This window comes from Carassius carassius, chromosome 18, assembly GCF_963082965.1.
Source record: "Carassius carassius chromosome 18, fCarCar2.1, whole genome shotgun sequence".
Lineage (NCBI taxonomy): Eukaryota > Metazoa > Chordata > Actinopteri > Cypriniformes > Cyprinidae > Carassius > Carassius carassius.
The window spans coordinates 4,151,714-4,213,485 of NC_081772.1; the positions used below are offsets into that span (position 1 = coordinate 4,151,714).

The 61,772-nt window shown below is 35.3% G+C and overlaps 3 protein-coding genes across 4 annotated transcripts; 2 read left to right on the plus strand and 1 right to left on the minus strand.

The window, feature by feature from the left end:
* Positions 1 to 33,198: 33,198 nt before the first annotated feature.
* LOC132092155 (fermitin family homolog 1-like) lies at positions 33,199 to 46,082 on the plus strand. Its single transcript, XM_059498253.1, has 15 exons — positions 33,199 to 33,364; positions 35,897 to 36,130; positions 36,590 to 36,712; positions 36,835 to 37,024; positions 39,462 to 39,564; positions 39,667 to 39,774; positions 40,805 to 40,936; positions 41,689 to 41,738; positions 42,187 to 42,311; positions 42,394 to 42,500; positions 43,239 to 43,463; positions 43,598 to 43,722; positions 45,173 to 45,314; positions 45,511 to 45,879; positions 45,915 to 46,082. The coding sequence occupies exons 1-14, from the start codon at positions 33,214 to 33,216 to the stop codon at positions 45,682 to 45,684; spliced, it is 1,989 nt and encodes a 662-aa protein (XP_059354236.1). The 5' UTR covers positions 33,199 to 33,213; the 3' UTR covers positions 45,685 to 45,879; positions 45,915 to 46,082.
* Positions 46,083 to 47,049: 967 nt separating this feature from the next.
* LOC132092157 (tRNA (adenine(58)-N(1))-methyltransferase non-catalytic subunit TRM6-like) lies at positions 47,050 to 53,577 on the plus strand. Its single transcript, XM_059498256.1, has 11 exons — positions 47,050 to 47,338; positions 47,799 to 47,929; positions 48,018 to 48,127; positions 48,741 to 48,832; positions 48,921 to 49,004; positions 49,668 to 49,792; positions 50,071 to 50,396; positions 51,275 to 51,360; positions 51,664 to 51,766; positions 52,015 to 52,101; positions 52,812 to 53,577. Exons 1-11 carry the CDS (start codon positions 47,229 to 47,231, stop codon positions 52,974 to 52,976), a joined length of 1,419 nt encoding a protein of 472 aa, XP_059354239.1. The 5' UTR covers positions 47,050 to 47,228; the 3' UTR covers positions 52,977 to 53,577.
* On the minus strand, positions 53,113 to 57,482 carry LOC132092156 (trichohyalin-like). Of its 2 annotated transcripts, none has more exons than XM_059498255.1 (5): positions 57,309 to 57,482; positions 57,043 to 57,089; positions 56,859 to 56,952; positions 54,829 to 56,450; positions 53,113 to 53,856 (listed from the first exon to the last, which is right to left on the minus strand). In XM_059498255.1, the coding sequence occupies exons 1-5, from the start codon at positions 57,352 to 57,354 to the stop codon at positions 53,800 to 53,802; spliced, it is 1,866 nt and encodes a 621-aa protein (XP_059354238.1). In that variant the 5' UTR covers positions 57,355 to 57,482; the 3' UTR covers positions 53,113 to 53,799. The 2 variants fall into 2 exon arrangements, with proteins under 2 accessions (XP_059354238.1, XP_059354237.1); XM_059498254.1 differs by having other exon boundaries at positions 54,829 to 56,462.
* Between the last annotated feature and the right edge of the window lie 4,290 nt (positions 57,483 to 61,772).

A 61,772-nucleotide genomic window follows, 5' to 3' on the forward strand; every position in this document is an offset into this window, starting at 1 on the left:
TTACTAAATTGACTTTTTGATTATGAATATTATTTTATATACATATCTATCTATCTATCTATCTATCTATCTATCTATCTATCTATCTATCTATCTATCTATCTATCTATCTATCTATCTGTCTATCTGTCTATCTATCTGTCTGTCTGTCTGTCTGTCTGTCTGTCTGTCTATATATATCTAAAACTTAATTATTCTAAACTTTTGGCCTCCAATTTTCCATTAGTTGAAAAATTATATCTACAACTATTAGAAAAATTTTGATTTTATTATTTATTTTTAAAACAATGCTGACTAGGGCTGCATTTATTTGATAAAATAAAAAATAAAATAAAAACAGTAATAATGCTTAAAAAAAATGCCAAAACTCCATACTTTTCAGCAGCCAATACTCTAGTCTTCAGTGTCACATTAACCTTCAGAAATATTTATAATATGCTGATTTGCTGCACAAGAAATATTGTCAATGTCAAAAAAACAGTTGTGCTGCGTCATATTTTATAAAATACATTTGTAGAAATTATTTTTTTGACAAAATAAATGCAGCCTTGGTGAGCATAAGAGACATAAAAACTTTAATTATTCCAAACATCTGTCCATCAGTGTATGGAGATATTTAACATATATTTAGGTGAACAGATATATTTAATAGATGGATTGTTATTTTTAAAGTCACTAGAGATCAACTAATGTAACTTCAAAAATTATTGTTTCCAAATAGTTTTCCTTTAAGGAATAGTTTTCCTTCCATTGGTTGGAAAACTGATTGCTCCGCCCTAAACTCACACCATTGGTTGAGCTAAAGTCAATATTGTGAAAGTGCCAAAAAAAGCAAGTTTTTACACATTCTGGGGGAATCAGACTATAAATGGATGTCTTATATTTGTTTACTTCATAAGCTAGAAATATATTTAAAAAAAATACACACAGCACACATGGGTTTATTTAGCGATATACACTGAAAATACTTTGAAGCTGTTTTCACTAGTAAATTTTACAAATAATTACAATAAAATGACAAGTAACACATTGAATCAAATATAACTTTTAGAAGCAGAAAGACTGAAATAGTATTTTCTTATATTAAAAGAAAATACTCCAGTAATCTTTGACTATTGTTTTTTTTTTTCATTTATGTTTTATACAACTTTGAAGAAAAAAAAATTATACAGTGTATGCATAGGGAACATTCAGCTCTTAAGACTTTTTATTTACTGCCTTATGGTCACTTTCTTTCTGACCTTAAATAAATCCCACACAATTTAAGCCTGACAAACTCTAAACTCAGAACAACAGTCAAAGAATTTTGGTTTCCTAACCATCACAGCTATTTCAATATGCACAAATCTGCATGCAGAACGAAATCTGAGAATTCCGCCCACAAATCCTCTTGACTCCATCCCAAACCTCCGTGAGTGTAGAACATGGGGTTTTGTAAGTCATCTGTCTGCATGGATGAATCAAGCAGTATGTTATTGAGCACTCCGGCTAACCGATGAAGAGCAGCCATCATTAAGGAGCATCAAAGTGCCAGAGCGTCTCTCCTCTGTCCTCCATCGGAGCTGAGTGGAGCTTCTGTCATCACCTACATTCCATGGTTCTGTCTGGGAAAAGGCATGGAGATGACTCTGCAGACTGAGCCCCTTACATTGTGCTAACAGTTGTTTGGCAGGACGCTTCACTAAAATTCCAAGGTCTTGTCTTTGGTTTCCTTCAAATCTGACCTGGACCACCATGAGTCTTAATCATGGTAAGGACCCCACTAGTCATTTCAAGCAAACACGACAATATGCCATTGTACTTTTCAAGCTATATATATATATATATACACTCAGCTAAAGGATGATTAGGAACACCGAACTAATTTTGACCCCCTTTCACCTTCAGAACTGCCTTAATTCTACGTGGCATTGATTCAACAAGGTGCTGAAAGCATTCTTTAGAAATGTTGGCCAATATTGATAGGATAGCATCTTGCAGTTGATGGAGATTTGTGGGATGCACATCCAGGGCACGAAGCTCCCATTCCACCACATCCCAAAGATGCTCTATTGGGTTGAGATCTGGTGACTGTGGGGGCCATTTTAGTACAGTGAACTCATTGTCATGTTCAAGAAACCAATTTGAAATGTTTCGAGCTTTGTGACATGGTGCATTATCCTGCTGGAAGTAGCCATCAGAGGATGGGTACATGGTGGTCATAAAGGGATGGACATGGTCAGAAACAATGCTCAGGTAGGCCATGGCATTTAAACGATGCCCAATTGGCACTAAGGGGCCTAAAGTGTACCAAGAAATCATCCCCCACACCATTACACCACCACCACCAGCCTGCACAGTGGTAACAAGGTATGATGGATCCATGTTCTCATTCTGTTTACGCCAAATTCTGACTCTACCATCTGAATGTCTCAACAAAAATCCAGACTCATCAGACCAGGCAACATTTTTCCAGTCTTCAACTGTCCAATTTTGGTGAGCTCGTGCAAATTGTAGCCTCTTTTTCCTATTTGTAGTGGAGATGAGTGGTACCCGGTGGGGTCTTCTGCTGTTGTAGCCCACCTTCCTCAAGGTTGTGCGTGTTGTGGCTTCACAAATGCTTTGCTGCATACTTCTGTTGTAACGAGTGGTTATTTTAGTAAAAGTTGCTCTTCTATCAGCTTGAATCAGTCGGCACATTCTCCTCTGACCTCTAGCATCAACAAGGCATTTACGCCCAGAGGACTGCTGCATACTGGATGTTTTTCCCTTTTCACACCATTCTTTGCAAACCCTAGAAATGGTTGTGCATGAAAATCCCAGTAACTGAGCAGATTGTGAAATACTCAGACCGGCCGATCTGGCACCAACAACCATGCCACGCTCAAAATTGCTTAAATCACCTTTCTTTCCCATTCTGACATTCAGTTTGGAGTTCAGGAGATTACTTTGACCAGGACCACACACCTAAATACATTGAAGCAACTGCCATGTGATAGGTTGATTAGGTAATTGCATTAATGAGAAATTGACCAGGTGTTCCTAATAATCCTTTAGGTGAGTGTATATATAAATGAAAACCTATTTTAAAAACGAATAAAAAAACAGTACTGTGAAATATTATCACGATTTAAACTATGTTCTAATTTAATATAATTTAAAATGTCTTTTATTCATGTGATGCAAAGCTGAATTTTTTAGCATCATTACTCCAGACTTCACATGATCCTTCAAAAATCATTTTGATATGATGATTTGCTGCTCAAGAAATATTTCTTATTATTATCAATGTTGTTATTATCAAAAAAATTTGTGCTGCTTCATATTTTTGCTTTTTTGAGATTCTTTGACATATAGAAAGTTCAAAAGAACAGCATTTTACATTTGATCTACTTTGCCTTTGATCTGTCTTTGCTGAATTCATTAATATACACACACACACACACACACACACACACACACACACACACACACACACACACACACACACAAGCCAATTACTGTTTTATAGTATTGCTTTAGAATATATATATATATATATATATATATATATATATATATATATATATATATATATATATATATATATATTGCTTTTCAGGCTGAAGTTCTCTGAGTTATAGACATGCTCTCTGTACTTTTCAGAGTTATATTGATGGGTTCATTGGACTATATAGTGCTATATTTAGCACTGGAAATCCTTCTAGGACAAGACAGCAATTACAGAAATATTAAAATGGATAGTAACTGTCTGTCAAAGAACAAAAGACGGGTGGTAGTAAAGTTCAAGCAAATTATTAAACAAGTGCAAGTTAGACACAGGCTTTCATCACTTCCAAGAAAATGTATGGTGTTTAAATATTTTATAGAGAAGGCAGTTTCATAATGTTGGGGTTTTGTAGCTCTCTTCACACAACAGTGTGATGCAGTGAAATATTTAAAGAAATAGGAATGAAATTCTGTCCTTATTTCATCTTCATGTGTTTCTAAACCTGAATGTTATTTCTTTTCAGAGGAGCAAAGATTAGATTTTTTTGACAAATCTTTATGCAGCAGTTTCCATGAGTCACTTCATAGTCACCACATCTTTCAAGGCCAAAAACACCATAAAAGTAATAAAAGTGATCCATATGACTCACATTGTACATTTAGTATTGTAGTATTCTACACAAAGTCTTCTGAAGTCACGTGGTAGTTTTGTGTTAGCAATAGACCAGAAGTTATTTTTTAATGAAAAGCTTCCTTTATGTGATTGCTTTCAAATATAGTGGCTGTGATTCAGGTTTGACAATAATAAATTGGGTCATCTGTGTGTCCTAACCAAACACCAGCCTGTTTCTAAAATTGAATAAAAAAATTAAACAAAGTAATGGTGAATTTTTATGTCACAAAAGTTTCTCAAAATTCGAACACATTTTTTTTTTTTTGAATTCTGAAACTCACAATTGTGTTTTATAAAGTCAGAATTGCAAGTCTTGCAGATTTGATTTCATTTCAAATTGGTAGTTCATATCTCACAATTCTGACTTTTTTCTCGCAATTGCGAGTTTACATCTTGCAATTCTGAGAAAAAATGCCAGAATTTCAAGATTTAAACTCGCAATTGCAAGAGAGTAAAAAATAGAACTAATTCACAACTCAGAATTATGTGATAAAAAGTCGCTATTACCTCATTTTATTTTTTATTCAGTGGCATAAATGAGCTTCCATAAATCACTGATGTCAAACTTGACAAAATGGCATGTTCAGTGAATAACGTCAGTTTCACTCTATAATATGAATTCAGAAGATTTGCAATAGCGCACAAGTTGTATGGAGTTTTTATGTTTTTTTTTTTTTTTGAGGAGGTTGATCTTTGTTGTTTTAATGGATAATTTAATATGGAAAAAAATTATTAATTTACATTTTTGTTAATCTATTCTAAGGTATTTAGAGAGTTTCCTACCACTACAGAAAACTTGAGTAGATCTGAAGAGTTGGGATGAGAGATATAACGCTCTCGGGGTTCAGAGAGAGACTGGTAAATACAGGGATCTGCCCTTTGAATCAAACTGCTCTCGTAAAGACACCACATGTCACTGAATTATACGTTCGCATGATTAGAAGCTTGGGCTGCATAAACATCCCGTGTCAAGATTTACATTTCTCCGCTTAAGCACATGCAGCTGTTTATAGACTCCTCCGCAGACATAAGAAGCTCCAGCTATACATAGCAGCAGAAACCTTTAAAAAAAACCGTCCGGAGGGGGCTCATTTAGATTAATGGATGCAGTGGTAAATTTAATGTCAATTACAGAAAACGTGGCTACCGATCAGCCACACTACGAAAAGAGCTGCAGTACGTTCGACGTTTGTCAAAGCGACATTGGAAAGCAAACGTGCAGTAGTGGACGTGGCTGGTGCGCGGCCCTTTGGAGTTTCTCAGGAAAGGCCAAGTGTTCTGTTTTTCCCCCACAAATATAATTTTCTGCTTGCGGTTAGACGTGACCTCGAAATGGGCAGCCTACTTCGTACCTATTCCACATATATCATCTGACAAGTAGAGAAAACAAGACATTAATCTTTCTTCTAGACTTTGACAAAGTCTTCAGCAGACACTTGAGCTCGACTGACTGACACCACGTCTGCACAGAGGGATATTTGGAGGCATCTGATGGTGGGTTGTGTCACCTGGCCTGCAGGTTTACACTTGAGAGGCAACCTTAAGTGCACATACCAAAGATAGGCAAACCTAAACACTGCATTTGGGTACAAGTCAAACGAAATGGGGAGAGTTCCTGTGAGAGGATTGTGTTATTTCATGGAAAGATACACAATTTACATCGAATCTTTACAAGTAGATCCCATACCTCAGATGGACTTGTTAAAGGCATGATTGTCAAGTATTTCCAAGTTTATAATGCTTTGTTTTGTCCAAATCTATTTCTGCCCTTCCGCTCACCCCTGATGGTACGAAAATATGTCAAGTCTTTTGGGCCAGAGGGCTTTAAAAACCAAACCTGGGATCTTAAAGGAAGTGTTCACCCCAAAATACACTTCTGTCGTTATTTACTCACCCTTTTTGTTTGTTTCTTTGGGATGTCCAAGCTACTCTTTCCAATGCAAGTGAATGGTGACTTTGCAGTATATAATACACAAATAACATATAACTACGTAAGTCGTTGAAATAAAAAATAAAAATAAAGCTAATTGCAAAATAATAGCTCATAATTCAGCCTTTTTTTGCACAATTCTGCATTTATATCTCACAATTTACACTTATTTTCTTGCAATTCTGACTTAATTTCAACAATTCCGAGTTTATATTTCTAAATTCTGAGGTAATATCTTGCTATTGTGAGTTTAGAGTATTGAGACTTTATCTCTGAATTCTGAGTTTACATTCCACAATCATGTTTTTGTTGTTGTTGTTTTCACAAAAAAAAAAAATTAATAAATAAAAAAATAAACACAATTTAGATTTTCTTTTTTTTATTGGATTTGCAATTTTCTGTCTCACAATTCAGACTTTTCTTCTCAGAGTTGTGGGTTTATATCTCACAATTTAGCATTTATATCTTGCAATTCAGATTTTTTTCTCATAGTTGAAAGAAAAAAACTGCAATTAACTTTAAAAAAAAAAAAATCCCGTGACAGTAACAAGCTTACGTATGTTAGTCATATTAAGTCAGTTTTATATACCACTTTGCACAATGTACAGTACATTGTTTTAAAGTAGCTTTCCTTTTTTTATGTTGTAGAGCTTGACAAGTACCCATCCACTTTAATTTTGTGGAAGAAAACAGCGCTGACAAACTTCTTCTTTGGGTTCTTCTTTTGGTTTTACCCAAATTTCTGAACGAACTATCCCTTTAAAAGTAGTGCCTCTGTACAGAGCATGCCAAGTATTTGTAGAAAGGTCAAAAAACAGAGGGCCCAGCAAAGTGCAGATGGCAGACATATTTCTTTTGTAAAATCAGCAACAACTTCTTTATTATCTTTCTACAACACGTCCGGAGACATGTGCAATATAATGTCCGAACGTTCAACGACTTTCCTATGAATCTGTCACTTTGAGCTCTATGCTATATGGAGAGGAGTTGGAAGTGCTCAGAAGGGAGGTAAAGAGCAGACACGTCTTGGCATCCACACAGCAACATTAAAAGTGTGTGGTTTCACAATAATAATAATCTTGAGAGCAGCTGTGTAAACATTTAACTGAGCACGCCTCTTGTGGCACGTTACGGGATCCTCATGTTCAACTGTGTATTTTGCTAGATGCGATTGTGCACTTATCAACACTTATCTAAATACCTGCACTTGTCTGTTTTGCATCGTAGCTGATATAACCCTGGACCGTGATGTTTTCATAGCGAACAGCTGTAGGAATTTAACAGTTTCATTTAATCTGCCTTATGAAACTGTGTCTATATTTTTAAATATTATGTACCGGTAGTTGCATTCCCAGTAAAGAATGGGACTTGAGTCATGGGTCTTGACAACTTCCAGCCTAGTGTTAAGAATATACTTCACACTTTGTTTTTGTTTATTTAAAGAAAGAAAGAAATTAATAATTGTATTGAGCAAGGATGCACTGAATGGATCAAAAAGGACAGCAAAGACATTTATAATGTTAAAAAGATTTCTATTTTGAATCTGGCAAATGTAAATGTAAAACAAAATCACAAAAATAGCCAGTATTATATAATGACATGCATGTCAAATATATACAATATAATCATATTAGCTATTTTTTCTTTTTATCATGGAGAAGGAGTCCAGCACTTTTCACAGAAAAAAAGAAAGACAATAAATTAATACAGAACTCACATTAAGCAAGCCAGAATCCATATACAGCAAGTTTCCAGCCCTCTCGGGTCATGTGACTTAATTGCTTGTTTGCTCTATTTATCTCTGTGAAAAACTGCTCTGGGTTCACAAAGTGTAGAGGATAATCAGCTGGATCAAACACTGCCTTAAATTACAGCAGAGAATCAAATAGTGGCTGATGTCTATTCATCCGCATGGGTAAATACTGTGCCTGTAATTCGCTTTTTCTCTACCCCTACCCCCATCATCACACACTCCATTACCGTGATGTGCCACTAACATTGTCATAAACAAACCCCAGATGCTCAAAAACACACCTCTTTGATCCGGGTTCGAAGACCTCCCTGAATCTGCTGGTACCCCTTCCACCTGATGTTCAGAGACCACTTACAGAGGAAACAGGAAGAGGCCATGTTCAGTTAGTATCTTGCTTTGTACTGAATTCTGAGTGGAATAATATGTACTGTTTAAAAAGAGTCAGTGAAACAGAAGGCAAGCAGCAACATTTCAAACAGTGGCGTACTATGTTGTTGTCAAATGACTTTGTCACTTTGAAATAAATATGGTCATTTTGCATTTTTAATAAAATTTTAATATTTTTTGCATACTCAATACTTGATTAATGTAGTTGTTTATCTGAGTATTGCATGCATACAGAAAATATGCTTACTTTGTATGCATACTGAATACTGAAAAAGTAGTGTGAGTAGTATGCTTTTCTGAATATAGCCAGACTCTCTTGCTCATCTCTCTTCAAATGTTTCAAAATATAGAAATAAAAACCTTTAAAGGAATATTTCAAGTTATTTACAACTTATTGTCTGTGGGTAGCATGTAATCGATTACATTATATGACACTGGACCACAAACCCAGTCATAAAGGTCCATTTCTTTCAATTGAGATTCATACATGCTATTTAAACTGAATAAATAAGCTTTCTATTGATGTATGGTTCATTAGGCAGACAATATTTGGCCGAGATACAACTATTGAATATCTGGAATCTGAGGGAGCAAAAAAAAATAAAAAATCTAAATATTGAGAAAATTGCCTTTAAAATTGTCCAACTGAAGTTCTTAGCAATGCATATTACTAATCAAAAATTAAGTTTTGATAATTTTGACACATACAATGTATTTTTGGCTGATGCTTCAAATATACCCCAGAGATTTAAGACTGGTTTTGTGATCCAGGGTCACATATAAGAAAATAATTTCACTGTCCCTCAGTGGATCTGTCCTGTATTTACAGTCATACACTTTCATTTTTGTTTAAGCATGTATAATATGAATGGTTGAATTAAATAATATGTATGATTGTCGGTTGTACATTTTTCCCTATGTGAACAAACACTGTATTCTAAATAAATACTAGTATACTGCTTACTGCATACTATGCAGTGTGTTTACCGATTTAGATATCTAGAGTTTCAGATATTGATGCTCACCCTATTTATTAAAAAGTGACACAACTTTGATGACAATTTGTATTGGGTATGGTTGGATATACTTAATACTATGAGTAGTATGCTATTCCAAACATGGCTGGATTGCAAGTGTGAGTGTAAGTAAGTGTAACCAACCAGGTTTATTGTTTTTAGCTGATCATGATGTGGAAAGATTGTTTTAAACTTTGGACAGACAAAGTTGGGAAGTGATTCTATTACACTGGTCTCAAGCAAACACATGTTATGGTTATACTTTAAAAACACTGTGATAGTCACATTCTTGAAATGTTAATTCATGGTGCTGTCCTCTTGCCTGCTGTTTTACTGCTTTTGTCTGTGGTAATCGTTAGCATGCCTCGAATGCTGCCCATAGACACAGTTGTAAATAACCTAAAATATTCCCTAAAAGCTAAAACTAGAAGAACATTTTATTGCTTAGAGATACATTACTGTTTAAAGTCTGTAAGATTAAAAAAGGTTTTTGTAAGAAGTCTTATGCTCAAGGCTGCATTTATTTGACAAAATACAACAAAAACAGTAATATTGTGAAATATTATTGCAATTTATATTGCATTAATCCAGTCTTCAGTGTCATATGATACTTTAGAAATCATTCTAATATGCTGATTCTTTATTGACACTTGTTCTCAGTTCAGTTTGAGGAATATTTGATTTAATCTTTGAGTTTTTAACATTGTTCAGTCTAATTCTGTAACTCTAGATGAGACACATGACAATATTCTGCTCTTTTTCTAATTTAAGCAAAAATAAATTGAGATTACTGAGTTCATTAAATGTACAATTTTTAAAATTGCCTCATTTTTCTGCATTGTGGCAACACTATTAATCAAACAGAAATCCCATGACGTATTAAAGAGTGAACTCCAGCAGGACTTCATTCATTCATGAAAATCTAAGTTTGGCTCAAAGTCAGTGTTCCCGACCTTAATTCAATATTCTGTATTTCAGGACTGCCTGTAGATCAGCTAACGTGGATGTGAGCCATGCAGTGTTTTCCGAAGACAGAAGAGAAGCTCAATGAGAGGAGACAGAATTCCTGTTCAAAGTAAATAAGACGGGTAATTAATTATTTCATATGGCTGTAATTCATCTTTGATTCATTTGGCCCCTGTTCCCGTCACTGAGATCGACCTCTCGGTTGGTTTGTGTATGGATCATTGAGAAAGACTGGGCCCCCTTGTCAAATTCTACCTAAGAACGAAACATTCTATTTTCCTAACCTGGTTAAGTAATCATATTTCCTCAGGCTCCATAAAGTGGAACAAACAGTAGCATAGATGTTTAGCTCCATTTTACATGCTTTGAGTGACAGATTGGCTTCCATCAAAGGGGCTAGAATCAAACTTATGGAGTCATTTCGCTTTGCTAAGAATACTAAATTGATCCTCACATGCGGAACATCTGGTGAAAAGCAATTTCCACCCAAGTGTTTTAGTATTTCCTCATAATTAATTTCACATGTACATGACAAGAGCTACTGGCCTCCCAGAACAGGCTCACAAAAGCCAGCTTTGTTCCCCTCTGTCAAAGAGTATGCTGTGGTTCCTCGTTTAAACGCGCTCGTTCTTTTGACGCTCAAATTGATGATGAAAGGTCCGCTCAGGAGACACAAGTCATATCATCTGCTTCAGAAGCTCCAGAAAGCATGCTGTGCTGGCGACCGATCTTGAGCCCTTTTTACACCTGGTTTTCAGATTCGTTTTTGTCGATTTGATCACAGGTTGAAAGAACATCACCTACATCTGAACCTGGCAAAGATTGAGCTTCTTGTCTTCCCTGCCACTCCAACTCTACAGCTTGATTTCACCATCCAGCTAGATTCTTTTACAATCACCCCATCAACTTCAGTCAGAAATCTTGATGACCAGATGACCTTCAAAGACTACACTGTAAAGACTGCTCGATCTTGCAGGTTCACATTACACAACATCAGAAATATCAGGCCCTTCATAATGGAGCATGCTGCACAACTTCTTGTCCAAGCCCTTGTCATTTCCAGCCTGGACTGTTGCAATGCTCTTCTGGCTGGACTTCCATCAAGCACATTCAAACCTCTACAAATGATTCAGAATACAGCAGCATGACTGGTCTTCAACAAGCCCAAAAGAGCCCATTTTACACCTCTCTTTATTGCCTTGCGCTGGCTACCAGTTGCGGTTGGTATCAGGTCTTTCTCTTTATTTATTTCTTTCTTTCTATATTGTACTTATTTGAACAATGCCTGAAACTTGGTATTATGAGCACTTCCCGTGGCTGTTTGCCTCTTTAAGAAGAATCACTTTATGTATTCCCCAGTTGTAAGTTTCCTTGGATAAAAGCATCTGCAGAATGACTAAATTTAAAAATTACTAAATGTAAGTGGACAATGCTAAATACAGGTGTAAATGGGGTCTGAAACATTTTCAGGTTGTCCACTTTTGAGGTAGTCAACACTCATGTGATCGGATGTGTTTGAACATCCACTAAAGATCACCTCCTCTCTGCCTCTGCCTGATTCTTAAACATTAAACTTTACCATCTTAAATCTTAAGTTTGATTTGAAGGCAAAAAAGTACAGTGTTCTCTAACACAAACCAATTCTAACATAAACCCCAAGCATTCTGCATAGTTTTGCAACAATTATAGCAGAAACAAAAGCTGCTGCTCTCCGTATCATTTTCTTATTTTGCATTCATATGTAATTGCACAAGTTTATTTCACAATATTAGACTGAAAGATCAGAAAAGGCCTGCCCTCAAAGAAATCAGGAAAGTGGTCAAAATCGACAAAAGACAGCAATTAAAGGGTTCATTTAATGCGATTTCAATTTTTCCTTTTTCTTTGGTGTGTTACAAGCTCTGGGTGCATAAAGAATATCTGTAAAGATGCTGTGTGTTTCGTTGTGGAAAAAAACTACTTTGTTTAGTCTTCCAAAAGAGGACAGAACTAGAAATCAGTAGTTAAGTTGTATTTACAACACTGTTCCAAAACAGTGTGCTGCATGTTTTACCTTTCCTGGGAGAGTAGCCTACAATGCCGGTATGTGTTTCTATAAAGTGGGGCAATTACAACTTTGCAAGGACAGGTTGGCGCTTTGACTCACAGTCTATAAGTACGTTTGATGATCATATTTAAAGAATTTGCCACTAATTATTTAAATGTGAGTTTTACACGGCGCGATACGCAATGTGTAAAAAGACAGTATAAGTCATAATAATCAGTAATTATGTCCCCACTGCATGCTACAAATGTCCCTGATTTGTAATGGGTTTTATTGTTTTTGTCTCATCATGCCGGGACATGGCAATTAATGAGTATGGTGAGGGGTGTAACATTTCCATCACACGCTTGAGGAATTTGGCCAATCACAACACACTGGATAGCTGGCCAATCAGAGCACAACTTGCTTTTCAGAGCGATGAGCTTTGTAAAAATCAACGAGTTTCAGAAAGGCGGGGCATAGAGGAGCAAAATTTTGCTTTAAAGTATGTTTGAATTATTGCTCGGTACAGAAATTTTATTTTCAAATACCTTCAGAAAAGAAAGGTAAAGGTTCTTTATTGGCATTGATGGTTCCAAGAAGAAGATTTGACACTGTCGTTGAGGAAATCTTTTCTTCCCTGCGAAAATCACTCATGTCACAGAGTTCCAGATGTCAAAATTAGATTTTATTGGTAGAAGCAACAGAGCTGAGATGTCTGCAGAATATCTATCCAATTCACTCGTAACTCACACTTCAATATCATTTTGCAGGTGTTCTCATCTCTTTCTCTCCCTGGAAACTTATTTACAATATTCCCGCCAAAGTCACCTCATTAATTGGTTAGCTTGTTTTCAATGGTGGCATCCTTCTAATCAGTTAAATTTTCAACAAAATCTGCTTTAATTGGATTGAGGTATATATATTTGTGCGATTAGAGAAACGGGTGCTTACATTAACTTTGAGTGAATGGGGACTTTGCAATATCCTAGTTTGGCCTGTCTTCAAATGCACATGATAAAACATCATATGTATCATTTTTATGATCAACAAAATGATCATTGTATGTTTATACTCAGTGTGACACACAGAGGCATAGATGCCTAATCAAGGCCACAAAAGGTTATTTACAGTGGAAAAGGGTACTTTAGATTATTAAAATGGTCTTCACACCAAGAAAAATGGTTCTTTGAAGATCTCTTGACTGAAAGGTTCTTTGAGGACCCAAAATATTTCCCCCCATTTGGAACCTTTATTATAAAGAGTGTGAAGAAATTGCATTGAAGTGATTAGTATGCTCAAGCACACAAGTAGGTAAATTGTGTGATTATTTTTATTTTTCAAAACATCTTCTTTGACCCCTACGATCCTCCACAATGCTCTTGAACTGAGGAGAATAGAAGCCTACGACATGAGACATAACAGTACCTGCTGTTACTTGTTTCCAAACAGTGAGGTGTCTCCAGATAAAAGTCAGTCACCATCAGATTAATCACCAAAGCCACCAGTGGAGTTGCTGTCCGATCAAACGCGTCTGTTTGTGTAGTGTGTCTGGGACCACCTGCATGTGTGTATGTACAGTAATGCTTTCTTGGCAAAACCATTTATAAGCATATCTTTTTTTCCCCAAGCCGACTTCCCCCTCTTTTGAGGTCAATATTTCATGCACGTTTTTTTCAGACGTCTCATGTTGCCAAAGTTAGACTTGAATGGGTTGAATTTGCCATACACAGGTGAACAAGAATGGAAAATATATTCTTGTTTCGATACCGAACCAAGATAAAAGCAGGTGTTTCAGGTGTTTTGGATAACTGCTGTATTTAAAGCGGTGGAACATCCTGTTTGCAAAGCACACTCTGAAAGGCCAGGCATTCTTCTGGTGTTCCTCTCAAGAATCAAAGTGTCTCATTCCTCTTTATCTTCATCTTTTATGTCAGCCAGCTGTTTTTCTACCTTTTCAGCTTCATTCTTAAAGATTAGTGCACTCAAAAATGAAGATTCACTTCGTTCTTCTATGGAACATAAAAAGGAATATAGGTTTTAATAATACACTGGTCATTTTCTGTGCAATTACAATGGTGGACTCCAAAAATTCCAAAAGCACCAAAATAAGACTTGTGCAATATATTCCAATTTTCCTGAAGTCATTCAATGCCTTTGCATTGTGAACAGAGCAAAAATGTTGTCATTAAAAAAGTGTATAATGACGTAATTTAGGAGTAAATCGTGAACTCTGCAAAAGTCAAGTCAAGTCAAGTCACCTTTATTTATATAGCGCTTTAAACAAAATAAATTGCGTCAAAGCAACTGAACAACATTCATTAGGAAAACAGTGTGTCAATAATGCAAAATTATAGTTAAAGGCAGTTCATCATTGAATTCAGTGATGTCATCTCTGTTCAGTTAAATAGTGTCTGTGCATTTATTTGCAATCAAGTCAATGATATCATTGTAGATGAAGTGACCCCAACGTCAGATTGTGCAGAAGAATCATCTGTTTCCTGTGGTCTTGTCCTGGTGGTCCTCTGAGACAAGGTCTTTACAGGGGATCTGTATCTGGGGCTCTAGTTGTCCTGGTCTCCGCTGTCTTTCAGGGCAGTAGATGTCCTTTCTAGGTGCTGATCCACCATCTGGTCTGGATACGTACTGGATCCGGGTGACTGCAGTGACCCTCTGATCTGGATACAGACTGGATCTGGTGGCTACGGTGACCTCGGAATAAGAGAGAAACAGACAAATATTAGCATACAGTAGATGCCATTCTTCTAATGATGTAGCAAGTACATAGGGTGTTATGGGAAGTGTTCCCGGTTCCGGTTTACCTAATTAATGCAGCCTAAAAATCCTTTAACGGATTTGGATATTAAAAGCATATTAGTATGTTATGTGTAAGCCAGGGTAAAGAGATGGGTCTTTAATCTAGATTTAAACTGCAAGAGTGTGTCTGCCTCCCGAACAGTGTTAGGTAGGTTATTCCAGAGTTTAGGCGCCAAATAGGAAAAGGATCTGCTGCCCGCAGTTGATTTTGATATTCTAGTTATTATCAAATTGCCTGAGTTTTGAGAACCTAGCGGACGTAGAGGATTATAATGTAAAAGGAGCTCATTCAAATACTGAGGTGCTAAACCATTTAGGGCTTTATAAGTAATAAGCAACATTTTAAAATCTATACGATGTTTGATAGGGAGCCAATGCAGTGTTGACAGGACCGGGCTAATATGGTAATACTTCCTGGTTCTAGTAAGAACTCTTGCTGCTGCATTTTGGACTAGCTGTAGTTTGTTTACTAAGCGTGCAGAACAACCACCCAATAAAGCATTACAATAATCTAACCTTGAGGTCATAAATGCATGGATTAACATTTCTGCATTTGACATTGAGAGCATAGGCCGTAATTTAGATGAGCCTTGAGGTACTCCATACTGCACTTGTGATCAATATGATACATCTTCATTCACTGCTACGAACTGATGGCGGTCATATAAGTATGATTTAAACCATGCTAATGCACTTCCATTAATGCCAACAAAGTGTTCAAGTCTGTGCAAAAGAATGTTATGATCAATTGTGTCAAACGCGGCACTAAGATCCAATAAAACTAAAAGAGAGATACACCCACGATCAGATGATAAGAGCAGATCATTTGTAACTCTAAGGAGAGCAGTCTCAGTACTATGATACGGTCTAAATCCTCACATATACCATTTTCTCTAAGAAGGAATATAATTGTGAGGATACCACCTTTTCTAGTATCTTGGACAGAAAAGGGAGATTCGAGATTGGTCTATAATTAACTAGTTCTTTAGGGTCAAGTTGTGGTTTTTTGATGAGAGGCTTAATAACAGCCAGTTTGAAGGTTTTGGGGACATGTCCTAATGACAATGAGGAATTAATAATAGTCAGAAGAGGATCTATGACTTCTGGAAGCACCTCTTTTAGGAGCTTAGATGGTATAGGGTCTAACATACATGTTGTTGGTTTAGATGATTTAACAAGTTTATACAATTCTTCCTCTCCTATGGTAGAGAATGAGTGGAACTGTTCCTCAGGGGGTCTATAGTGCACTGTCTGATGCGACACTGTAGCTGACGGCTAAATGGTTGCAATTTTATCTCAAATAGTATCGATTTTAGAAGTAAAGTAGATCATAAAGTCATTACTGCTGTGGTGTTGGGAAATGTCAACACTTGTTGAGGCTTTATTTTTCGTTAATTTTCGTTAATTTTCGCATCAAGCAGTTTTTAATGCTTTTGTGTAGGACAGGTTACTTTCCCGCCAAGCAATACGAAATACCTCTAGTTTTGTTTTCCTCCAGCTGCGCTCCATTTTTCGGGCTGCTCTATTTAGGGTGCGAGTATGCTCATTATACCTAATGGCCTAATGGTTAGAGAGTCGGACTCCCAATCGAAAGGTTGTGAGTTCGAGTCCCGGGCCGGCAGGAATTGTGGGTGGGGGGAGTGCATGTACAGTTCTCTCTCCACCTTCAATAACACGACTTAGGTGCCCTTGAGCAAGGCATTGAACCCCCAACTGCTCCCCGGGCGCCGCAGCATAAATGGCTGCCCACTGCTCCGGGTGTGTGCTCACAGTGTGTGTGTTCACTGCTCTGTGTGTGTGCACTTTGGATGGGTTAAATGCAGAGCACAAATTCTGAGTATGGGTCACCATACTTGGCTGAATGTCACTTCACTTTGCCAAAGTGCAATGGACTGTGAGAAATATGGGGGAAGTCGTGGCCTAATGGTTAGAGAGTCGGACTCCCAATCGAAAGGTTGTGAGTTCGAGTCCTGGGCCGGCAGGAATTGTGGGTGGGGGGGGTGCATGTACAGTTCTCTCTCCACCCTCAATACCATGACTTAGGTGCCCTTGAGCAAGGCATCGAACCCCCAACTGCTCCCCGGGCGCCGCAGCATAAATGGCTGCCCACTGCTCCGGGTGTGTGCTCACAGTGTGTGTGTGTGTTCACTACTCTGTGTGTGTGCATTTCGGATGGGTTAAATGCAGAGCACAAATTCTGAGTATGGGTCACCATACTTGGCTGAATGTCACTTTACTTCACTTCACTTCACTTAAGCGTAAAGGAGCAACTGTATTTAAAGTGCTAGAAAAGAGAGAGTCCATAGTTTTTGTTATATCATCAAGTTGTTCTGAGGTTTTGGATATGCTAAGGAATTTGAATACATCAGGAAGATAACTTAAAAAGTGGTAGAAGTGATGGTTCTACCATACTTGTAACAAGAAGTAGAATTTACAATTTTGGCTATATGAAGTTTGCACAAAACTAAATAATGATCTGAGATATCATCACTTGGCTGCATAATTTCAACACTATCAACATCAATTCCATGTGACAGTATTAAATCTAGAGTATGATTTCGACAATGAGTAGGTCCTGAAACGTGTTGTCTAACCCCAATAGAGTTCAGAATGTCTATAAATGCTGATCCCAATGCATCTTTTTCATTATCAACATGGATATTAAAATCACCAACTATAAAAACTTTATCTGCAGCCAGAACTAACTCAGATTTAAAATCACCAAACTCTTTAATAAAAAGTCTGTATGGTGCCCTGGTGGCCTGTATACAGTAGCCAGTACAAACATCACAGGGGATTTATAATTAACATTTGTTATACTTGAAGCCTGCCCTCTGAGAAATCCTGAAAACATTGTTATAAATTGAAGCAACACCTCCAATTAGCATTTTAGACGCGGCTCATGTTTATAACAGTAATCTTGGGGGGTGGACTCATTTAAAATAATGTAATCATCAGGTTTTAGCCAGGTTTCTGTCAAACAGAGCACATCTATATTATGATCAGTGATCATATTATTTACAAAAAGTGCTTTCGTAGAAAGGGATCTGATATTCAATAAGCCAAGCTTTATCATTTGTTTATCCATATTGCATCTGTTTTTTGTTTTGTTGAACCTCGATTAAATTGTTAATCTTAACTTGGTTTGGACATTTTTTGTATTTTCTAGTTCGGGGAACTGACACAGTCTCTATAGTGTGCAAAAATATGCAGAGCAAATATGAAGCTTATTTTGTTGTTATTATCATTTCCTTTGTTTGAATATTTATTTTAGTATAATTAAATGTTATTGTAAGTTATTTTAATTATATGCATATATAAGTATTATTTAAGTTTTAAATATATTTTTGCTGATTAAGTGCTTCAAATTTTAAATGCATTTTGAAAGAATAATGTCTAAATTTTCGCATCACATTTCATATGAATAAAGTACATAAGTCATACTGATCACTTTTATCTTTTTGTTGTTGTTGTTGGTCCTCATTCACTTCTATTGTTTTGAAAAGTGGCCAAGATATCTTTCAAATACTGAACTTTTATTCATACAGGTTTGGAAGAAATAAAGCCAGAATGTTAATTTTTGAGTGAACTATCACTTTTAGCAGAAAGCATGATGTATTCCTATTCCTATGTTTTGAAAAAACCATATCAAGAACTTGAGATGTAGCTTCACTATCATAATCTTCTTTATTTCTTTTTTTAGGCAGCCAACTTTTCCCTTTGTTGCCAGACTAATCTAGTGTTAATAGTCTAGTTAGTCTTTTTCACTTCCACATTTTTAATCCCCGAATGGCAGGTCTGCTTCCATTGTTAAGGGCAGCAGAAATCGCATTGATCCTTTAACCCTGCTAACCCTGCCGATGATCCCCGGAAGGGATAGTATGACTCGTAGGTGATGAGTGGAGCGGTAGGAAGAAAAAAAGCCTTACAGTCATAGGGGAATCTTGTCCCAGAGAGGTCAAAGTCATGAGGGACCACTATTATCCAGATGAACTCTGTTGTTTGTGACTTCAAAAGCATTTAAATACAACAGTAGACTCTCTCAAAAAACCTTTTGTGACCCGGGCCCTTTGTGCCGAGGTCTGGAGGGTGACTGGTTTCACTCAGAGTTGTGACAGGTCTGGTACTCAGAGACGTTTAAGCGTCTAATGTTACCCGAGCAGCTCCGGTATTAGAGCCTGATGACGAGCGAGAAAAACAGCGAGGCCGCTTCATTTACCATTAACAAAAACACAAATAAGAATGAGCGGAGGGGCACAATGGTTAAACAGTCTTCAAACTGGACCCCTGTTATTGGAAAATAATAGCTTTGTGAAAAGGAAGTAATCTAGAGAGCCTTTAATCAATTTCTGCTAGATGAGCGATTGGGATGAAAGCTCTGGGACGGGGTCGCCAGCTCCAGACATTGTGGGCTGGTTGGTGTATAGGAAGGATGGGATTTAATTTGTCTTTTTGTCCAGGCATCTTTAAAGGCTTAATTGTTACCATAAACAGCCTTGATGCCATGTGTTTGCGGAAATGGTTTCAAGGCCCGCTGTGGTAAAATCACAGTCCGAGTGACCACTAACTAAATGGCGAGCGCAGTATAGGTTAAAAGCCCATTCCAGTGCCATTACGCAGATATTTTTCCAGGTTCCGGTTTTTGTGTAACATTACCCAGGCCAAAAGTGTCAGAAGAATAAAGAGTCTATGAAATTATGGATCGATGATTTAATTGCTAACTTTAAAGTTAACATCAGCTTTAAACATTAACTCTGGTGGTTGGTGATGCAGCGAAAGCTCGTATCACTTTGCTCATTCAATAATGCGACAATAAATGGCCTAACAAAAAACGATCTGAAGCGCTGTACCCTGAGGACAATCATCTAATCGCTCAATACTCTCTCGTTGCATCCACAACTAATGAAAGTCTAAGAAGTCACTTTGTGCACAATCCCGCAAGGTCCAGAGTCAGATAAACATGCATTGTTTGGTGGGACATCATTTATTTCTTGTGGTTATGATGTAAACTCCCATTGTGGGATTTGGTGGTGAGAGGGGAAACTCGGCCTGGGTTTTGTTCAGCACACAGAAGAGCAGTAATCCCTGCACCCGAGGCCAATTTCAGGGAGGTTCCTGTAAGCCGAGAGCTATCCCAGAACATCTCAGATGAGCTGCTACAATACAGACCTGCCATCTTGAGATCCATTACCTTGGACAGGAATGTCAAGAATTCCGATGCTCTTTCACTTGAAGAAAAAAGGAAAAGCTGATAAGTTTTATTTAAGATTTCAGTGGACTGTCAACTGCATCACATCTGCAGGCGTTTCTGATTAACTCCATGATGTAATGTGGAATTTTATTATACTGATTGAGAAGAAATCATTAGCAAATTATTTGTGGTGATTACTTAAACCCATTTAGAGTAAAAAATGTTATTATTTTATTTTTATTTTTTTGTCAGGAGCTGTACAAATGTTTATTACAAAGTCTGTGATGCAACATGGAAAGTCACTCTAACTGAGAAGCAATCATTAGCAAATGGTAAAAAAGCTTGTAATTCTATTATTATGCACTTGTTCCCCAGTGGCAGTAACTCCAATATTTTAATAGGTTTCTGAAGAAATGCATAATACAAAGCCATAACTTGGGGTTATTGAGAAGCCATTGTTAGAAAATGCTATCCCAATATGAAATTCAGCATGTTATTTAATGAAAAAGTTGATAATTACTTATTTCTGCACTTCCAGCTGCCAAAAGAGCAAAAGCCATGCAACTCCAAAATGCAACATGATAATTCAGGATAATCGTGAAGAAATCTTTAGCAACTGATCTGTAGTGATTACTTTAACATATTTAAAGTGCAAAGCAGATAAATCCTGGATTGCTTACATCTTATTTAGTAGCAGCAACTGCAAGCATCGATAAACAATTCTGACAAACTGTGTAACATCAGGGGATAATTCAACGTAATTGAGAAGCAATCATTAGCCAAAGCTTTGTAGTGAATTTTTCAGATAAAATCATTTCCTCTCCCCCAGCCAAAGATAACATCCCATCAACAGAATATACTGTATAGCCATATTTCTTCTTAAAAGGACAGTGGCTGGGTATGTGAATAATGAAGTGAAAAATTGTGCCAAGAGGTGCTAAATCGTTTGCGATAGGTTCAACTAGAGGACACCTGTGCATTTTGTTACTCACGAGCGCACTTCAAAGTTCTCCAGGTGGGCTTTAGGCAGGCTAAATGTTTCTACCTGATGGACATGCATTCAAGGAACAGATGAAAACAGTAGCTTCTCTGTGTATTTAAGCAACATGTCATGATGATCCCTATTGCGACAGTAATTGCTCCTTGATGCCTGACTTGCCAGCACAGAGAGCAAGACCTTTCTCCCATGAGTCAGAGAGAAAAGACTCCGAAATTGGAATGTCAACGGGATAATCCCCATGTTGCTGCTGATGGATCCTCTTGACCTTTGACTGCCAAATATAAGGTGGAGTGAATATTTTACAAACAGCTTACGTTAATGATGCTTGCCTTAAATGAGAAATGAAACCTTTTAACATGTTTCAGGCGGTGCATAAACACAAAGGAGGTGTTGCCGGAGGCGTTTGGCTCTTTTGAAGATGACCACTGATGAGTTTGGCATGCCATCTGACTGAAAATTGTGGGGAGTCTTGCTATAGGGCGGTCCGAAGCATGTGGAGAACACTTGAATATGTATATCGGAGTATTTAATCTCAAAACAGTGTGGGACAGGGATCTTTCATTGGTCTGAATTCCTTCTCCATGTGTGAGAAATCTGCCCTCTGCAACCAGAAGTTCAAAACTCACAACTGCAACAAATGTCTGTGGATTATCTGACTGTAACCATGGTTATAGGAACAGGAAGGAACCAATTCCAGAAGCACTAGAAACATTTAAACTTGCAGTGCATGGCAGAAATTCAACTGACACTTGATAAAGTTTGCGAGACATTAAAATATTTACTTTTATTCCTTCCTTGGAAACAAATTTACCATAGAAGAGTAAATTACAATCCATAAATCTTATTTCCTGTCACTTCTTGCCTCAAGCATTGCAGCAAACCTAACAATTTTTACTGCTGTGTTTTTACATTTTTGTCTGCCAGGCCCCCCTTGATATGATTCTTTATTTCAGTATTAGCTTTTTAAATGATTTGTTCAGTTTTTTGCTTGTAAAGTGCATTTTATCATTACATTTTGGTTAGTTCTTGTAGTTTTATTTTGTATTATTTTTTTTAATTATTAACCTATTATGTTTATTTTTAAGTCATTTAGCATCCCTCATTGTTGTCTGCTGTTCATCATAATAAATATTTAGAAAAAAGTCAAAACATTAAGCAAAAATGGACAGTAAGCTATGCAATTTCAAAACTGCAACTGAACATTTTACCCCAAATGTAAACATAATGGCAATAGTTGCATTTTCTAAAGTAAACAAGTAACAGCATGTTTTTATCAAATTTTCTAACAAATTAAATATATGTATTAAAGGGATATTTCACCCAAAAATCAAAATTATGTCATTAATAACTTACCCTCATATTGTTCCAAACCAGTAAGTCCTCCATTTATCTTTGGAACACAGTTTAAGATATTTTAGATTAAGTCCGAGAGCTCATTGAAGCTGTGTGTACGGTATACTGTCCATGACCAGAAAGGTAAGAAAAACATCATCAATGTAGTCCATGTGACATCAGAGGGTCAGTTAGAATTTATTGAAGCATCGAAAACACATTTTGGTCCAAAAATAGCAAAAACTATGACTTTATTCAGCATTGTCTTCTCTTCCATGTCTGTTGTGAGAGAAAGTTCAAAACAAAGCAGTTTGTCATATACGGTTCATGAATGAATCATTCGATGTAACCGGATCATTTTTGAACCAGTTCACCAAATCGAACTGAATCGTTTTAAATGGCTCGCTTCTCCAATACGCATTAATCCACAAATGTCTTAAGCTGTTAACTTTTTTAATGTGGCTAACACTCCCTCTGAGTTAAAATAAACCAATATCCCGGAGTAATTCATGTACTCAAACAGTACACTGACTGAACTGCTGTGAAGAGAGAACTGAAGATGAACACCGAGCCGAGCCAGATAATGACTCGATTCAGTTCGATTTGGTGAACTGGTTCAAAAAGATCCGGTTACATCTAATGATTCGTTCACGAACCGGATATGACAAACTGCTTTGTTTTGAACTCTCTCACAACAGACACAGAAGAGAAGACAATGCTGAATAAAGTCGTAGCTTTTGCTATTTTTGGACCAAAATGTATTTTCGATGCTTCAAAAAATTCTAACTGACCCTCTGATGTCACATGGACTACTTTGATGATGTTTTTCTTACCTTTCTGGTCATGGACAGTATACCGTACACACAGCTTCAATGAGCTCTCGGACTAAATCTAAAATATCTTAAACTGTGTTCCAAAAATAAACGGAGGTCTCACGGGTTTGGAACGACATGAGGGTGAGTTATTAATGGCATAATTTTGCAAATTGGGCGAACTAACCCTTTAAGCAGTGTGAACAAAAATGGTTTGGTGCATGATGTATCTAACAGTTATTCTTATAATCAAATAATCTAAACATTTTGATTAATCAGACAAAAATATTAAAATAGTGTTTTATGTATGTAAAAAATATAAAAAATGCAAATGATAAAAATTTATAATACATTAACACAATGTTTTTTTTTAATTACATTCAATTTAAATGTTTAAACAACATTATTATTTTTAGATTTATTAATTCATTTATTTTACAGCTGTTGTTGCAGCCTTGATCATTCTATCCAAAAAAATAAAATAAATATTTTCATTTACTTTTATGTATATATTTTATATATACACCACATTTCTTGAGTATCTCTGTGCTGAGGGGAGCCCTCTAAATTGATCTATTTTTCAGCATGCATGGAGGGCTCTGGGAAGCCATGCCAAAAAATGTCAGGAGCTTGTCAGCAATTCTTCTGATTTGTCTTCACCCTTATCAGATTGTGCAGTGCATCTCCTTCCTGAGTGTGAATGGAAAAATGGAATTCATTCATTCAGCACTGGAAACTGTATGGCGCTTCGAGTATGTGTGTCTTTGCCTCTGGATAAACAAAAATGGATTTTGAAAAATGCCAGATCTCTTCCAGATGGTTTCACACAACACCTAGCTTTACCATTTAAGCTCTGCGTGTAAAATCACGATAGTGTGGCATTCTGTGCGTGGCGTCCATTGAGACATGTACAATAACAAATAATTTTTCACAGCGATCTTTTGTTGAGCACAAACTTGCTGCTGAGATATATATGAACTATTACAACAAACAGTTATAAACCATCTGAATATTAACTAATTTGTCAAGATGTTTAAACAAATCCAGTGGTTTATTTACTGGTCTTCTCTAATAGTTAACCAAAAAATTTACATTTTGTAATTTTTAGATTGTTTGTTTGTGTTTGTCATTGCAAACCCTTTCTTTCTTGAGTGGAATGTACTGTTAAAGTTAAAGTTGCTTTTTGTATTAAATCGATGGAGTATGCAGACTTCAAAAGGGATATAAAAGCACCATAAAATGGTGCTAAAAGTAGTTTTTTTATGACTTTTCAGCAACTGGTTCTCCAGTTCAGTTTACTTAAATAATGATCTATGGTTCTCAAGAAAAAATCAATGGAAGGAAAGATTATTATTGAACAGTGACTTTAAATTTAGTCTGTACTTGAGAATATTTGCCATATTACATTCATGCGTTTGGCAGACGTTTATGTCTTAAGCAACTTATATAGCATTCAAAGTATGTTTCATCAGTTCATGCATATTGAACCCATGACCTTGGCATTGCTGGCATCATGCTCTACTATTTGAGCTTCAGGAATGCATGCAAACTGAATGGACCATTTTTTGTGACGCTGTTAAAGGAGTAGTTCACCCCAAAATGAAAATTTGCTGACAGTTTACTAACCCTCGTGCTATTCAAGATGTAGATGAGTTTGTCTCTTCATTGGCGCATGATTTGGAAAGCATTATTATGGATTATGGACACATATTTTGGCCAGAAGCAATGGATTAAAGTTAAAATGCCGTCATATGGATTACTTGTGGATTATTGTGATATTTTAATCAGCTGTTTAGACACTTATTCTGACAACACCCATTCACTGCAGAGGATTCATTTGTGAGCAATTATGGAACGTTACATTACAACGTTACGTTTCTCCAAATCTGAGCCAATGAAGAAACAAACTCATCTATGTCTTGGACTGCCTGAGCATGAGTACATTTTCAGAAAATTTTCATTTTGGGGTGAACCACTTCAACTAAGTCCCAAAGCTAAAGCTTGAAAGATTTAGTCCTCATTCACTGAGACTGCATTGTGATTGACCAGACTATCTACTTTTGTGTTCCACAGAAGAACATTATCGGGTTTGGAAAGGCATGAGGGTGAGTACATGATGACAGAATAAAACTGAACCACATTTCACATTTTCTTATTAAAAAAGTTTGGTGCCCAGAAAGAATCTTGCAAGTAGCTCTTGTACTGTTGGTCTCTGTATAATGTCAGAAAAAAATTGCCGCAGAGCTCCGCTTAAGCTGCGGTTTGAGCCAGACAGGAACATGGGACAGGAAATGTCTGAGCATCTCTGGATGAGGGATTGAACCTGCTGGTCTAAGCAGTCCAGAAGTATGAACTGCATGTCTTTACTGCCTTTGAGAACAATTTAAAAAGGAAAAAAGGCTATGGATTTATATTTTAGCACAAAAAGAATGTGTACATATGTAAAAACAGGAATATTTATGTTCAGGCAAAGGCGTAAAGTGATGTGTGACAGCTATATAAAGGCTTGTAGCCATGTCAAGATAATAGCCATGTCACTAGTCTAGTGTTTTTTTTCCTTTTCTTTCTTTTTACTGCTGCACCAACAGTCGGACAAGCATGCAGTTGGCTCAAAAAAAAGTCAAAAATTTTAGTTCAATTTAAAAAGATTTAAAATAAAAGTCTTTATTATTGGGAGCTGAAGCCCTTTTAAATCAATGCAAGCAGTTATGTTTAAAGTCTTATTAGCAAGCATTCAAAGCAAAGTATGTATGGGACATGGGAAAACGTGTGCCACTAGAGCTGTGCTCACGTGCACTGACGGCATTACACAAATTCCTCCCTAATTGTATATTTGACATCTTTCAAAGCCGAAGAAGTGGCAGTCCAGCAACAGGGAATCTGGGGATAAGGCGATATATGGACCACATCCGTCCCGCTTCTCCCGTGGGCTATTTAAAAGTACAGTAGGCTGTATTTTCCGCTGCAAAGCCAAGCACCCACCCTTCCGTCCATGCACAATATTGGAAACAGATGCTGTTGGATGCAAGGCCTGGCTAATTTAAGTGGACAGGCCAGATGGAGGAGAATGATTGCACACCCCTGTTGGCTTTCATTTCGTAAGGTTTCAGAAACATGGTAGAGGTCTGCAGAGAGGCAGTGAAGAATTGTTTTACTATTGAACGTTTCAGCCCCCTACAGCACTGGATCCAGCGTGGGTAGCCGTTTCCTAAATTAGACTGTCACACGTACAGGCTTTTATTGCTTTAAGCACTCAGAGGCTAGCATGCAGATATGCAGGAGGGAACTTTTTTAAAATAGAAATATATCTAAATATTACCGGTTAGTACGTATGCCATGACAACTGTATCCACCAATTTTTATTTTGCAGTTGCTAAATGCTAGGTTTTTTTACTCTTATATGAATCAGGTTGTATTGTTGTATTAAGTGTAAATGTATCAGTTCTACCTTCACCTGCACCTGTATAAAACACCTTCAAAAGCATATAAATCATGATAAGAGGTTGTCTAGAAGAATATTTTATGTTTAGGAATGATTCTGTCATCATCATCTCACTCTAATGTCGCTTAAAACCACATCATTTTTTCTATAGGGGAAATTTGTACTTTTATTCAGCAAGGATTAATTAAATAGATCAAAAGTGACATTAAAGTCATTTATGATGTTTAAAATAATTATATTTCAAATTAATGCTGTTCTTTTGAACTTTCTATTCATCATGAAAATCTGGTGAAAAAAAGTACCAAAGTTACCACAAAAATATGAAGCAGCACAACCGTTCTCAACATTGATAATTATCAGAAACGTTTCTTGAGCAGCAAATCAGCATATTAGACTGATTTCTGACACACAAGTCTGGAGTAATGATGCTGAAAATTCAGCTTTGCATCACAGGAATAAATGACATTTTGAAACATAGACAAATAGAAATGTGTTTTTTATATTGTAATAATATTTCACAATATTACTGTTTTTACTTTATTTTTAATCAAATAAATGCAGTCTTGGTGAGCATAACACACTTATTTCAAAAACATTTTTAAAACATTTTTTGAACGGTTGTGTGTTACATACTGTACAGGTGTGTAAATGTATAGAAATAATGTACAAGTAGTACTGACTACTTTTGTAGTGCTCTTTTGACTTTTGACTTCTTCTTTTTTTTAGCTTAACAGCCCCAGTTCCCATTCGCTTTTCTGGTATAAAAAAGAACAGCTTCTGCAAAATATCTTTGTTTATATTCCACGAATGAAAGAAAGTTTTCCATTTGGGTTGAATTATTGCTTTAAGGGTTCCGTATTCTAAATATTAAGCTCGTCTAGCTGAAATTCAGTCCAGTAACCGAGCATGTATCATCATATGCGTGGTTGTACTATGTAATTTGTGCTTGTGTGTGTGAGATAGAAACAGTTAGCTCACTCGGTGAGGTCTGTGAAATAATTGCACGGTGTGCGCATATGCCAACGTCACTACAGCAAACATTTGCTCATTTAATTCTATCGTAACCTGAGCCGAGCTTTATTTTCACTACAGGCAAGTAATATTTACTTAGCCAAGCCTGATCCGTGCACACAAGTGATCTCAACTGTTTCCTAAGCCATGTTGACATGTTTGACTTTAATTAAATCAGTGGCTGTAAATAAGAAATCTAGAGGGGGTTTGTTGCTAATCTAGAGCAGAAGCACATTGTAAAACGGAAGTTGTACACAAATAATGAGTGTGGGAACGTCGGGACGGCATAAATTAGTTTTAACTAGAAAGTCTACTGCACTGCTTAGAGTCTGTAAAATGTAATTCTCAGCATCAGCCCTCTGTGAACTGCATTTGCACAGTGCTGTCTTTACCATAGTAAATGTATTTTATCTTGGACAGATTCGTCTAAAGAGCTTGGTCGCCATAGCTAACAAAAATACTTCCAAAAACGATTTGCATACATTCCCATTAAGTTGGAAAAACGCTGTTTCTGAATCTTCTCTGAACCGTCTGAAATGTATGAATTTTAAAAAATGACCAAAAATTTTCCCAAAATTTTTTTTTGGGATATGCAAATGTTAAAGGAACATTACATTATGTCATTTTGGATTCTCCAAACATTCTGTTACAAGAAGTAACAATTAAAAAAACATTAGACAGATTAACTGACTCACCATCACAGCTTCTAATAAGAAAAGCTAATGTGTTTGTATTCTTCTTATAATAATTAAATTTTAAATAATGAAGTAAAAATACTTGGACATTAACGTCAAACAACTTCATTGCTGTTACATTTACCAAGACAATTGTTAAATAGTAAATTGGGACCAAACTGTCTGTTATCATCGCGATATTTCATTATATGGATTTATTTGATTAAAATAACATGCTTGTGCTAAGCTTAATGTTCATAACTGTTAATTGTTAATTAACCAGAATTTTGAATGTTTTAGAAATGATTCTTTGTTATGCAAATGTTAAGGAAACATTACATTTGATAATTTTGCAAGCATTTTGGGAATGCTACTTTTAAATGTGAGAATTCTGAAACAAGTAGTAACCTTTAAAAAAACGTGAGAAAATATCCAACTAAAACATTTTTGATAAAAAAATAAATGTTATACATTAATGTTTATATAAATAATTTTAGTTTTGAGATCTTCTAAAGACCTGATAACTTTGAACGAACGTTACATTAAAGGTGCTGTAAGTTCCTCCTCAGATTTACAGGTTGCCAGATTGATGACACCACCAGAAACAAGCAAACTTGACTGAATGAAATTAAATACGCTGTGTTTTCCACCAACTGGCAACCCAGCGTGCCAAAAAACAATTGGGTAAACTGGCAGAGGGCATGTTTCACAAACCAAAACAGAGACTGACATTCCGGCCCAGAACACACATTTTCAAAGGAGAATAACTGACTGTAGCATTGTTTTTCAGATAAATAAGTATGTTAACATGTTTCTTAAATATCTGTACACCTTTAATGTTAGGCTACTGGAAGAATGTTTATATATAACTTAGGGAGAACAATCATTAGGCCTATTTAGTACCACTGAGATACTATTATAGTATGTATTAATACATACATATATATTCCTGTCGCTCTGCGCTCATGCTTCATCCCGCTGTGGAAACTTATTTGAGCTTCAAAACTCAAGTTCATACGCATATCTGCGGTTGTAATTATTAAAATAAACTTTCAAGGAATCATCCGCCGGGTTCGCATGAAGAAGGAGGAGAGAAAATTAAAAGGCTGATGCGCAGATAGAGTGGCATCATCCATCACCTCCCTGAACTCTCATCTTAAGAAGTTGTTTTGTTATCTCCCGCTCACCCTTCGGGTGTGATTAAGCCTTGTTTTCCCTGTCCGCCTCATGTACTTGCGCTTAAATGTCAAAACTATGACAGGAATGCTGGAGCGGAGAGGTCAAATGAGGTCATACGGAGGATGTAAACAACAGTGTTTTCTTTTCTTCTTTCTTAATGGACTGATCCACTTAGGGAAAGAGCGCACCGCGAGCGTAGCTTGATCCCACCGGCCTCTGTGTGTGGATTCCGAGCAGAGATTTAGGTTTTAGATCGCAATCAGACCCGACCTGAGTTTTAACACTGGGATCTAATCGTCCAATCAAATGTCTCTCTATTTGACACTCAGATGCCACTGACTGCCTGATCAAACTTTAATGAACTGCCTAATTGGTTTAAACTTAGCGAGATACTCTTGTTGGTGTTCCTGTGGGATCTAAACACAAGTCTCAGTGTTCTGAAATAGAAAACAAAAGATCATAAGCATTGGACATGGTTTGAATTAGCATAAATGTAAGAGGACACTTCTCCCACGAGAGTCTGCTTTAACGGGACATATTTTAGGGTCTTTTTCCTGAGCCTTGACATTTGAGATTTTGGTCAAGTCCACATTCTGAGTTAGGTTTACCAAACCATAAAATAATGCCCATGGGGAGACAGAAACTATGTGAGTCTTTATCTAAAATTGTGGCTAAGCTCTGGCAGAACACCTGCTGTACAGCTCCACCATGTGTTGCGTTTCAGAAATGCAGCACTGAAACATTTTAGGGCATTTTTGCATTAACATGTCGTGCATAACTTGTAGTTGTTTAGGAATAAATAGTATATGGAATTAATAATAAATGCGTGCTTTCATAAGAAAATTTGGTTAGAAGCATGTCTGTTCCTCATAAACTAAAAGTTTCCTATTCCCAGTTTCTGACAAACAAAAAGACAACAAAAAAAAAGACAACGTATGCCTCTCATCAGTCATAAGTAATATTTACGTTATTGCATGATTACCTTATTCACATATCGTGGTATTTGCATGCTACTCCAAGGTACATCAAAGAATGCTCACGATGACAACAAACAAACAAAGCATACGAGTTATTTTACTGGTTAAATTAAGCTTTCCTTGTAATCTTAAAGTGTTTTGTTATTTCCAGTATAGCGATCCTGACCTCTGCTGGACAGATGAACTAACGCAATTTCACAGCTTCTAAGAAATAAGAAAATGTGTTTGTAAAGATTTGGATATAAAATCTATTTGTACAAATTATTGAAAATTATTAATTTAAATTCAGTTTATTGCTTATCATCTTGAACATGAACATCAAACATATTTATCATCACTGTTATATCTACTAATGTAAAATAATACATGTGGACCAAATTTTCTGTTATCATCTGGATATTTCACATAATAGATTTAGCCTATTTGATTTAAATAACGTGGCTTGTGCTAAACTTAATATTTTAACTTTGTAGTTTGTGTTGGCTATCATAACCGTAAGATTTGTCTACAGCTGTTTAAATCCTTACAGTTGGCTAGAACTGGTGTAAAAATCTCACATTTACAACACAACACTAAAGTTAGTCATTATGTGATTATTAAAGCTTGAGCAACAATTACAACACAGTGTTCAGTCGGGCTCGTTTAGTCACTTCCGTTACATGCCCTTTCCTGAAGGTTACACGCCGAAGTTACGGATGAAGACTGTTCATAATCTTGTTATATCCCCGTATTAATATTCACAAAACAATAGCGCAACGTCACACACTCGCAATTAGCATACGCCTTCGTCATTGGAGAGTTTGCGAGTTCTGCTCAGGGCCGCTGCTCTACATAATTAATTATTCATGAGCCCAGCCTTTGCCGTAGTAGGATTCTGGGCGGGGTTTTATCCAGCGCGCACACCTGGGCAGGAGATCTGTTTCACTTTCCAAAGGGAAAATCCTCGGGAACGCTTTCAGGTGAGTGGGATAATTTATCTTTAGCCTATAGTTTTATTCAAATTACAGTATTAAAACCGTTTCCAGGTACGTTTGCCCTACGCTTTTTTAATTGGACAAACTTGATTACAATAAGTTGCTAAAGTTTTATATAAGATACCCTATTAAAGAATTGTTTCATACCGTGAAAAAAATTGGATTACATACATTTCAATATATTCTGTATGTTTTCTATAGGCAAAATTAATACAATTAGGTATTTTCTCAAATAAATAAGGATTGTTGTTGTAATATTTTTTATCACTGTAGCAGATATATTGAAGATTACTATTTTTCTGCATCTTTGCAATAGTATTCTCTTGTATGCATGGTTTTATCTTATTAAAAAATTATCTGATTAAGAAGATCTTCAAATATGATCTTCATATGATCTTCAAATGCAATCATGGGCTGATCTTCATGTTTTTATCTGAATTCAAGTATCTGGCTGTTACACTAGGATGGTGTAAATTCTTTTTTCTATGCCTGCGGACATGTTAACCTACTCACTTACCAAGTTTACGCTGGGGCTGCATAAATAGTTTGTCTTGGTAGTTCAGAGCTTGTGTGTTATCTCTAATCTAGTCAAACGTCTCGCCCTCCCTCATACTTCTTAGTGAACGTGAATAGACCTGATTTTTAAATAATAAAACTGATAACTCAAATGCAGCTTATGAATAAAAACACTCATAGTTTCCCATCTTAAGTCACAAAAAGAGTCTCAGACTGTGTAGTTTACGCTAAAGAGCTCGACTGTGTATTTGTGTGTAAAACCTGGGTTTTGTTGTTTATTGATGTGCAACCCAGCACAAACAGCAAGATGATGGGTCTGTGTGAGTCGTTCTGTTACTCTTTCTGCTTCTGGTCTTGTCTCTGCTTGTCAGGAATTTTAAGCTGAAGTTTCTGTAATCGCATCCCTCCTCCACCCTGTACCTTTAGTTCTCTGTCTATCACTCCCTCTGCTTTTAGATGTGGTCATCAGAGACATCAAAGGAATAGTTAATACAAAAAATAAACTTCTGTCATTGAGTGTGTAGAGTGACCAGAGGTTCTCAACATGCTCCAAAAAAGCAAATTCAAAGTAGTCTGTATGCCATGTGTGCTCATATTCCAAATCATAGAAGCCATTCAACAAAGTAATAATTTGATTTTAAATAGATAGCAGAACACTATTTTTGCAACTTTGAACTCGCTGTCATAATTACAGTGTACAGCTGTACACATGCATTTGTTTCTGCCGTAATTTGCATAGATTCGTACCTGCACACAAAACTTACATTCTCCTAGACAGTGTTGTCAAGTCCTGTGCAAGTGCAGCCTGGGCCTGTTGCATAAAATGCTTAGACTAGTCTTACAAGTGAGTCATCTGACTTTTTTCGTTTTTTTTTTTCTTTAAGACTGGACATAACTTTTTCAAGTAAGTTACATAAAAACGTAGATTGGTCTAATCAGAAGGTGTATTATACCTTGAATAACCACTATACACTGTAGTTGGTCAGACTAATTCTTATTACACAATATTATCAAGTTTATGCAACAAAAGTAACTGTTTGTGTTTGTCTGTAGTTTGATTTCAGGCAGAGTCATGGCCACTGCTGCTGGGTATGGACACAACTCCTGGGAGCTCAGCATCCAGGTGGACCAGCGTGAGGGAGATGAAGGCATGAAGTTTAAATTGCGGGTCAACGGGGATCTTCACATCGGAGGTCTCATGCTCAAACTTGTGGAGAAGATCAGTAAGTAATTTTTAAAGTTCTGTGTTGAAGAACCAGTACGCATTGTGAATGTAAAAATCAAAAACTTTCATTTCATGAGTGTAAATTTGAATAATCACCAAGGGATGTTGAATCACAATGTCAGGAAGTTGAATTTGCTCATAAGTTAGGCACACGTCGGAGTAGTTTGATTTACAGTTTTGTGACAAAATTCATTTGTTCATATTATTTATTTTATTATTTCTTTGCCTTCTGAGTTAAGTATCAAAACAAGTAACTAATTTTTGAAGCATTTAGCCATACACTGTAAAAAAATATTTCTAAATTTTTCCTGCTTCAAAATTTCACATTTACTTCAGTGTTTTTTATTATTATTTCTGAAATTTACTAGCAAATTTTAAGTGAAAATTGTATCATAGTGAATCATACTTTTCAGCTTAAAGATAATTTATAAAATAAATATATAATTTTATATAACATATTACTTTAGAAACATATGTAGTAACTTAAATCTACTAACTATACTATATTTTGAGTAATTTAAAGAATTCTGGGAAATTAAGTGTTTTCTATAATATTAATTTGTTAAATATATATAAATGAAATAAACTTACAGGTTGCATTTTAAACATTTATTATTCATAATTGAATGTTTCTGGAATTACTTCAAATGTTGTGTGTAACACTTAATGGTAATTCATAATAAAAATTATGTTTATTAATACTATAGCCTACTTACAGCATTCTTTTTTTAATTGCAATTTTTGTTGCAAATTCTGTTTCCAAATTCAGGAATTTTAATTCTGAAAAGCACAGCGTCATTAGGAGCACAAAGTAAGGTTTTATAAGGTCCAAATGGCTTGACAAAATCAAAAGAACAGTTAGAGTTTGAACTTTGGCTAACAAATCTCACAACGTTCTCTCAAAGTTATGAACAAACTTCATATTCACATTTTTTTTGGATATTGAATAACATATTCAGTTATTCAAAATTGTTAGTTATCTGGTCTTTGATAATGTTCGCAAAAATGTTAGCACACACACACAAAAAAAACATTATTTATAAATTGTTCATGGAATGTTTTTCTTCTAAAATATTAATTTGTCTAACATTTAAAAAATGTTACTGCTTAAAAGTAACATCCCCATAATGTTTGCAAACCGATAGAATGAAATGTTCCCTTAACATTTTATAACCAAGAAAACTAAATACTTTGAATGTTTAGAGACATAACATTTTTAGAACTTAATTGAAACATTAGAATAACGTTCTTAGAACACATCTTTGTTTGCTGGGTAAAAGCTAAAATCCCAGTGTAGTTCTAGAGTGTAATCACTGGTGGAAATGCTCAGGTGCGCCCATGTGTGCCTCGTGCATGGCTCGTGCTCAGAGCTATTGTTCTTTGACTCAGGTGTTGTTTGCAGACATAGGGTCTGAAGTTCACTGTGTGACTGTGTCAACCTGGAAAACATTAGCAAAACATCCTGCTTTCTTCTACAGACTCATCAGATGACCTAATTACTAAATATTGTGGTTTGTCATGAAGGTCTTTTATTGGCTGTAGCCATTCATTTGGTTTAATAGGTGTATTATAGTAGAGACAGCCCAAGATTTCTTTAGTAGGTAATTACAGGAGTGAGTCAATCTGATGATTACTACGGAAGGATGAAGAAAATGTGAGTAAAAGAGGAAGCATGAAAGTTTATATGGAATTGGGATGTCATCAGACATCTTTGTATTACTCAGGAATGACTGGTTTGAACTGATTTATTCAGGTGTAACATCATGCAGTTTAACTACACATTAAAACACTCCACATAAATACATTCCAGTTCACCTCTTTAACTTCACCTATAAAGCAGTTGTTCAGAGTCAAATATTTGGAACAGCTTTTTTATATTTTCAGTTTCAATAATTTTTACAGAATTTTTTTGCCTTTTTCCAGTGTAAGTTTTTTAATAATTTAGCTTTATTTAGGATTTATTAATGTTCATGTGCTTCTGTATGTATTTCTTCAACAGTAAGTTGCCAAGGCATTGCTAATTTTTTAAAGCTTTTCGTTGTTTTGTTTCATTTCAGCTTTATTTATTTATTTTTGAAATAAATCTGTGAAATTTTTATTTCAACATATATTTTTAATAGGTTTAGTTAACAACAACAATACTTGCAATTAAATTTAATTATAAACACTGAACTGTTTAAACCAAATGCTGAATTGAAATTGGTGTTATAGGTCTTTACAGTAAAATAACTTTTCAATATAAACCCAGTGAGTACTCAGATAAATCCACTTCAACCTTTTTATTAAAATAAATAAATGTAATAAACCGTATGTTTTTGTAGGTGGTGTGATAAAGCATATAATATATATAAAAATACTATATATTTGAAAAAAAGAGTGCAACTGATGGCCTGCTCCTTGTTAGGTCTCAAAAATCTGTTTCACTGTAGAATTGTTTTGTGGGATTAAATGACAAGCACTCTATATTTGTGCATGTGTGTGAATTGTCTCAGGCTCATGTTCTCACAGTTTGTGGTTCTCTGTGTTTCAGGGGCTCCTCAGGACTGGTCCGATCATGCCATCTGGTGGGAGAAGAAGAGCTGCTGGCTGCTGAAGACTCACTGGACTCTGGATAAGTATGGAGTCCAGGCAGACGCTGACCTGCGCTACACTCCACAACACAAACCCCTCTGCATCCAGCTGCCCAACATGAAGACCATCAGACTCCCTGTTAGCTTTTCTTGTGTGGTCTTTAAAGCCGTGGCTGAGATCTGCAAAGTACTCAGTAAGTGCAAGTGCAGAGGAAAATATTTGTTATCTTATTCATTTTTATTAATATATTATTTTTGTAACATAAAAGTATTGTAATTGTAATTTTAAATAGATGTAATACAGATTTGTCATTTTGTGCAATTTAGATACAACATCTTCTATAGACACTATCATTATAAGCAAGAATTATCGTTAATATTTTTAATACATAAATTCTGGGGGATCACATATTCATTTAATACTTAATACATATGTTTTTAAATTAAAAATGGTTAGAATATTTTCTGAATTTTTTTTATATATTCATGGATTTATTAATATTAATTAATTTATTAATTATTTTTGGTATTTTTAAAACTACTAATTGTTTAGTTTTTACATGTGAAAAAATGCAAAGAAATATTCCATAATTTATTTCTGCTCATGAATCAATCTTTACTAAACTTTGCATGTTTTCCATGTCTGTTGACAGACATCAGAAGTTCAGAAGAACTTTCTTTACTGAAACCACCAGATGATCCAAAGAAGAAAAAGAAAAAAGACAAGGGCACAGAATCAGCTTTTGATGACATATTAAACATGGACATGGCAGGAGGTATTTATTGCTGTTTCGGCTTCCACTTCATTTAATAAATTTCATATAACAGAAGCAACTGTTCAGATAAACATATAAGTCTTAAACAATAATTTACAAGTTAACATTCATGCTTTGTACAGGAGCCCTGAGTCTGTACAGTAAAACTATGACTCCGACCTATGACCCGGACAGCGGGTCGCCTGCATCTTCCACCAGTCTGTGGTTTGGAGAGAATGCTCTGATGGCCTGCCAACCCAACCTTCCACCAGAGGAACTGGCCAAACTCTACAAGCCTCTTACGCTGGAAGATAAAGCAGCCATTAATGCTGGGTAAGAAAGGACAGACAAAATTAGACTACCATTCAAATGTTTTTCAAAAGAAGTCTCTTAACTCACCAAAGCTGCATTTATTTGACCACAGAAATACAGTAACAACAGTAATATTGTGATATTTTATTACAAATTAAAATAACAGCATAAATTATTTTAATATTAATTTTAATAATTATTTTTAATTTATGAAATGAGAGATATACTGTAACTGGTAAGTCAATGAAAAAGGCTTTACAGTAGTCAAAAGCATGAATGAGAGTTTCTGCCTCATTAGCACTAATGAAAGGACAGAGCTGGACAATTCAACGTAAATTAAAGAATGCTGATTTAGAGAAAGAGTTAATATGAGACTGAAACGAAAGAGAGTCAAACATAACACAGAGGTTTCTAATGATACTAAATGGAGCAATTAGACTGCCAGTGATATTGCAAGTAAAGTCAGCAGGAACTTTGATGGTAAGTGATGGGGTACTAATAATGATGATCTCAGTTTTATCCATTTAAGTTTCAGAAAATTAGAGTTAAGCCATGTTTTTATATCCTGCACGCAAACAGAAATTTTGTCGATTTGGGTTGATAGGGAAGGCCTTCATGACGTGTAAATTTGAATGTCATCAGCATAAAACTATAGCTAAAGCCATCACGCCGTTGTATCTGACCCAATGGTAAAATATAAATAACAAACAACAAAGGCCCAAGAACGGAACCTTGGGGAACACCTTGTTTCAGGGGGGCAGTAGGGGATCTAAAATCCCAAACAGAAATGTAAAACTGTCTGTCACATAGGTGTGAAGAGAGCCAGGAAAGAGCATTACCAGATATACCCACAGTCAAAAGACGTTAAGTAAATCATGAGTGATAGTATCGAAGGCAGAGCTGAGGTCAAGTAACAGAAGTAAAGACAGAGAGCCAGTGTCGCATGAGAGTAATAAATCGTTCGCTACCTTTACAAGTTGTGGATGGAAGCCAGACTGAAATGGGTCAAAGAAATTATTTGCCACTAGGAAAGACTGAAAATAGGAAGCTACAGCACTCTCCAATATTTTAGCAATAAATGGTAAGTTTGAAATTGGATGATAATTGAATAAAAAAATGTAAGATTGAGATTGGGTTTCTTGAGAACTGGGGTAACTGCAGCGATTTTAAGTGACTGAGGAAAAGAAGCAGTGACATGAGAAGCCTTTATGAAATGAGAGATAGGTGCAGAGATGACTGAATGACACCGTTTCAAAAGAGAAGTAGGAGCTGGGTCAAGTCGACAGGAAGAAGAATTGGATTTTGAAATAAGCTCAGAGACAGAAGACGGATTGGTAAGAGAAAAGCAGGACAGGGAATGACCAGAAAGATTAGGCTCAAAGCTAAAATTGATAGCGTTGTTCGAAAAGCCTCGTTGAATGATAAATTAGAAAGGAGCTGCAGAATTCATTTACACCTACAGCATCATGAGGTGTGGGTTTGGTAAGTTTATTTACTGTGTGTAAGGCCTGGTACTGGCTTTATTAATCATGGCAGAGACAAAACTATAACACTTTAAGTGTAAAGCAGATTTGCAATTTTTGAGATGTTCAAGAAAGGCTTGGTGTGATGAACAATGAGGTTAGTTTTCCTATAGAGACACTCAAGCCATCAACCAGAGCTCATAAGGATATGAAGTTCAGGGGTAAACTAGGGAGAAGTGGGAGTGGAAGGTACAGATCTAGTCTTAACAGGCACGAAATTTCAGATAATATAAAGTGAAATTTTGAGAGAATCAGTGAAGGAGAAGATCAATCAAAGACATCGGAAAGATTAGAGAAAGCATTGTTTTAATAGATCTTACATTCAGATTTCAGATTCTAACACTGGTAGATTTGTTTCTAAAATCTGACTGGCCATTCATTCAATACCATTTAAAACCATATCCACACAGCGGTGACCAGTTACCCTATTTGTATTGTTACATCTCTGATTGTTACATTGTTGACATAGTTTGCAGAGCTAGCAGACTATGTTACTATTTTTAAATAAACACTCAAAAAAAAGAAGAAAAGAAAACAGGTACAAAACAGTAACTGGGGCACTGTCCCTTCAAAAGGTAACTAATGAGTACACTTTAGTAACTAATACATATTTTTAAGGTACTAATAGTGGTAAATACGGTACAAAGATGTACCTTTTGGCTTTTGTACTTTAGGGTACTGCTCCAGTGACAGCTTTGTACCTCTACTGAGAGTATATACAATATTTAATTTATTAAATAAGTGTTTTAGCATATTGCTCTACAGTTTTATACAAGCTATATCACCTCATTCACAAAAATGTCCATTTACTATGGTAAAACCACTGTAGCACACAGCATTTGGTAGTTTATTGGTTATATATATTTCTGTTTTTATTCATCAGATGCGTTTCAGTCACTGTGTTTGTGTATTTTAACTGAGACATTGCTCTTCAGGTGGCTGGATTCCTCTCGCTCACTTATGGAACAGGAAATTCAGGAAAACGACAGACTCCTGCTGCGATTCAAGTACCACTGCTTCTTCGACCTCAACCCAAAGGTGAGAAATCAACTATTCCTACATACCACATTATATGTTTTTAAATGCATTAGATGGCCCCGATATGTCTAAATTAGCATGCCATTTTTCTTCTTCTCATAGTATGATGCTGTGAGAATCACGCAGTTGTATGAACAGGCCAGATGGGCCATACTGCTGGAGGAGATCGACTGCACTGAAGAAGAGATGCTCATGTTTGCATCCCTGCAGGTACGGGATGCCTCTTCACAACATAAACTAAACGTATTCCTTGATTTTCTGTTCAATTGTTTAATTCAGAGCTCCAGAAAGCAAAAAAAGTATTCAGACAGTCATTGGCTCCTGTGTTATTTTGAGATACTACTATAGTTTTTATTTAATATTTCGAACTGCTTTTTAAAATATTCTCTATTTTGATTTTAGTTAAAGTTTTAATAATATTGTTTTGTCATTAATCTGTTTTTTTTTTCACCCTTAGTTTTAGTTACTTCAGTACATCAAGTTAACTAAACGAAAATGAGAAATGTTGCCTTGCCAGCTAGCTGAATTAAAATATTTGTAAAAATATTTTATTTAGTTTATAGATGCATCTATGCTTTAATTTTTAGTTAACTGTAACCCTGACTAGCTCATCCTACAGGTATGCTTTAATGTGTCATAGTATTTGGTCGCATTACATTGCTAAGGTGTTGAATTATGGCAAATTCTTTAGTGCTACTTTCTCACCTGAAGCTATGATATAAATTACTTTGAGGACAAAGGATATGACATTTCACAGCTAAAACAAGATAGCATTCAGTAACACATTGAGGTAATGTATAGGTGAACATGGTACTAATAAACCAAACCAACCCTAGTGAGGACTTCATTTGAGCGTGTGTCTGCAGATCTAGAACAAATCCACGAGAGAACAGGCCGAGTATTTTGCAGACTACCTCTCAGATTACAGAACTATGCATTGCACAGATATTTTAGGATTTTTGTTTTGTTTTCCACGTTATTTGCTACTAAATCATTAATTACATTCTGCCTCTCAAGCTGTGTTAATGTAATTGCACTGAAAAGCACAATGGGTTAGGTTTGTGATGTTAGTATACAGTATAATAAAGTTTGTAACCTACTTATTTAATGAGCACCTTCATAATTATGTTTACCCATATATTAAAATTGAAAGGTGAAATTTGTATTTTTGTCATCGACTGTTTTATTGTAATGCATCTAAATTGGCATGCCAGTTGTAAAATACTTGCATCTTCTCTAGTATCACATCTGTAAATTGACCTTATCAACGGAGCCACTGACCAATTCCAGCGAACCAGAGATTGATGAAGTCGAGGCTGCGCTCTCAAACTTAGAATTCACCCTGGAAGGACGCAACGCTGATAAGATCCTGGTGATTTTATGAAATTATGATTAGATATTTTTATGAACATGTCTGCTTTCCAATGCTACTTGCATTAAATTGATATCCAGCCTGCTTTTGGGATGCATCTGCTGTTTTGACAAATGATTGTGCACTAATTTCAAAAGTAACAACGGGATATAAAGACTAATTTTAGATTACTCTGTAGCATCCAGTTTATTACATCGATAATCAATCTGGCTGAAATTTAAGCTAGTTTAGACACTATTGTCGAAAGGTTTGCGGTCAGTAAGATTACTACTGTAAGAAATTAATAATCAAGAATGTGTTATATTGAACAAAAGTACAGTAGACAGTAGAAACATTTATATTTCAAATAAATGCTGTTTTTTAAACTTTTAATTCATCAAACAATAATAATAATAATAATAATAAAAGATTTCAGATTTCCTAAAAAATATTAAGCAGCAGATATTGGAAAGTGATTTCTTAAGGATCACATGACGCTTAAGATTGGAGTAATGATGCTGAAAATTCAGCTTTGCATCACAGGAATTAATTACATTTTTAAATATATATATATATATATATATATATATATTAGTATTAATATTATATTAACAGTTAATGTAATAATATTTCACAACATTACTGTTTGTTCTGTATTTTTGTTCAAACTAATGCATACTTGGTGAGCATAATATACTTCTTTCAGAAAAAATAAAAAGAATCTTGCCGACCCCAAACTTTAGATTTTTTAACTTTTTCTTGAACTTTTTCAGGAAGATATTACTGACATCCCGAAGCTGGAAGATACACTTAAATTGTTTAGGTGAGTTTAAGATTATCCAAATTGCTCAAGAAAAAATTACTATTTTTTTCTTTTAAAATTATGCTTGATGTTGTTGATGAATAATCTGTTGAAAAGTAGTTTATAAACTATTTAAAAAAATAGTTCTCAAACAAGCTAAAAAAAATGTATTTGAGAAAAATGTTGTGTAAAAAGTCGTTATTCAAAACTCTCAGACAATCATGGCTGATACAAAATTGCTATAAGCATTCAAAGTTCAACAGAGGCAACCCTTACTGCAAAGTATTGTTATGACAGGACTATGATACAGATGATATTAACATGTTAATTTGATGCATACTGAATGAGAGCATAAACATAAAGTTCCATGTACTTTTTTTGTCCATCATGTTCAGTGACATTTGCAGTCTGCAGTAAGACAGACTATACAGTGCATGTTTACTTACCTGTTCATTTCTTTGCTTTACAGGCCTAAGCGATTGACGTTAAAGCCGTATAAGGAATACTGGTTTGTTTTTAGAGACACCACTATTTCTTACTTCAAAAACAAAGAGTCAGCGAATAAAGAACCCATTGAGCAACTCCATCTACGAGGTGAGCAGCCAAACTGAGAAAGATTATACATTTTAACACAGCCAATGCAGCAGAATGATATATCATATCACAAATTGTACAGGATGTGAGGTCATTCCCGATGTCAACGTCACTGAGAAGAAGTTCGGCCTCAAGCTGTTACTGCCAACGGCTGATGGAATGAACGAGGTTTATATTCGCTGCGACAATGTGAGTTTATATTTATGTTTTTATGCAGATTGTGGTGCATGTGTGTTTTTTGCTGTGAAATCTTGAATATTAATTGTAAAATAAACTTTTATATTGTTATAAATATTTTAAGATAAATATTTTCTGGTTTTAAGAAACTTAAGTTATTTGATTATCCATAAAGCCTTTTTCAGAATAAAATGGGAGTATCAAAAATGATTTGTCAGGCTTCTGAGGAATGTTTAGTTGTTAATGTGCCAGTCATCAGTGTTATTGCATTGCTTTATATGTTTTGAACCTCACAATTAAAATGAAAGAGATTTGATCATAAAACAAGCTTTTAAATGTAATATTATTAAAACATATTCTTAGAAGATATAGAGTGACTGATTTTTATATGCATTTAATTTCAGTTGTTATACTGGTATAAAAATTCAGATAAATATCAGCATCTGCACCAAGTTGCATATTTTTGCTTGGATTTGAGTTTGAAATAACATAAATAATAATAATAATTTCTGAATTTGATGTTACAAATTATAAGGAACATTAAACAGATATAGAATTTTTTTTTGTTTTCAATTTTTTTTAATAGTTTGTCTTAAGATTTAATTAACTCTTTCATTTGATGTTTTTTTTTCTGACTTTTGTTTCCGCCAAGCTTGACAATTATAATCAGAAGCTTCATGATCAATAAAAAAATGAGGCGTATGCATTCATTTGTTTCTATTGCTTAAAATAAACGTCTCCTGAAAACAGGAAACGCAGTATGCCAAGTGGAAAGCTGCTTGTATGTTGGCCTCCAAAGGAAAGACGATGGCCTACAGCTCGTACCGCACCGAGGTGAAGAACATCCAGTGCTTCCTGCAGATGAAAAGTCTAGCGCCTCCTCCTGGCCAGGCAGCGCCTGACGTAGAGTCCATGGAGATGAATGCCGAGTGCTTCGTTTCTCCACGGTATGCAAAGAAGTACAAGACCAAACAGGTGATATTACAATCTCAACACACACAGAAAGGGCAAGATTTAGCTTGAACTAGATCCATCATTGGATATCTGAGATCTGTTTTACCATTTCTTTGCTACAAGGGAAAAAATACTATTTATTCTTCTCATTTCAGCTGACCACGCGAATCTTAGAGGCCCTTCACAATATTTCCCAACTTTCCCTCATGGAGGCCAAAATGCGTTTTATCCAAGCATGGCAGTCCCTGCCCGAATTTGGCATCAAATACTATATTGTCAGGTAATTTCAGATTAATTTTGTGCCTAAGAACTTCAAAGAGTTTCTTTGAAGCTGTGGACTAACAAAGTGCTTTTTATTATTTATGTTTAAAAAAATGTTTAGGTGCACTTGGCTTATTTTCTGAAATATGGATTATAATAATTCTTGTTATGTTCTGGTCATTTTGACCCAGAGAGGATATTCTTTATTCTTCTTCCTGAAAATGCTAGTTAATGTTATTGCATTGGATTAAAATTTACTGACTTTGCTCATATGTGGTATATAACCCCCACACCCCCCAAAAAAAGGCAATTTGGATAATGCCATTTTTGCCTGAACATTGTCAAAAATATTTGCAAATAATGCTTTTTCACTCAAAAACTGAGGCGCATAAGATCAGATTAATGCGCACTATGATAAATCATTGCCAAAAAACTAAACAAAAAAACACTGCTAAATTGACAAAATATTGAATACAACATTTGGTGATAATATATCATAAGGTGAAATTTGTACAAGCAATTTTTGAAAAACCGGTCATTTTTGACTGGGAACACCAAATGAGGTAAAGAACTTTTAGCAAAGCACAAGGGTTAATAGAGTGTTGTTGTTGTTCCATTTAAAGTTTAATTTTTTTTAATGTAATTTTGTTTTCGTTGAGTATGTTCTGAAGAATCTAAAAATGAGTCTTATTTTGACTTTTTGTCAATGTTATAATCAAGCACTGACAATTTATGGAGCTTCAAAAGGAAGACATTCAAACACATGCGGAATATGAGCTTTTATTTATAAGTTAGACATAAATTTGCCACATTGTCAAACAGTTCTGCTGAACAACAGATTAATTTGTGCCTGGTGTCACTCAGGAGCATGCTTCTGAGAATTAATATGGTTTTTGATCCCTTTAACCATGAAATGTAATTAATTATTTTTGTTCACATTGAATTTTTTGGATGTTAATATGTTTGCATTAAACTCCTAATTAAAATATCTAAGTGCATTTGTATTGTTTTGAGACATTAAGATTTAATAGAGTGCTGTTAAAGGTCAATTTTTTCTATTTGATATAATTTTGTTTTCATTATGTATGTTGACAAAACAAAATCTGAAAATAGCCCACATAATACAGTCACTTTCATTATGAGTCCAGTTTGGACTTTTTAAAAATGTAATAATTAATTGCTGACAGATTACGTTGTTTGAAATGGAATATACAGATACTTTAAAGAAGTCTGAACAAACTATATAGTAATTAGTAACACATTCTGAATATCAAGTTATCGTTTATTTATTTTTAATTTTTTCAGAAATTAGGCATTGTGTCAGACAGTTTTGCTGAATGACAGACTGATTTGTGATTGGTATCGCTTAGGAACATCCTTCATCCTTCTTCACTCAAGTCTTTGGTTTTTGAGCTCTTCAATATGATTAAAACAAATATTGTCACTTTCACTTTCACTTTGTGCCACAGATTCAGAGGAAGCAAGAAAGATGAGCTCTTGGGAATCTCCTACAACAAGCTGATCCGCATCGACATGTCAACTGGTTTGCCGGTGACCACCTGGAGGTTCTCCAACATAAAACAATGGAATGTCAACTGGGAGATTAAACAGGTGAATAATAGGCTGGTGTGAATATTTACATTTATGCATTTAGCAGATGCTTTGCACAATGCCAGATTTATTAGTAAACTAGATTATGAAACCAGCTAGATAAGAGAAGTACAGAGGAGATTCTGTGTGTGTGTGTGTTTAGGATTGTTGCGTGGTTAAGTGCATTTAATTTCTGAGTGTGTTATTGCTGTTACAGGTGACCATTGAGTTTGACCAGAGCATTTCAATTGCGTTCTCCTGCCAGAGCTGTGATTGCAAAGTGGTTCACGAGTATATCGGAGGCTACATATTCCTTTCCACGCGCTCAAAAGACCAAAATGAAACATTACGTGAAGAACTCTTCCACAAGCTCACGGGAGGACCAGACTGACCTCAAATCAACATCAGCCTTAAGAAAAGCAAGAATAAATTGATAGTGTTTTTTAAAATTTGACAAAGTCGTTTTATATTAGTTTTAAGACACACAGAAGCCTTGAGCACAAGAGAGTAAACGAATCAAAGGATTCAAGCCATATTTAGGATCTGAAACAAAATATTTGCTGACTCTTGACATCTTTAGTGTCAGGTTTTTTGCAACAGAAAAATGTACATAATTTACAGCACAGATTTCCATACATGAATTTGCGTAATAGATGTGGGATATGGTGGGGTTTGGATTGAAACTATTTGCTAGTTTCTAGCTAGGTTTCTTTGAAGTTGTGTACTAACAATGTGCTTTTTACAGTTCAGATGTAAATATCTGTATACATTAAATGCTTCACCAAAATGTCTAGGTGCTTTCTTGTTTTATGAAAAAATATTTTTTTAGTTTAATTGTGCTTTAAAAGTCTGAATATTATTTTGTTCAGTGTCATTTTGTTTTCATTATGTTGTTTGGAAAATCAAAAAATCACTTTCATTATGAGGTCCAATTTTGACTTGTCTAAAATTCATAATCTTGCACTGACAATTTATTACACTTAAAATATATTTAGCAGCTGTTTAATTTATGTTTCTAAAAACGATATAGCAGTGCATTTTAAATATCATCAATACTTTTATAGTATTTATAATTAACTTTTATTTTTACATTTTCTGTTTCCTTTAAATTGAACTAGTTTTAGTTATTTTGTAGTGTTTTTTTTGTCAATTTTATTAGTTTTTAAAATGTCTATTCAGTTTTTATTCATTTATTTAATAAAATTAGTTTTTGTTGTTGTTGTTGTTGTCTATTTATTGTAGTACTTAAATGAAAATAAGAAGTAACGAAAAGTACTTCTTCATGATTTTAGTTTTATTTAATCCTGTAGTCACACGTGCCGAATATGATTTTTTAATAGGATAAATCAGACATAGATTTACCCTTTAGTTTTGAATAATAGGACCGAGTAGGATACAATTGTACATAAATAATGTACGTGTAATATTTCCACTTTTATGTTGGAAGTACTCATATTTTAGTAACGATTACCATAATATCGGTTATATCATATTTTAATAATAATAATATAGGTCATATCATATTTTTTACTCATATAAATGAAGTACAGTGGCAGTACCGAAATACCATCACGTGATAATTTCCAGATAACCATGGTTATGTTTTTTGTTGATATAAACTTAATGTGAAGTTCATTCATTTCAATAAATAAGAGATTAAACACATGTTAATTTTAACTGACTAAAATCGCTATGATCTGTGATGTACTAGTCTTCCTGGCTGACTGGTGCTCTGGAAATCAAATCAGCGTTTGATTAACTGGCCTGTCGGAACAGGAAGTGGTAGAACACACGTGGGGAAAGAAACATCTCTTGTGTGAAATTACTGATCTATTTGTAGTCATAGACATTACCACTTTTGCGTTGTGTTAGTTAAATTGTGAACTTGTTTCTAAATATTCTCCGGTCGATCTTTATCCACGTCGATCGCAGTAAATGGCAGAGTGTGAAAATGACAGTGATGTAGAGAGCAGAATCAGTTACAGAGACTATGTTGTCCTGAAGAGAGGGGATGTCTTCAAATCAGTGCAGGTCGAAAATAAAAAGTGAGTCAAACAAATAAAACTGGAATTAAATCTGATCTTATGAGTTTAGTCTAGAGGAGTTGGGGTTTTGTATACAGTGGGATCTAAAAGCTGAAAAGAAATACTAATATGTTAAACGTACAAGACATGAAGGCTATTGCATTCTGCAATGTTTCTGTATCTGCAAAAAGAGATCATAACAAATATTAAGACTTAATGTCAAATTTGATACTAAACTTTTCACTCAAATTGTTCTGAAAAAAAAAAAAAAATATTGTTTTCAATAGTCTTGCCCAGTGTATATTTTAAAGGCAAACACTGTAAAACATAACCATTAATGTATGGAGTGATGAGTAATAATCTTATCTGTTAAATGTGATAATTCATAGAACGAAGTCTAATATTCACATTTGACTACTGTTAAGTGCTTGTGCTCGCCTCATTCGCTTTGGTTTGACTCATTGTGTATTTTGTCTTTCAGGAAAGTGGTCTTTGAGAAGCAGTGGTTCTTCTTGGACAATGCGGTCGGGCAGCTGTTCGGGACCAGGTTTGAAATCGAAGCCGGAGGTTCACTCAAACTCAAAGCAGCTAAACACTCCGGAGACTCCTTGGGTAATGATGCTGTGTGGATTTATGTCGTTATCTGTGGTTAAGTTTATTTTCTTTCTGCTGAGACGATCTAATGTTTCTACTGTCACAGATTCTAAGGAAGCAGGCCAGGATAACAGACATATTGTGGATGATGGCAGTTCTCAGAAACTGACTAGAGATGATATTGAAACTCTGAAAGAGCAAGGGCTGAAGGGTCAGGTATGTACCTGAGGAAAGTTTTCTAGGGATGCATGTTAACCAAAACCATTCTGAGCTAGATTTTCTATTTTCTTTTTTTTTAATTATTATTATTAATTTGAAAAAGTAACGGCCCCTTCTCTTTTTTACTAGCTGTTATTTATATACACACACACACACACACACACACACATATTTACAAATGTAAATATATATATGTGTATATATGACATCACCTCTATGGGCACATATGGGCACCTCTAAACTTAAAGAATATAAAATAATATTAGTTGGAATAATTATTTTTCAAATACCTCCCATCCCCCCACCCTTTTTGATATTGCATAAAGGATTTATGTATTACTTTAATAATATTTTTTTTTAGGTATTATTGTCTAATAGTTGTTGTTATAAGTGCATGATATAAATATGTGAATACAACTTAATTTTTCTTGTGGAGTTGTAGAAATATTTTGTCGTATATATTGACAAATATATTGTACTTATATAATGTATTGTCTTTACTTATTTATATATATATCGACAGCAGGCTGGGAAAGTTGTGCTGTTATTCATGAAGGTGTTTATGTGTTCGTATGAGCTTACAAATAGTGTCCTTTCATGCGTGTTAAAGGAGATTGTTCAGCAGCTCATAGACAACAGTACAACATTCAAGGGCAAAACTGAATTTGCTCAAGAGAAATACATCAAGAAGAAAAAGAAAAAGTGAGTTTATTTATCATTGTTATTATTTATTTTAGCAATAACATGGAAAATATAAATCTTAGAAAGTACATTGCTTTTATGTGTACAGGTACGAGAGTGACATAACAATCCTGAAACCCTCCACTCGACTCCTTGCCATGATGTACCACGGCAGAGAACCAGGGAAAATATGGCATGTGAACATAAAGAAATACTTCAGTCATTTACATGAAATAATTGATGAGTTAAATTAAATAATATATATTTTAGTACAGGTACTTCCAAAATTATTTGGCATCCAAACCCCTTTGAAATATTTACTGGAAGATTTAGGTTGATATTTTGCCAAGTTATAAACATATTTGCATTGTCACCTTTCTCCAGGGTTTTTTTTTTTTTTTTTTTAATAAATAATAAAGTATGATTTATATACAGTATAAATAGTATATATAGTATGTATTAATAATTTGCATATATATATATATTTTTTTCAGTTTTCATTCTGTTTATTTAATTTGTATGTGCTTTTGACATTTTTAGTTTATTATTATTATTAATTTATTAGTTTGTTTTATATAAATACATATTTTTAGCTATCAGTTTATTTTTATTTCTATTTTAGTCATTTTATTATTTTAGATTTAATTTCAGTTTTAGTTAGCATTAACAACAATGTGATTCTCTGATGTTGGTTAATGGTCAAATCACATGCACAAAAAACACTATATATATATATATAAATATATAAGAAAAATTATTATATATTTTTTTCACATTAATATGATTTCCCTGTTTGGGAAAACATGTACATTTGAAAACATTTTTACTCTATTGTCAATATTTGTATCTAATTTAGTCACCTACGGTACGACACATTGGCTCAGATTTTGACTCTGGGTAACATCCACGCTGGCAGTAAAATTCTTGTTTTTGAGACCTGTGCTGGACTTGTGTTGGGCTCGGTGATGGAGCGAATGGGAGGTAATCACACTTTACTTAACGGGATCGTTCACCCCATAATGAAAATTGTGTCATATTTACCCACCCTCAAGTTGCTCCAAACCTGTATGAGTTTCTTTCTTCTGTTGAACATGAAAAACTGTTTTGAAGAATATGGGTAACCAAACAGTTGGTGACTTCCATAATATGACAAAAAATAGTAGGGACCATCAACTGTTTGGTTACCCATATTTAGAAAATCTTGTATTAGTCAACTACTCTTACACTGTGCTGATGATCCAGATGTTTCTGTTTCTCAGGTTTTGGTTCAGTGATTCAGATGTATCCCGGGGGAGGCCCAACGAGAGCCGGCATGGAGAGCTTCGGCTTTCCGTCGCACTTCCATGAGATGCTGCATGAGTTCCCTTTATGCAAAGTTAACGCTCTGCTAGCGAGAACCCTGGATCTGTCAGAGAAGGACGCCGATTCTGAGGCCAGTGGCAGCGGGAACGGTCAATCCGAGTCCACTCAGGAAACCTCAGCTGTGTCTGAGGAGAAGAGCTCAGAACCTCAGAGCATGGAGGCCAGCATCGACCCGCAAGAGGAAATGAGGAGAGTGGAGAGAGAAAGACTGCGAGAAAAGAAGGTACGATTTTTCTCATTATTAATAGAATAATAGAATAGAATCTTGGAAACTTTTTCCATGTCTTCATCATTTAACTGCTTTTGCTTTATTGTCGTCTAAGACCAAACCTTTTTAAAAATCCATTTTAAAATAATAAATATAATTGAAATAGTTCTAAATATTAGTTAGAACTTTTTTAATATAATTATATGATCATTTAAATAAAAAGCTAAAACTATATATATTTAATCAAAGACTTAAACTTTCCATTGTAAAATATGAATTGAATTTAAATAAATTTAATAATAATTATTACTTTCAAAAGTTGCTGATTTAAACAAAAAGCAAAAATAAACACAAACTATTTAAATATATAGTACATTTGTTCAAAGACCACAATGTCCCTTTTTAAAATATAATTTAAATAATTTTAAATATATGTCATCATTTAAACAAATCTAAATAAACACAATAAAATAAATGTAAAAATGCATTGTATTTGATCCAAGCCCAGAACTTTCTATTTTAAAATATTAATGTGATTTAATATAAATATTTTAATTTAATAATTTTAACAAACAACTTAATAAACAAACGGAAAAAAAAAGTTAATTTTTTATTCTGTACTCAAATTACAACTGTTTCTCTGTTGTGGTGTACTTTTTTTCAATGATCGATCAATTTGCCCTTTTGATAGTTTTCAAAATTCTACATCGTTACCAAGGAGACAAAAGATTAAAAGAAGAGCATCTTGAGGTGAAATGTGTGAACGTTTATGCGATGCCTGTATATACACTTCTGAGCATTCTTAATGGGAAACTAGTCATGGTGGGAAAAGTGTCTTTTAAGAGTTTTTCTAAAATGTCACACATATTTAATTGATCTTTCTAACATTACAGGCTCAAGAGAAAAAGGTGAAGATGGAGGAGAAGAGGAAGAAGTTAGCTTCAGCTGCAGCTCTATTAGAGGGCAGAAATGCAGATGGGTATGTTTTGTGTTGTAAAAGAAATAATAAATGCGCTTTCTTTTATATAGCAACAAGATTATTTTTAACTGTATTGTCCAACCCTAAATGCATTTAAAACTTGTAAACATTTTAAATCTCTTACTAGTCCATAACATGATTAAGTGCACATTTTGAATATGATTTCAAAAGAGGGAAACGTGATGTATGGTGATATTGATGAGATTGATCCTGTCATTGATTTTTAAGCTGTTTTGTAAGCAGTCCTCCAGTGATTCACCTAGTTAATATGGGCAAGCTGACTGAAAGGTTTGTTTGTTTCAGGTTGGTGATAGCTAGTCGCTTCCACCCCTGTCCTATGTTAATGTGTCTGCTGAAGTTCATCGCTCCATCACGACCGTTCGTAGTGTACTGCCAGTACAGAGAGGTAAAACGGATTGGTTTGGCAAGTGCTGTTATAGAGGCAGTTATTCCAAACTTGTAATTTAGCAAAATGTCGAAATGTCTGGTATTTTGCATGTATTTTGCCACTTTTTGTCAAGTTCCCAGAAGGCCTAAATAGTACCATAATAGCAGAGTGTACCATCGCTTTAAAAAGATTTGTATATTCAGTTTGAGTCAAGTGTTTTAATAAGTGCTTTCTGCAATATTTACTGTCTGATCTCTTTTGGACAGCCACTGATTGAGTGTTACACAAAACTCAGGGAACAAGGAGGAGCAATCAGTCTCAGATTAACAGATTCCTGGCTCAGGCATTACCAGGTAATTCTTTACTTCATCCTATACACAGAGAGTTGTTTTTGCTCTAATCCCAGACTTTTTGTTATTAATCTTTTTATTTACACTACTGTGCAAAAGCTTGAGGTCAGAACTATTTTTTTTTTTTTTAAGAAAGGAATGAATACTTTTATTCTTCAAGGCTGCATCAAATTGATGATTAAATATAATATAAACTTTATATTAATCCTGAAAAAGAATTGACCATTTCTGCTAAAATATTAGGCAGCACAACCTTTTTAAACATTGATATATCATTAATAATAAATGTCATTTGAGCAGCAAATCAGCATATTAGAATGATTTCTTAAGGATTATGTGACACTGAAGACTGGAGTAATGATGCTGTAAATTCAGTTTTGTATCACTGGAATAAATTACATTTTGACATTTATTAAAATAGAAAAAAGTTATTTTAAATTGTAATATGTCACAATATTACTGTTTTTGCTGTGTCTTGATCAAATAAATGCATATTTAATAAATATTTAATATTTGCTCATTTATGCAAAAATTTGCATTGGCATGGTTATATATGTGTAAACCTTTTTTTGTTGCATTTTCAGCAAAAACTGATACATTTCGATGTAATTACTATTATATTAGATGAGTCATGCTGTGAAATAAGATTTTGGTCTTACCACACACCCCTAAAAGGCTTTGACTTCGTATTCACTTCTGTATCATTGTTTCAGGTGCTGCCCAATCGGACTCATCCAGTGCTGCTCATGAGTGGAGGTGGAGGGTATCTCCTGTCAGGAACCACGGTCGCTGCAGACGCTGCCAAAGCTAGGAATCAGCACAAATCAGAGGAGCCTGTTGCCAAGAGGCTGAAACTGGATGAGATTAGTTCTGCCTAGGCAATTAGTTTAGTTTAACTTAAGTGAAAAAAACAAAAACAAATCAGTGTTGGACTCACACATTCAGCCAGTGCTTTATTCTCTTTATGAGTTGCACAGCTTTATTATTCAAAGTCTGTTATCTACTGTTTTTTGGTTTCTTTTTTTAATAGATTTGCATTTAAGAGCTAAATAAATGTGCTCATCCTTATTTATTTTGTTCTTATTTAGCAAGATGTGGAGGAAGGAAATGTGCTGCTTTTTTCGGCATCCTCTGCACTTGGCGAATAACCAAGTTTTGCTTACAAAATGCATCATTGCACAAGTAACCTGTATATGTATCTGTTTTTAATCATTTTCAAAAGGTTTCCCGCATTAAAACATGATAGATGCATTAATCGGCTTTGGTCCCATAATTACACATTTTATTAAACGCAAACAAGTAAGCAGAGGTTCTGTTGAAGGCCATAAAGAACAACAGAAATGTTTCAACATACTGTGTTTTTTTTTCACAGTTGTAAAGTAGTAGCATGCTCTAAAATGCAGACAAATTTGCAGTCAATAGTACATGATCATTTTTTGTTATTTTAGAATGTAATAAAGAGAAAAATGATGCACATAACATCATCAAGCTTTTTTTCTTCCATTTATAGACTGTCTTGCTTCTAAGACTCTGACGTTAAACATTGATATACACAATAACAAAAGTCTAATGCAGTTGTAATCGGGTACAACATATAATAATGCATTCATCTAAAGCAGCCCAAGTAAGCACACATAAAGCATATGGCAAATCAAATCAGGCAGCGCAAGAAGATGATGTTTCAGCGGGTTCTAGGAATGATTAAGTTGTCTCTTTCATCTGTTGATCCACAGAGGCCAGTTTCTCAAGTTCTTTTAACTGAAAGAAAAGAACAAGAATTAAGTGATTCTTAAAAACAATTGCCTTAATCAGTCCCCAGAGTTGTTTTGTGCTGTTTTTGCCGTTGTTGCAGTCTGGCATAAATTGGGTTGTTTCTTTATGATTGATAGAAATTTGGTTGCTCTAGTCAATTAAATATCCTGTTTCCACATTCCCAGTAGGAATAGAGAAGTACCTTTAGTTATTCAGTATCCCTGTCATGAAGAGGAATGATGCTCTTAGCCTATCCCTCTACACCCTTAAGTAAATGCAATATTACTTTGTAGTTTGCAGGTATATCAGATAACTCTGATGTCCTTGTAATAGCACAACATTTGGCTTAAGTAGTCACCTGAGAGTTGCTAGGAGGTTAACGCTTTTTGGTGCAGCTAGAGTTTAATGGTCTAAAGAACTGAAAGGTAGCCCTAACCCTAACCCCACGTCCTCTGTCAACTTATCCATGTTGTAGTCTAGCAAGCAGAGATACAGAAAAGTTCCTTGAAGCGGAAAAATATGGCCTTGTTTTTTTCAAGAACTCCATGAAGCAAGTCTTGATTGTGTTAATGTTGTTCGTTGCTTCCAATACAACCCTGTCTAGTACTAAACAACTTAGGTTAGTGAATGCTTTCTTTATGCAGATTTGTAATTTAACATGTAGACTTTAGGGCTCAGTGGGGCAATTTCTTAAATTGGGATTGTGAAACCTAGTGCAGTGGACAGCGTATTTCCAACCTCCTACAACACATCCACCTGTGATTTTTAAACAATCCTCAGGTGTATTTGCATTGCTAAAAATTCCCTAACAGTGCTCATTATGAATATCTTTTATCTGACACACCCGTTCAGGACCTGGTGTCTCTACAAACAAGTTTATGAGTTGATTTAGAATAAGGAGACCCCAAAAATATGTGTTGTCAGAAAAAATGTACAAAAAAACTGTGTGTACGGTCACTAGGACAGATCAGACCATACCTCCTCTGGTGTGAGAAGCTTCTGTTGGGGGACACCCACTTCCTCCTCGGGTGACTCCTGAGTAAGTATGCCTCTTTTGTACCGGAGACTCTCGGCGAGGTCCTCTAGTTTATGGTAGGGGTGCTGGTCAGTGCTCTCACCCACATTATGGCCTCTTTTGTACCAGGCTGGATGATCGTATCCTCTGTAAATCCATGGGGAACGCTTCTCATAGACGTCACCTTTGTTAAGTAGACGTTCCTGTAACTCATTCTTCTTTTTTGTTAGGTACCTCAATGCAGCATCTCTGTCCTGCTTCTCCTCTGCTGAACTCTGGTGTCCTTTCTTCAGCTCATCTTCTTCCTCTTGGGTGGTTAATGGATGTCTCTTTTCATTAAGCTCGTGGGCAATTTCCTGTTTTTCCTCTTTAGGTGAATGGTGCTTGAAGGCAGCATCTGTTGAGTCATGGAGACTCCGAGTCTTCTCTGAGATGGGTTCATTTTCGTCCTCAGACTCTATGGAGTCGCCACGCTTGTGATGAAGCTTCTTGTGATGATATCTGTGTGTGGGCTTCCAGATCCTTTTGTCCATTTCCTCACTATCCTCCGAGTCCTCATTCCTTTTTTCCAAGGGTCTTTCCTCATAATCCTCTTCAGATGAGTCCCGTTTGTGGTGTTTCTTATGGTGGTATCTATGGGTGGGTTTCCAGTATCGCTTTGCGATATCCCCATCTACCTCTTCTGATTCTTCAGATCTTTTTTCCTGCGAGTTTAAGTCCTCATTAAGTTGCTCATTCTGCAGGTGTTTATTTGGCTTTAGATGCCCTCCATCCCATTGACTCCTTTTTTGGCTGTAGCTTGGGAAGTCTTCTTGACTTCTATCATAGTCTGGTTCTTCAAAATCCTCATTCTCATTGCGTTTGTGGTGCTTTTTCTTGTGGTGGTATCTATGTGATGGCTTCCAGATCCGCTTCTCTCTTTCCTCACTCTCCTCATCCTCTTCTTCTCCATCCCCATGGTTTCTTTTGTGGGTGTAAATTGGGAAATCTTCTTGGCTTCTATCATAGTCCGGCTCTTCACGTTTTTCTCTGCTGGTCAGAAGATGACTTCTTTTATATTCATATACAGGAAATTCCTCTTGGCTGCGCTCCTCATCAGGATTATCCCGTTTGTAGAGGACGGAAAAATATCTTTTTTGGGGAAATTCTTCTTGGCTTCTCTCATCATCAGAATCTTCTCTTTTATGCTTGTTGCCTCTTTTATAGAAACTTGGGAACTCTTCCTGACTTCGTTCATCATCTAGTTCATCACGTTTTTCTTCCATTCTTCTTTTAATAAAACTTGGAAACTCTTCCTGGCTTCGTTCATCACTCAGCTCATCACTTTTTTCTTTGATTCTTCTTTTCATAAAACTTGGAAACTCTTCCTGGCTAAGTTCATTGTCCGTTTCCTCACGGCTGTCTTTGATTCTTCTTTTAACAAAACTTGGGAACTCTTCCTGGCTGCGTTCGTCATCCAGCTCCTCCCGTTTGTCAGCTTTGAGAAGATCCTCTAGGATTTTCTCCTTCTTGACTTTAGACTCTCCTCTTAGTTTTTTAAGCTCTTCTTGAGCTGGTTTTAGAGTGTCTTCTTCTTTTTTCACAACTAAGGAATGACCTAATCCAAGATTCATGGAGAGATAAAAATGGACACAAAACACTCATGCAAATGACTCGTAGTCAAAACTCATTTTCACACCATTGCTTATACACGGCATGAATACATCCAATTATTATTCCACAGTCTTAGAGTGAAACCACTGACCCATAACAGTCTCATCCTCCTAGCACAATGTACTGAGGTTAGAAGCTGCATGTGACAATAATATTGTCTGACTGTTCTCACGTTATGTCCAAAGGATAAAATTAATGAATTTAAATGTAAGATCAAACAGATTTATGCTAAAAATAACCTGGATACAAATTCTCCATTTGAGTTCATTTACTTATAAATCAAATGTTCTCCTCAATAACACAATAAAGCAACACAGTGGGAAAGTGCAAAGTAACATACCTGATGTAAGGATGTTTTTGCATTCTGGATCCAGCGGAGTATCATCACTCTTATACAGCGCCTTTGAAAAGATGTGAACTAAACACTGGGTAAGCTGAAAATAAAATATACTTTAACCAAAAGGAGTACAACAATAAATGGATTGGTTATTTTTTCTCTTATAGACATAGAAGCTACAGCATACCAGGTCCTCTCTTTGGCTCTGCTGTTCAACTGGTTTGGACCCTCCATCTGGGATAGTAAAAGCCTTGAATTATATTTGTGCAAATCGCAATGCAAAAGCTTATTCATCTCGATATCACCAATTATCCATACGTTTTACTCGTGCAAAGGCCGCTTAAAGAAAATTTCCATCGTGATGTAGCCCTACTATTTGTTCCGCAGCAAACTGTCTTGTCGCTGACCGTGGTGCTGAAATCATTTATTCAATTATTATTTGTTTACACTTACCTGCAGCGAAGAAAGCAACGAAGCATACTAAAGCTGCAAACTTCATGATGCTCACAGATGTTTTCGGCTCTTGATTTTATCCGAAACTGATTTTGCCTTTGCAGTCTCAAGCAGCAGACAGGACCTCCGTTTCGCGTGCTGCAGAAAGGAGCGCGCGCTGCGTCTGTTTTGAGCTCGCGGTGGGACACGCAGGGTCTGAACTCGTGAGTTGCTTACGTCACGACTAAAGTGAATCCTTAATGAGACCCCACCACCCCCGCTTTAATGATTTAAAAAAAAATCACTCTAGCCTATGCATGGCATTGAAAAGTAGGCTGTCATGTTTATTTATATATTTTTAATTTATATTCAGCTGTGTCATCTAGCCCAAGAGTTTATGCGTTGAATTACATAAAATCGACCTTCCAGTAATTGGTGATATTTCAGGACAGTGATCTTGTGTATTTGGGTACAAGAAAAAAAGCTTTTATCCAAAGCCACTTACAGTGCATTTAGGCTATACATTTGTGTGCTCAGGAATTGAACCCATGACCTTTTGCGGTGTTAACGCAATGCTCTACCACTAAACCATCGACTTAATAATGACATTAAATCCCTTTGAGATCCTGCAGCGAACTATTATTAATTTAATTAACTGTTCGTCGTATATCTAAATAATGATAGCCTAATTGTAAATTATCGTACATAAGAAAAAATCTCCTTTGAAATCGGACAGAATGTTGTGCAACTCTCAGACGCCCACTTCATTTATAAATGGTGTGTGTCATGAGGGAATTGTGAAAATACAAACTCATTTTTGGTACAGGTGCTCTGAGTTTCAGCAGAAGGATTGCTCCTGGGATGCTGTGGTTGCTTTGGTAACGGGACCGTCACGAGGCAGTCGGAGTTTTGAAATGTTAAAAAGAGGCTTTAATTTATCATCCACACAAGCAGAACAAGGAAAGAGCCACATTTTAGTTTGTCAAACCCCAATAGGGAAGCTAGTGGCGATGTTTTCTGGTTCACGCACGAGAAGGAAAGGTAATTTGACATTAAATGTTCATGTGAGAAAATTCAATTAAGTAACTTGACAGTAGATAAAATTGTATTGTTACCCTCAAAAATGCACATTTCACTCTTCTACCTCCTCCAAAAGTGGTTTCATCTTGTCTGACAAAATGTCTAATTTGTTTCAGAGTAATATTTTTGTAACCTATAAGGGTTACAGGGTGCAAAGTGAAGGATAAGACATGCAAACATTTATCCGTACTTTAAAAGTTACATGTGTTTTATGATGCTTTTTTACATAATTTGGTGGTCATATAAAAACATATATTTTAATATCAGTGTAACTGCATATTTATGAAACTAGATATTTTCATATCATCACTTTAGTGTGTTTACATATTCACGTTTAAAGTGTGTCTTTCGTTTTCTAAATGTTTCTTTAAGATGTTTGGTGTTGACTAACTATACAAAATATAATTGTTTACCTTAGAGTTTAGTCATTAGTTACATTTATTACAGTACATCTGTAATTATTAAGTGTCAGAACTTGTCCACTTGTCAGAATTGACACAGCTAATGACTGCTTGTATGATGTATGATATATATATATATATATATATATATATATATATATATATATATATATATATATATATATATATATATATAAATATATTTTCTTAAGAATCAAAAACTCAAAAGTGTTTCTAATAAAACACAACTAGCTGCTTGGCATTGCATTTGACAAATTAGATATCTGTCTGAGCTATGATACTATCAGGCGGACTCTGAGAAGCACTGATAAATGTATTTTAATTAAAGACAGCATAATGAGTCTCATGAATAAATAAGTGATACTTACATAGCCAATGGATTTCAACATGCACTATTGTTTTATGTTAGAAACCGGAACACGAAGCAAGTAATGTCTGTAGCATCCCAGTATTTATCATATTTATTGTCACCTCTCTCCCTCCCCGGGGAAATCCGGATCTCTGGCATAGAAAACGAAAACACAACATATCCATCATGCTTGTGAAGCTTGAATGCAATCAATTATACAGGCATCTTTCCTCTACAGCCAAATCCCTGCTCATAATTTATTCAGACAAAAAAGCATGAAGCTTTTGGAGTCATATGTAGACATGATAAACAGGGAGGATAAGATGCAGGGTGCAAAGTGAAGCATACCTAGTGCATACCAGCTGATTTACTAACTGAGTTGAGCTCAGATGGGTCCCCCGAATATTGTCAGGTTTGTTTGGATTTAAACAAAGACATTTGCATGCAGGAACAAAAGGCAGTGGCCGGCAGAAGATTCTTGGCTTTAAACTTCTCCATTTTTTTTTTATTTTTTTTTACATCCTTGGCATCATAAAACAAGCTATATTGCTGAATTAATAATCAATATTGCCTGTGGTCTCAGGCTGGGTGATAGTATATTGTGTGACAACTCCCTCATGAAACTCCAAAGCGCTTTGTCAGCATATACACCACATATATGTCAGATATTACATGTTACAGTCTATAAAACAACATGGCACAGAAGAAGCTCCTTAGAATTAGAATTTCATTAGAATGATTTTAAAACTCATATTTCAAGTAAAATAAGGATTATACCACAAACTGCTTCAGATATAATACATGTAAAAGATACAATACTGTATTTGTTTGTTTTAACTCCTTTAAGATTTACGAACAGCTAACTGCCACAGGTAAGATTTATTCATTGATTTACAATATCAAATAGTAGCCTATATTTCATATGCGAACATGGCTCCTTCAGGCTTTATTTATATTTGAGACACAAATCATTTTCTTCTTGTGGGTCTCTGGTCTACATCAGACATGTATCCAACAAACAAAACAGGGAGAAATTAGGTAAAAGGAGCCGTGAACACAATAGGTCTTTGAGCAGGTTTAGAGAGTCCAGGTGTTTTTACAGGGTAAATGGTGCAACAACAACCAAAGACCTGTGTGCACTCTATTATAGTACAAGCACTGCTGCAGGTGTGCAGAGAAAGCACTGCTCTTTTGTGCATTAACTGATGAGAAGCTGCAGAAACCTGCTTTGTGATCATCTGGGACTGAATCAACTCTTTTATCCCATAACACACAAATATAGAATCCTTTTTAACATGGATCAGGGCCTCATCAGATATCCCTGCCAGACCAAACCCTGATGTATTTTATTACATCAGGGTAACAGCAATCAATTATACATTTCAGAGGTGATTTTATTTTAGCAAGAATAAAGTAAAACAATAATATACAGTCTAAGTAATATTATTGCAATTTAAAATAACAGCAGTTCAAAAGAACAGCATTCATTTTAAATATATATTCAACATGCAAGTCTTTAAATGGTAAAAATTGTGTGTGTTTATTAATAAATGTACCACAGCATCTGATCTGAGAAATACATACAGTAAGCAGATACAATGGCAAAGTGAGACAGGCAGGTGCCGAAAGACTGCAAACATCTGCACTTTTCCAGCCTTGAGTCCTGTTCTCATTATCAAAGCCCCTGGGAGGAATATGTGTGAGAGCTGAAGCATTCAGACAGACTAGATAATGCCGACTACAATAGAGAAACTGAAGTAGACAGTAAAACTGCTCAGTAGAAAAGTTATTTTCCCTTGAAATCGCTTTAAATTTTATCCAAGATGCAGGCAGCAGTTTGTTTCACTGCAAACTTACTTTGGTGCAGTACATGAGCATCCAGAGAGAAATAGTGTGTGGAGGTTTAATTAAATATAATTTTTGACACTTGACACTTGGGAACAAAAGTGGGAACATTACAATAAAGAGAGTTTTTCATTAAGAAGAAACTTCTTATCTCAGAAAAAAAGATGCAGTTTTGGATCAGTCATATACAGTGGGGGAAATAAATGCTGCCAAAACACGTAAATTATATATATATATATAATTATATATACACATACATACATACAACATTTGTATGCTACAACATATCTAAATTGTACTGTCATATCCAGAAATCTTTAAAAAGTTATAGTATCTTGTAGTTTTACTTTTTCAGCAGAGATGACTAAGTGCCAATCCGTCACTAAAACTGAATCTTTGATATTTTTATTCAGGAATTAGATTATTATGCACAGCAGACAGGATTTTATCAGCAAACTGACAATGCAATAATAGTGCAGTAAAGTAAAGTTTCTCAACTTATTTCAGTTGATTTTCTATATTTTTTATATTCATGTATATAATCAACTCATACATATGTGAATAAAAAAAATTTTCTGTGTTAATTGTAATTTTAGTAATATTGCTGTGTTCTGTCATTTTTATATATTTACATTCTTCAGTTTTAGTTATTTAAGGACATCAAGTTTCTAAATGAAAATGTGAAATGTTGCCTGGACAACTAGCTGAAGTAGATTGAGTGTTTTTATGCCAGATTTTATTTTAGTTAATGTTTATATTATTTTAAGTATTAGGTATTTTAATTTGGTC

Excerpts from the sequence above, each read along its gene's own strand:
- LOC132092155 (XM_059498253.1), top strand. The coding sequence starts at position 33,214 with ATGGCCACTGCTGCTGGGTATGGACACAACTCCTGGGAGCTCAGCATC. Across the intron at positions 43,464-43,597 it reads AGAAGTACAAGACCAAACAG|CTGACCACGCGAATCTTAGA; the intron begins GTGATATTACAA and ends TTCTCATTTCAG. Across the intron at positions 43,723-45,172 it reads ATCAAATACTATATTGTCAG|ATTCAGAGGAAGCAAGAAAG; the intron begins GTAATTTCAGAT and ends TTTGTGCCACAG.
- LOC132092157 (XM_059498256.1), top strand. The coding sequence starts at position 47,229 with ATGGCAGAGTGTGAAAATGACAGTGATGTAGAGAGCAGAATCAGTTAC. Across the intron at positions 51,361-51,663 it reads GAGGGCAGAAATGCAGATGG|GTTGGTGATAGCTAGTCGCT; the intron begins GTATGTTTTGTG and ends TGTTTGTTTCAG. Across the intron at positions 51,767-52,014 it reads TGTACTGCCAGTACAGAGAG|CCACTGATTGAGTGTTACAC; the intron begins GTAAAACGGATT and ends TCTTTTGGACAG.
- LOC132092156 (XM_059498254.1), bottom strand. The coding sequence starts at position 57,354 with ATGAAGTTTGCAGCTTTAGTATGCTTCGTTGCTTTCTTCGCTGCAG. Across the intron at positions 56,953-57,042 it reads AGAGCCAAAGAGAGGACCTG|CTTACCCAGTGTTTAGTTCA; the intron begins GTATGCTGTAGC and ends TTTTATTTTCAG. Across the intron at positions 53,857-54,828 it reads AGCTTCTCACACCAGAGGAG|TTAAAAGAACTTGAGAAACT; the intron begins GTATGGTCTGAT and ends CTTTTCTTTCAG.